The sequence below is a fragment of the Toxorhynchites rutilus genome, chromosome 2 (genome assembly GCF_029784135.1).
Source record: "Toxorhynchites rutilus septentrionalis strain SRP chromosome 2, ASM2978413v1, whole genome shotgun sequence".
NCBI lineage: Eukaryota > Metazoa > Arthropoda > Insecta > Diptera > Culicidae > Toxorhynchites > Toxorhynchites rutilus.
This window is the reverse complement of record NC_073745.1, coordinates 167573192-167634139: the sequence shown is the minus strand read 5'-3', so window position 1 is coordinate 167634139 and position 60948 is coordinate 167573192. Positions and strand designations below refer to the sequence as shown.

The window sequence follows — 60948 nt, the reverse complement described above, 5'->3', positions numbered from 1 at the left end:
AATAAACTTTTGTTCTGCAATATGTTTTGAAGCAGAGATCGAAATTCTCGCTCGGCTGCGCGATAAATATTCAGTCAATCAATTTATTTTTCGGAGAAACGTGTATTGTTGATATTCCGTCTCTCCCTTTCGAAAATTCCTTTTCGGAGAAAATGAGATGTGGAAAATCTCTATCTCGGAAGTTCAACGAGAATGCATTTTCGTCTCTCATTTGGTACTGAAAATATGGAGCGAAAAATCAAAGCTAACTTTACCAACATTAGGCTGTTAGGACAGCGTCCAAACGATCTGCATTTAGACAGCGTCTGAATTGTACAAATATTAATCCATCTCATGTTCACTTCACGATGAAACCCAATATTGCCGCATGTTTTCATGTAATGTTTTCAGTTGTACTGATGAAAACCCAAAAATCAAGGAGTCACTGAAAACGAAACCATTTTTCGGCAATAATAACTCTCCGAAAAATAAGAATCGGCTATGCGTGTTTATGATACACTATGCAAGCATTTGCATAGCCCATGCAGCAAATTAAAATCTCGCCCGATTAAGGGATAATAACCCACCCAGTCTGGCAACACTGCATTTTCGCCGCTGATTTGTATTGACGTTTTGTTGGAATAAACATTCAATTCGCAAACAGATTCAACAGAATAGTACGTGTTTTGAAAGGAGAAATAAAACAGTGGAAAAAGGAAAAGGTTTTTTAAAGGTTTGAAAGTGAACTAGAAAGAAAGTGAAGTGATCGGAAAACAACAAAGAAGGACAACACAACGTAGGAAACGAAAGGTACGGATTCAACATATAAAAGTGGTGCCGTGACCAGGATTTTCGGCCCAACGTGGCTACGGGAGACACCATCACGATTCGCTGGACGGTACGAGGACCTATTGGAGACGCCATTGCTGTTCGGACATCGTGAGTCTGATTGTTCGGGAAGCTTCGAAAGCTTTATTTGATTGATTAAAGGCTCGTTCAATCGGAAATCAGGTAACCTGTCCGATTTTCTTTCTGCGTAGCCTTAGGTACGCTTTAGATTTGCGTTTCTTCTCCTTTTCATACTCTACGCGGTTCCTGGACATTCGGGGACAATCGATTACCGCCATCCTTAATTGGGGTACATCGCAACGGCCATCCGGCGCCATTTCGAGGTGCTAATTGTGTGTAGCACAATAAGGAGTTGATCCTATTCAGCCCAGAGGAACTGTTGAGGCATTCAGGCAATACAATCGGCCATTCTGCGCCATTGTGAACGTCGCGTGACTGTTTTTGGACATCGCCACGCAATCCAGTGGATCTTTCAAGCAATTTTGACAGAATCGACCAATCCCTGATGTTATCGCTCCGGTTATATCATTTCTTTCTGCGTTATGGCGGAAACGGCTCTCTCTGGTTTGAAACTGCCGACTATTTCTCTTCCTGAATTCGACGGGGACTATATGCAATTGGTGGGTTTCCATGAACGTGTTCTTAGCTCTGATTCATTCGAACACCGATGTGCCAGCGATTCAGAAGTTCCACTATCTGAAAGCACTTTCTCTCCTTGTTGTGCGATTTCCGCTTCCAATGATTTGATCGCCTCTGGATTAGCTTTGACAATGGCAACAGGACTATCTACCGGAGAGGGAGCGCTTTCTGAGGTTCTCGGTTGACTTAGGGCTTGCAGTTGCTTCTTCAGTTCGAGGAGAATGTTAACCTCCGGCTGGAAGACGCACTTGTCTACTCTGGTAGTTTTAATTCTGCGCACCTTCGCCGCCTGTTCGTCCACTGCCTTCTGGGCTTCCTTGAGAGAGGTGAACAGTTTGCTGCTGGCAGTAGGGGTCTTGGCTGCGACGGGTTTGGCCTCCGTGTTTTGCTGCACTCCAGCGTATTTCTTCTTGAGCTCATCGATCTTGGTCTGCTCAATTTTGTTGAACAGAACAGCTGGTCACACAATGGCGGGGATTCCAGTTTTCCTGGGCATCAATTCCGAAAACGCCAATACCGCAACTCTTGCTAAACTTGCCATCCTCATAGTTGAGATACTCCGTTGCCATGATGTGAGACACCAGCGTGTGGCCTTTGTTGATCCCAATAAGACTAGCCGGAAACATGACCGATTGAAAGGGAACATTATCCTTCGCCATGAACTGATACTGATCAATTTTCGTGCTTTCATCCGGTTGCCACCATTGCTGCCATTCCTTGCAATAGCGACTGGTCATGGAAATGTAACCAATCGGTGCATCGAACCACACATAGAACACCTTGTCCTCGTAGCCTTCAAGTGGCACAGGAATACCCCATTTGAGAACCCGAGTGATGCAGCGTGATTTAAGACCTTCCTTCAACCAGGCCCGGGCGATAACGCGTGCGGATCGATCCACCCACTCACGCAACGAAAGGTACGGATTCAACAATGCGTTTCTCGCGAGAATCTAAGTGAGCGTATAATATTCTTTCGCCTCCTATATCCTCAGCTTGTTTTCCCTGTGGGTGAAAACGGATGTTTTCAACATATTTATTCATCTTGATTATTAAAGACATCAGTATTAAATTTCATTTTAGGCAATTGAATATCAGCTGTTGTTTACTTTTAACCTGAGGCTGTTGTGTGCGGTTTGTTTTTTATTTAGTTCGAACTTTTATTGTACTGCTGCTTAAGTTTTTCAATTGCAATACAGCGTTTAAGGATTGTTAGCGGTTTTTTTGCTTATCACTATCCAAATGTTTTATGAGCCCGTGCTTCTTTGCAGCTACCGGATGCCGTGTTCGGAAATGCCTTATGAAATTCCCCTAGGTCGCAAATCACTCGACGGTAGCTACAGCCACTCGGTGTATCGATTCTGCATATACCGTTGTTACCGTCTCGCCAAATTAAATCCGATTTCATCGAACTCTGGCGTTTTTGTTTTCTAAATGATCCAGCCTGACTATTTTTTGACTTTTTTATTTTTTTATTTTTCATTTCTATACCGGGGTGTAAAATCAAAGTTTCGAAAACGAAAGCGTTACGCCGGAGACCGAGATTTAATAGCGAGCGTTAATAGCTCCTAAACAAGGTGCTCCCGTGGCCGAGTTAGCGTCCCACACTATCATGCCGGGGGTTCAGGTTCGATTCCCGTTCTGGCCGGGGGATTTTTCGTCAAAGAAAATTTTTCCGGCTTGCACTGTGGTCACGCGTATTCTAGAGCTTGCCACTCCAGAGTACATTTAAGGCGTGTTATTCGGCATAGAAATCTCAAACAAGTATTACTAATAAAAATGACGCAAGTAATGCTACGTTGAGAAGGCAAAAGTTCCACTGGAACGTTAGAGCCATCCAAGAAGAAGAAGAAGCTCCTAAACAACTGAACGAAATGGTATGATAAACACTTCATTCGAAAGATAAAATGTCTACGCGTTATATACTTGTTACTTTTTCATCCAAAAACTAGTTTCAATAGCCTTAAAATTGCTTTCAAAACAGGCTATTGAAATCACCAATCAGTATATAAGCGAGCGCCGCTCGTAAACCCACTCAGTTATAATTGAACAGCGATTGGAGCATGTTGTCGCTGTTGTGATGAAGCTAACTTCGTTTATCATGAAAGCGCTGATGAACGGTGTCACCAAGCGCCTGTTTGTGCACCTTAGGCCAGAAGGGAATTCACCAGGAGGAGAGTGATGCCACGGTTCCGCTTGAAACATCGGAGCAGCCGCCACACACACATACACGCGCGAAACCCTCGTTGCTATCATCGTTGCTGAAAAATAATCTACCAGTTCTAGCCCTACCCCCTGGGAATTGAAAAATACATTCATGCGAAAGAGTTTATTTAAATGTTTTCTATCCATATAACACTGCAACCAAATACATTTGGTAGCTTTGGTAGCTTGTGGATCAGCAATTCGGTCGACTTCTGATAATGACGAATTTCATGCAAAGTTCCCGATCGATAGCGATGTGGCTTTTTAACACACTTCCTGCGACTGGTGCGCTTATCCGAGCTGCTTTCTTGGTCCCTTACCAACGAAAGTCTAACAAGCTGTCTGCTTGGTCCCTCAACAAAGAAGTCCTCACGGTGCGAGAGTAGAGTAAGAAATGAACGAAAGCAAAGAAAGCGTGATATTAAACCATAAAAGTATAAAATGTAAACCCCACCCTCTTTATTATATAAGCTTACTGTATACTTACTTCGGTGACCGGAATAAATCGCCACAGTAAACAACTGCAACAGAAACAACCGCTTAGAAAAAGTGTAGTAGGCTAGAAATATTTGGCGCGGGAAAAACATCATGTGCCTCACATTTCTAATATAAATTTATTCTCTTGTTCTCGTTTTTCGAAATTTATTCTGAGGACAATGTAATGGGGACGAAGTCCCCATTTGGCGAGGATAAGGAATCGAGGCGGCCCATGCCGCCAAGATGACGCAATCCGAGTCCACCGCCGACCCGCCGTCGGAAGCGGCGGTGTCTCGCACGCAAACCTGGGATCCACTGATTGCCCGGTTAGTTTGAAACATAGGATACGATCCTTTAGCAATGTCCGACCGAGCTCTAGCGAGCGTCGGACGGTATACGTCTGCCCGGGGCGTTACGTTTGCCTGGGGCGATACGTTTGCCCGGTTAATTCTTGTTTTGAAATACAATACCGCGCCACAATATTTATAGCCTACTACACATTTTATAAGCGGTGGTTTCTGTTGCAGTCGTTTTCTGTGGCGATTTATTCCGGGAACCACTTACTTCGATGTTATTCGTTTCTAAATAATAACAATATAACAATAACAATAACAATATAATAAGGGTGGGGTTTACATTTTTTACAATTGCTGATCCGCAAGCTAGCTTTGCAGCATTTGGTTCGTGGAATTGCTCAGGACTTCAAAACCGACCTGCTTCATAAATTTGGTTCGTGGAATTGCTCAGGACATCAAAACCGACCTGCTTCAAAAATTTGGTTCGTGGAATTGCTCAGGACTTCAAAACCGACCTGCTTCAAAAGTTCCGCGGTTATGACGCTGCAGGAAGCCTATTCGAAGATACTAATTTGTGTGCTATCCACGCAAAACGTATCACATCATCCCCAAGGACATTCAGCTGGTGCTATATTAACTTAGCATATAATCAGCGGCCCTTTTCAGGGCTCCAAATTTGATGGATTAGAGTTCAGAAAAGTTTTTTACAGGCCAAACTGAAATGAGTATATTCGTTTGGATGCCATTCAGCATCGAGAAAATTCAGGAATGATCTAATCGTTGCTGAAAAATAATCTGCCAGTTCCCTGGGAATTGAAAAATACATTCATGCGAAAGAGTTTATTTTAATGTGTTCTATCCATGTAACACTGTGACCAAATATTGACGTAGGACTACGTCTTTCATTTCTATACCGGGGTGTAAAATCAAAGTTTCGAAAACGAAAGCGTTACGCCGGAGACCGAGATTTTGAGCGTTAATAGCTCCTAAACAACTGAACGAAATGGTATGATAAACACTTCATTCGAAAGATAACATATCTACGCGTTCTATACTTGTTACTTTTTGATCCAAAAACTTGTTTCAATAGTCTTAAAATTGTTTTCAAAACAGGCTATTGAAATCACCAATCGGTATATAAGCGAGCGCCGCTCGGAAATCCACTCAGTTCCAATTGAACAGCGATTGGAGCATGTTGTCGCTGTTGTGGTGAATCTCTTCGTTTATCATGAAAGCGCGGATGAACGGTGTCACCAAGAGCCTGTTTGTGCACCCTAGGCCAGAAGGGAATCCATCAAGAGGAGAGTGATGCCACAAACGGTTCCCCGGGAAGACATCGCTACACACACATACACGCGCGGAATTCTTTCCTTTTGGATGCCATTCAGCATCGAGAAAGTTCCGGAAAGATCTAATCATTTCTGGAAAATAATCTGGGAATTTAAAAATACATTCATGTGAAAGAGTTTATTTGAATGTTTTCTATCCATGTAACACTGTGACCAAATATTTTTCAATCAAGTACTATTAACAGGTGGTTATCGAGTTAGTATTAACCACTGGTGGGCTTCCAGTATCGAGGAAAATGTGGAAATATCTAATCGTTACTGAAAATAATCTGCCAGTTCCTCTGGGAATTTAAAAATACATTCATGTGAAAGAGTTTATTTGAATGTTTTCTATCCATGTAACACTGTGACCAAATATTTTTCAATCAAGTGTTATTAACAGGTGGTTACCGAATTAGTATTAACCACTGGTGGGCTTCCAGTATCGAGGAAAATGTGAAAATATCTAATCGTTACTGAAAATAATCTGCCAGTTCCTCTGGGAATTTAAAAATACATTCATGTGAAAGAGTTTATTTGAATGTTTTCTATCCATGTAACATTGTGACCAAATACATTTGGTTTTGTGATTTTCCAATCAATCGCAATTAACAGGATAGCTTCTGAAGATTATTCTTCCCCATCAGTAGGATATTTCCGTATCCAATATTGTATGCGCCCGCAATCGATTATTGCTCAGTCGCCGAAATTTCCGAGCTCAGGGAGTTCATTCCCCTTTAATTTGCCTTCCAAATTGCCATCGTAAACCACACCTTCTCTCGATTCAATCACACAGAAAAAGCATACTTAAGCGATATTCTGGTGGTGAGACACATTAATTTTTCGTGAGGACATCGACAAGACAACATCGTTGCCTAACGTGCTGGAGGAGGTGGACGGCGAAGGATCGACACATACACGCGCAGAATTCTTTCCGTTTGGATGCCATTCAGCATCGAGAAAGTTCCGGAAAGATCTAATCATTGCTGGAAAATAATCTGCCAGTTCCTCTGGGAATTTAAAAATACATTCATGTGAAAGAGTTTATTTGAATGTTTTCTATCCATGTAACACTGTGACCAAATATGTTTCAATCAAGTGCTATTAACAGGTGGTTATCGAGTTAGTATTAACCACTGGTGGGCTTCCAGTATCGAGGAAAATGTGGAAATATCTAATCGTTACTGAAAATAATCTGCCAGTTCCTCTGGGAATTTAAAAATACATTCATGTGAAAGAGTTTATTTTAGCAGGTTAGCTTTTGAAGATTATTGTTCAGAACAAGGTTTTTCGTATCCTATATTGGATGCATAAAACCTTGTGCCTCCAACGTAACGCTCTCGTTTTCGAATTCCCCCAAATATTCATTTATTCATTCATTCAGAATGGATTTGGATTCAACTTCAAACAAATGATCTCTAAATCAACGATAGTCCTACGTCACCCTTGCGGTTATACCATAGATATAACCCACTTCCTGTTTTTTTCAATCAAGTGCTATTAACAGGTGGTTATCGAGTTAGCATTAACCACTGGTGGGCTTCGAGTATCGAGGAAATTCGGGAAAGAACTAATTGTTGCGAAAAATACTCTGTCGGTTCCCCTGGGAATTGAAAAATACATTGATGCGAAAGAGTTTATTCTAATGTTTTCTATCCATGTAATACCAGGGACAGACATACAGCTGTACTTGCGTTGTACGTGTACAGCGTTGTACAGGTACCATCGTACCATGACAGACATACTTTGGTTGTACATTGTACCGTATGTCAAACTGACAATCAGATACTTTTCCAATTTCCACCACATATTTCAACGAAAAAGGTTTTTATTTAGTGTCTAAACTATCAAACACAACAAACAAGTTTCCAATCTGAGTTATTAACTTAAGAGAAAGTCAATGAAAAGAACGTTTATCAAGTGATTTGATTCTGCTTGTTCATGCTACCCACCACTAACCGTCTATGGCGCTGCGCACAGTACAACTGTAGCCATGTACAGCGGTAAAATAGGTCGGTACAGGTACAGCGATTGTACCGAGTTGCTTGCATGGTTCTAACGCTGTACATGGTGACAGACATACAACTTTCGAAGTACAACGATAGTACAGCTGTATGTCTGTCATAAGTATAACACTGCAACCAAATACATTTGGTTTTGTGATTTTTCAATGAATCGGAATTAACAGGAAAGCTTCTGAAAATTATTCTTCCCCATCAGTAGAAAATTTCCATATCCAATATTGTATGTGCGCGCAACGGAAAATGTTTCGTATCGCGAAAATTATATAATTTTCAATCGATTGCTCAGTCGCTGAAAGTTACAAACTCAGAGAGTTCATTCCCCTCTAGTTTGCCTTCCAAATTGCCATCGTAAACCACAGCTCTCGATTCAATTACGTACAAAAAGCATACTTAAGCGATATTCTGGTGGTGAAATGCATTCATTTTTCGTGAGGACATCGACAAGACAACATCGTTTCTGAACGAGCAGGACGAGCTGAACGAGCTGGACGAGCTGAACGGCGAGGGATCGAGGGATTCATTACTTGGCCTGACTTGACCTGAAACGCATTCATTCATTCCCTTGGAATTGAAAATTACATTCAAGCGAAAAAGTTTATTATGTTTTCTATCCATATAATACTGCGACCAAATACATTTGGTTTTGTGATTTTTCAATCAAGTGCGATCAACGTTAGACCACGTCTTTTGGCAATTTATTAGAGGTGCAATGAATCCTAAGAAGGAATTCCCGTTCTACGCGCACTGGTAAACGATGTTTGCTCAACAATTTCTCAAACGAGAAATGGGTGTTGTAAGAAAGGATGAGCGAACGCAAAAAAATATGTGGATTGATTTGATGCAGCGGTTATTTTGTCTATTGAAAATGGAATACAAATCATATCACAATACAAGCAATGTATTATGTATTATACAACTTTCGTGTGATTGCTTTTTTTGCTGAATATTGTGCCTTCAACGTAACGCTCTCGTTTTCGAAGTCCCCCAGATATTCATTTATTCAGAATTGATTCAGAAGCAACTAAAAACAAATGGTCACTTAATCAAAGATAGTCCTACGTCACCCTTGCGGTTATACCACAGATATAACCCACTTCCTGTTTTTTATTTTTGAATTTTTACTCAAATTCATTGCCAGAACGAATATCATTTCGTTGTTGCTTTTGATATTCAAAGTATAAATAACAGCGAAGTTATGAACCCCACTCAATGCCGCGTTCATTCATTATAGCAAATTTGTTCATGCATCAGCGATATGAACAAAATTAACTCGTTTGTTATTGTCATCAATATAATGAGAGAAGTGTGTTTCAAGCTGGAAAAAGACATTTACACTGAAATAATATCATATTCATTGCTCGTCACTGGAGACACTGGAAGTGTGGATTGAAGTCAGGTTCAAGGCAGATTTGTATTCATTAGTCACGCCAATCAGAATAACCATTTGCTAGATAGTTCATCAGTCATCCTCGCTCTCGACGCTCGTCAATTCATTTTCTAGTCAATTCAAATCATGTTGACGGCGAATGCCGAAGTAGTCCTAGTCGAAGCGAAGCTACTGAGATGAGAGTCGATTTTAATTATTCATTTTCGAAGATTTCGGGCCCTGATCTTCACACATAACTTTCACTATCACAAATTTGCAACCAATTCTACAACACACACCTCTAATTCCCATCGGACCAAAAGCTAGGAAAAAGTATTTTCTTTGAAATAATAAATTACCAGTTTAGTTTTTTGACGTTTTGCCTAATTGCATATAAATTTCATCTCTGTAATTTTTTCATCGTACTGTATAAACATAACTTGACATAGTTAGAATAAAATAACAAAACATTATTGACTAGTGGCCAGCACAAAACATACTAGGAATGATGTATTTAGGTGTTGAAAACAAATTGATAGATCGTACAATGGTTTCGCGAAAGGCAATCAGCGCTATCCTATTCCGCTGCTTCCTCTTCCTCAGACGATGAACTTGCTGGTATGGTTGTGAACCAAGTCTCCCTATTTTTAGTAGTTCTGGAAATGAACATAACTCGTTAGTATTAGCTAATACCATAATATTGATTGATTTAATAAAATAAAATATGTGTATTCCTATTTAAGGGGGGAACCCGGTCTGGAAGGAAATGTTGTCCTGAAAGGAGCTATAGTATTGCTGTACGAAATTTTAAACGCTATTGACCTGATTATGGCCTCCCCACGTTAACCAGTGTTAGGCACACAAACGTTTGTTTACATTCATAGTTTCTATGCAGCAGAAGCGGATTCATTATCAATCGGCGTTTTTTTTTCCAAAATATGTATTTTTATCAAGGCATATGGCGTTAGCCTGACGGGGCCGGAGTTCAATATTTTGACAGTTTTTCTTATTATCTATGTTAGTAATATGTAACCGATTACTCGCGGTCGGCTCGAGGTTAGTATTACAAGTGTTCTCGTAATTGGGATGTTGCTGTCTCCAATGCTCTGTACGTGTGCCCGACACGGGATACTTCCTATTGGGATGCAGCTGACCATTAATCAGCAACGCCCCCCTAGTATGTACCCCATATCTAGCGTGGTGCGTCTTCTCGACTCGAGGAATCCAGGATAGAATGGTCACTAGCCGGCGCAATCATCAGCTCGTGTAGAGTTGTCATGAGCGGTAAAACCTTTGGCTCTTGTTGAATCATCAGTGGACTGCACAACCTTTGGCCCGTGTATCTGTAAAGAGTGTGTGTATGTATTGCCGCGACTAAGTAAAAGTTTATAGATCGGATAGGAGGGATATGAAACAGGGACACAACGAAGGAAACATCATTAAACGTTGACATCGGCGTTTCTGAGGAACAGGTATAGATGAAGCAGTAGATCAGGATCACGGCTACCTAAGATATCCCGGACGGGGATATCCGATTGTCTGCCTTGTGCTCTCAGTGCTCTAGAGAGCTGAGAGCGAGCAGCATGGAACCGGATACACGACCAGACAACATGCTCGATGTTGTGGTAGCCATCGCCACAATCACAAATATTGTTTGCTGCGAGCCCAATGCGATAGAGATGCGCGTTTAGGTTGTAGTGATTGGACATGAGCCGAGATATCACGCGAATGAAATCACGACCTACATTCAATCCCTTAAACCAAGCACTCGTCGAAACCTTAGGGATAATCGTGTGTAACCAACGACCGAACTCATCTTCACTCCACATGCGCTGCTAACTAACGAGTGTGTGCTGACGAGGAATGTGAAAAAATTCATTATAGGCAATTTGCCTTTCAAAAGTGTGCCTTCTGAAGCGCCCACCTTAGCTAGCGAGTCCGCTTTCTCATTCCCCGGAATCGAGCAATGAGAGGGAACCCATGCAAAGGTAATCTTGAATAATTTTTCGACCAAAACTCTCAATAGATGTCTTATTTTTGTTAGGAAATAAGATGAGCGTTTATCAACTTTCATTGAGCGGATTGCCTCTATTGAGCTGAGACTGTCTGAAAAAATAAAATAATGGTCGATGGGCAGTGTTTCAATGATCCCTAGAGCATAGTATATCGCACCCATTTCTGCGACATACACGGAACAAGGATCTTTGAGTTTGAAAGAGGCACTGGAATTTTCATTGAAGATGCCGAAGCCAGTGGACCCGTTTATGTAAGAACCGTCAGTAAAGAACATTTTATCAGATCCAACTTTCCCATATTTTTCCGAAAATATCGACGGAATAACATTGGAGCGTAGGTGATCTGGTATTCCATGAATTTTTTGTCGCATGGACAGATAAAAAATGACAGAGGAATTGCAAAAGTATGGGAAGCAAACTTGGTTGGAGATGCCTGATGAAGGGTGCACGTCGTGGGTAAGGTACTCATGGTATAAAGACATAAAACTTGACTGAGGAATCAGTTGGAGTAGATTTTCGAAGTTATCAATCACCAATGGATTCATGATCTTGCAACGGATGAGAAATCTGTAGGATAATTCTGTGAACCGAAGAGTAAGCGGGGGTACTCCTGCCAAGACTTCGAGACTCATCGTATGTGTCGAATGCAAACACCCCATGGCTATACGCAAGCAACGATATTGTATCCTCTCCAGCTTGAGAATATGAATCCTAGCAGCTAATCGGGAGCAAAAACTGCCATATTCTAACACTGATAATATCGTTGTTTTGTACAGCTTAATGAGGTCTCCTGGATGGACACCCTACCATGTTCCGGTTATTGTTTGGATAAAATTGATTCTTTGCTGGGATTTCTGTTTCAGATACGCAATGTGTCTTCCTTAGGTACATTTAGAATCAAAATATACACCCAGGTATTTGAAAAACATAGAGTGTTGGATCGTTTTGCCGGATATGTAAAGCTGGAATTGGGCGGGTTTGTGCTTCCTAGCAAAAACGACCATTTCAGTTTTCTCCGTAGAGAATTCGATACCCAGCTTGAGGGCCCACGTGAACAGATTGTTCAGGGTATCTTGCAACGACTTTTGCAGAACGACGGGATTAGTACCCGTGATGGAAATAACTCAATCGTCTGCAAGTTGTCTCAGCGTGCAGTCTCTAGTTAGACAATCATCCATATCATTGACGTAAAAACTGTACAAGAGGGGGCTTAGGCAGGAGCCTTGCGGTAGGCCTATAAAACTGTAACGAGAAGATTTTGAGTTGCCATGAGAGAAATTCATGTGCTTTTCTGACAGTATACAGGAAATTATTCAGAATTGTTGAAAGCCCACGATTATGAAGCTTCTCTGAGAGAATTTCCATGGAAACTGAATCAAATGCCCCTTTGATAACGAGGAAAACGGAAGCCATTTGTTCTTTGCGAGCATTTGGATTTCAGAAGATAACAGCGCGAGACAATCATTCGTCCCTTTACCTCGGTGGAAGCCAAACTGCGTATTTGACAGCAAATTGTTCGTTTCGACCCACTTGTCCAAACGAAGTAGAATCATTTGCTCTAACAATTTGCGAATACAGGATAACATTGCAATCGGCCTATACGAGTTGTGATCGCAAGCCGGCTTGTTGGGCTTGTTGAACTTGTTGAACAAGTTCAGCAAACGCTGTTTTGCCAAGTCGGGAAGATTCTTCAACAAGTTGAATTTAATCTTGTCCGACCCCGGAGCTGAATTGTTACATGAGAGGAGGGCAATTGAGAATTCTACCATCGAAAAATTCTCATAATCGCATTGGAGCGGAATATCGCGTACGATACTTTGTGCAGGAACAGAATCGGGACAAACCTTCCTTGCAAATTTGAAAATCCAACGGTCAGAGTATTCCTCACTTTCATTGGTATGGTTCCAGCCACGCATTCTCCTAGCCGTATTCCAAAGAGTACTCATAGCGGTCTCCCTTGACAAACCATTGACGAATTTCCGCCAATATCCACGCTTTTTTGCTTTAATTAGACCTTTTAGTATGGCTTCTAGAGCTTGGTACTTTCGAAACCATTCCACTAATCCAGTTTTCCTGAATTTTTTGAAAGCGGATGATTTTTCAAGGTACACCTTTGAACACTCCCTGTCCCACCAAAGTGATGGAGGACGACGTCGGAAAGTGGTAGCCGGTACACGTTTCTTTTGAGCTTGAAGTGGGCTATCGTAAATCAAACTTGATATAAAATTATAATCTTCAAGGGGAGGAAGTTCATGCATCAAAATGATGGCTTCAGATATTAATTCTGCAAATTTTCTCCAGTCAATATTCGTCTTGAGGTCATACGCAATATCGACTGACTCACTAGATTTTGATTCATTGGCGATCGATAAAATTATTGGTAGGTGATCACTACCGTGGGGATCTTGGATTACCTTCCATGTGCAATCCAGGGATAATGAAGAAGAGCAGAGAGATATGTCTAGCATGCTTGCCCGTGCAGGAGGGTTGGCTATCCTAGTTGCTTCCCCAGTATTTAAAACTGTCATGTTGAAGTTGTCGCACAGATCATAAATCAACGTGGCACGGTTGTCATCGTAGAGTGACCCCCATGCTGTTCTATGGGAGTTGAAGTCACCTAAGATTAACCGCGGCTCCGGCAATGCCTCGATAATATCAAAGAACTAATGGCGGCCTACCGTAGTCCTGGGAGGAATATATATCGAAGCAATGCAGAGTTCTTTGCCATTGATTTGTATCTGGCAAGCGACAACTTCAATGCCTGTAATCGATGGGATAGTGACTCTATAGAAGGAGTGAGGTTTTTTGATCCCCAATAGTACGCCACCAAACGAGTCGTTACGATCTAGGCGAATAATGTTGAAATCGTGAAAATTCAGCTCGTCGGCTGAACAAAGCCATGTTTCACAGAGAGAAAATACATCACAGTTAGAACTGTGAACTAAAAATTTAAATTGGTCTAGTTTAGGGATGATGCTTCTGCAATTCCACTGTATGACAGTGGTCAAATCCTTGACCTCTTGCGCTGAATTAGGCATCGAGGGAAATGAACGCTGCTAAAAAGCCACATTTTTCTTTCAAAAATGTTCTCACAACCGGAAGCAAACATAATAATATGCTTTTAAGAGGATCATTTATATTTAAAGCATTTAAAATGTTATCCACAAGGTCTGAAAGCGCAAGCAGGCCAGGTAGTGGCTGTTGCTTCGACCGCGAAAATGGAACAGACGTGTTCGTTGTTGTTCCGGGATGTGCTGAGGACCCCTGGATGGTAGCATGACCACGTAAACCGGGAGGTACTTGCTTCGGCCTATTCTCAGCACGTTCAGTTCGAGGCTTCATTCCAACTTGGGAAGTTTCGGTATTCTTTCTGGGGAGTGATGGAAAAGAAGTAATTTTTCTTTTCCTGATGGCACCCTGCGATGTACCGGAACATCCGGCATTGGGAGCGTCAGCAACAGGCTCGTCGTTCTGCAGAATGGAGTAGGGATTGTCCTGTGTCGTTGGCACGGAACTCTTAAGCATTTCTGCAAAAGTCCGCTTGGAACGTTCCTTTAAGGAACGCTTGAGTTTTTCCCCTCGTTGTATGTACACCGGGCATTGAGTAAAATCATGAGGAGTCCCGCCGCAATGAAGACACTTGTGCTCTTTCGCGCAAGGATTCTCATCATGGCTCTCTCCACAATCTGCGCAACGTTTTTTATTGCAACAATAGGCGGTCGTGTGACCGAGTTGCATACATTTGTTGCATTTCATTACCCGGGGTACAAACAACCGAACAGGTAAACGAAGTGCCCCTATTGCAACGTAATTTGGAAGGGCGGAACCCTCAAAAGTCACACGAAAAGAGTTTGTCCGATTGAGAATTCTTTTGTCATTTTTATGTGACACAGATTTCAGTCGATCGCATGCAAGAATCTTCACAGTTTTTAGTATGGAGTTCTTGAAGCGACCGACACCATCGATTATCTCTTTTCGGGTCAAACCCTTTTCGTTTATTACGCCGTCTATTTCGACGTTGCAACAGGGTACGTATACACGATACTCAATCGTAAAGAGGTCGCAGCGCGTTATTTTGTTCGCTTGGGTCCTGCTTGAGACGACAACTCGTAGTTTGTCTGGCCCCATCCGTGTAATTTCGGTAACGTCAGAAAAATGTTGAGTTAGTTCCTTCGAGATGCGAATGACATTGAGAGGTTTGGATTTTCGTCTAAAGTACACAATGAATGGACCTTTGGAGCCTTCAGGGTATTCTTTAGGACGAAAATCCTGTTTCTCGTCGATTTCCTCATCTTCGGAACTATCAACTTCGTAAACAGAATTTTCTACCTCAATTTCTGCTTCATCCTCCTGCTCTTCAGGAGGAGGTTCGGTATCAGACATATTCAATTGCGTCCACGGGGGGTCCTTTCCGCCCTCAGCCATATTAGAAAAATCGGCCAACTGTTCGATATGAACAGAATATAATAATTATCAAATTGAATAAGTAAAAATATATATTATAAGGTTATGCTGCGGATAATATTTATATTAATTTATTTTATTTATATAAAATTCTAAAATGAAAAAAAGTTCCAATAATTAACGTTAATGTAACCAAGAAAAAATAGACACCCCTAATGCCAACGTTTGCCGATTTGGTAAACACACAGATGAACAATGGTGTAAATTTAGCACAGATGGTAGAAGGAATGATAGGAGGACAAAAGAAAAATAAACTTATACTTGCCGCTGCTGTGTGGCGTGTGTGATGAATCTGTATGAATTGTATCCTCTGCGTCTCGGTCGCGCACCACTTTGAGCTTCGCTCTACTCGCAAGCGCAACCGATGAAAAAAAAACACAGTCTGATTCGATGTGGAAAAAAACACCTTTGTTGGATCGTTTCGAAAACCTGTCCGATCTACTTGCGAGTTATCGAACGAATCAATCGGCGTTCTTGTAGATAATTTAAATATAGTTGCGGTCTCTCTACTAGCGCGAAATTTTTCATAGAACTAACATGAACTTTGTGAAACAGTTAGGCAAGCTGTTTCATGAACAAGAGTTTTTGTGTGACGAATATTATTTAATTTATTAGCACCTATTTAGCGATGTTCATTGAGCGAATTCCCCACTAGATTTGATTCGAAAAATTGACAGAGAAGGATTATCTACATTTTCACACCTAGATCAAAGTCACAGAGGCTCGAGTTCACGTTCGAATGCTTCCTTGTATTTTCCATGAATTGGCTAAGCGATGGATTTTCTCCGTTCCCGAACAATTTTCTTATAAACATATTGAACTTTTCCGCAGAGCATTCAGGTACCCGGAAATCATATCTGAAAGTTGATCTTTCTGGCAAAATATGTCCTTCATTTCAACATAATCAACTGCTTTTTTGGAGGAACTAACCACCGATTAAGGATATCTGCACACGAATGTTCATTATAGGTCACGAGAATAGCATTCCAGGGCAAAAGCACAAAGCCTAAATGGGAACACACTTCACCTAATCCGGCTATACAATCGCCATGTGCAGTTTGCACTGTTTCTGTGAACTTTTTTAATAATTAATCTGATTCCATTGATATGGATCATAGCCATAACAGAAATTGCTATTTTTCTCCGTGTATATAGCTTTGATGCAAAAAATTAATATTTTCGTGTAAAGAAACATATATTCGCATGTTATTAATATAGAGTAGCGTGTAATTTTTGTAACTATTTCGCTAAAATAATTTAAACAAAGCTCAATCTTGTCGATCCATATAAATCGTATGCAGCGATCTCTTTTGCCTGCCCAACAGATCACTAATACATATGCACGCGGCAAGCGCCCTATTTATCTATTAGGCTGTCAAAAAAGTCCTGCGGTATTTCCGCGAGGTGTCGTTGTAAGCGCGTAGTTCTAGTTGTATTCATTATATCGAGTCAGTATTTTTGCGCGCTATAATATAGTGCTTGACAGTGTTTTGTTTGGTTAAGTCGTTCGTGAGTTATAGTGTCGCAAATATGGAGCAAAATAAAGAGAAAATCCGACATATTTTACAGTACTACTATGACAAAGGCAAAAATGCATCTCAAGCTGCCATCAAAATTTGTGCAGTTTATGGACCCGATACAGTTTCCATTTCCACCGCACAACGATGTTTTCAACGTTTTCGTTTTGGTGTAGAGGTCGTCGAAGATGCGCCATGCTCCGGAGTGCCTGTCGTCGAAAATAGCGACAAAATCGCTGAATTGGCCGAGAAAGACCGGCATAGTAGCAGCCGTAGCATCGGCCAAGAGCTAGGGATAAGTCATCAAACCGTTATTAACCATTTGAAGAAGCTTGGATTCACAAAGAAGCTCGATGTATGGGTGCCACATACGGTGACGCAAAAAACATCTTTGACCGTATCGACGCATGTGAATCGCTGCTGAATCGCAACAAAATCGACCCGTTTCTGAAGCGGATGGTGACTGGCGATGAAAAGTGGGTCACTTACGACAACGGGAAGCTCAAACGGTCGTGGTCGAAGCCCGCTGAAGCGGCTCAGACGGTGGCCAAGCCCTCATTAACGGCCAGGAAGGTTCTGCTGTTTGTTTGGTGGGATTGTCAAGGAATAATCTATTATGAGCTGCTTCCCTATGGCCAAACGCTCAATTCGGACCTGTACTGCCAACAACGGGACCGCTTGAAGGTAGCACTCATGAAGAAGAGGCCATCTTTAATAAACAGAGGCCGCATTGTCTTCCATCAGGACAACGCCAGGCCACACACTTCTTTGGTGACGCGCCAGAAGCTCCGGGAGCTCGGATGGGAGGTTCTTTTGCATCCGCCGTATAGTCCGGACCTTGCACCAAGTGACTACCACCTGTTTTTGTCCATGGCGAACGAGCTAGGTAGTCAGAAGTTAGCCACAAAAGAGAGTTTTTTTGCCAATAAGGAAGCGAGCTTCTATAACAGGGGTATTATGAAGTTGGCATCTCGTTGGGAACAAGTCATCGAACAAAACGGCGCATATTTGACTTAAAACAGATGATTGTAACTAATTTTATGAATAAATGAAAATTCAAAAAAAAAAATACCGCAGGACTTTTTTGACAGCCTAATATGATTATTACCCTTAGATAGATACAAACCGTCGATACGCAACCTTAACAAGTGGAAGTTTGACTGGGAAAAAAATCGAGATGATATTGATTACTTACTTCATGGTTTCACCATAGAATATGACTAGAGAGGTAACACTTTTTAGACGTGAAGACGTGAATGATGGGAATGATGGGAATGATGGTACTGAGATATTCGAGAAAGAGAGAGAAAAAAGCGCTTAAGCGAACGAGAGTTTGGGTTTCACTATAGTAGGGAAGTCGATAGCTACCTAGCCTAACCTAGCCATTGACTCTGCTTCTAAAGGGTGTGTCACATCAAATTGCATCACGGAAAAAACGCTGTAGAAATTCGCCCAGTAGACCGATCCTTTTGAAAATTTTAGACAATAAAATAAAAACTATTAAACAACTTTTGGCATTTTCTTTTTATTCATACTTCGAGCCCAAGCCCGTATGCTCGCACCTTCCTCTTTACCCCGTCCATAAGGTTCTGTACAACGTCAGGTTGTATTTTTTTTTGAACAGAAATCCATTTTCTCTTGAAGTTCGCCTCCGATTTGACGACTTTTGGGTTCTTCCGGTTCGGGCCCTCGTGCTGCTTCAATAGTGGTAGTAAGCGCTTCTGTAGGCACTCCTTAAGGTAAACCTGCCCGTTTACCGTGCCGGTCATTACGAAGGGGGCGCTCCGCTTTTCGCAAGAGCAGATCGCTTGCCACACCATGTACTTTTTGGCAAACTTGGATAGTTTCTGCTTGCGAATCTCCTCCGGAACGCTGAATTTGTCCTCTGCGGAGAAGAACAACAGGCCCGGCAGCTGACGAAAGTCCGCTTTTACGTAGGTTTCGTCGTCCATTACCAGGCAAGCGGTTTCGTCAGCATTTCGGTGTACAGCTTCCGGGCTCGCGTCTTCCCCACCATGTTTTGCCTTTCGTCGCGGTTAGGAGCCTTCTGAACCTTGTATGTACGCAGGCCCTCCCGCTGCTTGGTCCGCTGGGCGAATGAACTTGACAAATTCAGCTTATTGGCGACATCCCGGACCGAACTTCTCGGATCACGACTAAACTGCTTAACTACGCGCTTGTGATCTTTTTCACTGACGGAGCATCCTTTTTTGCCGTTCTTCACCTTCCGGTCGATGGTTAGGTTCTCGAAGTATCGTTTTAGTACTCTGCTGACCGTGGATTGGACGATTCCCAGCATCTTACCGATGTCCCGATGTAACAACTCCGATTTCTCAAATGAGTGCACAGGATTAATTCACGACGCTCTTTTTCGTTCGACGACATTTTTCCAAATTTACGAAAAAATGACAGTGAAGCATGGCCAACGTGATCTATACACTCTTATCTGATTATAAGCGAAAGTTGAAGATATAATTTCTACAGCGTTTTTTCCGTGATGCAATTTGATGTGACACACCCTTTATTAGCAATGAGTGCTTTATTCGATTTTGTCTTTGGGAGAGTCAAAGTGCTTTAACCCTCAAATCAATGCATCCTGGCAACATTTGACTCCTTTCACGTATTATCTTCAACTCTTTGTGTAACCTCATTATTACAAACATGTAACTCGAATATTGAATTAATTTCTATGTTTCATAGAATTAAATACAAGGGACGTTCAATAAAAATCAGTATATAACAGTGCACAATTGTCCTGGAGGTGCATTTCAGTGGAAATTAGCATTTGGAGCTCGACAGGTATTCTCTAGACAAAAACTGTCTTCGACCTAGTTGTTACACATAAAAGAACGCTCATTTTTATGTTATCAAAAATAGGGTGATCAAAATTGCCGATGAAATAAAAAATATAACTTTCTTATCTTTATATATAGAGGTAAACATAGCTCGACAATGTTGTAGCCCCAATTATTTAAAACATCTTTGTAGAACAAAGTTTTTTCTATCTCTAGAAATAATCGATATAGCGCCTTTATTCTAAGTTGCTTTAGGATCATCATGAAAAAAACAATTTTTTTGTACTAACTTTTACATTTCAAATTCTACATGCAAGCTATCTTCGAAATACTATTAGAGCTTTCTAATACATATATTTTGCAATGCAGAACATGTCATTATCTCAACTCCACTCAAAGTTTTTGATATTTCTTCCCAAAAAATATGCTCTCTTCAATCGTTTGTCATTCTTTCTGAGGCAAAAATAAAAAAATTATTGTCGGCGGAATTTGAAAGAACAAATTTCACTCTATATAATATATTTAAAAGTATGTTATTTTTTGTGCTCGAGTAAATTAAAATTAAAATCTTGAATTTTTGGGTGAAACCCCATCAATAACTTTAAGCGGGATTAATATATTGACAAATTCTGCATCGCAAAATGTTGGTATTGATAAGCTCTAAAAGTCGTACGAAGACAATTTTGATGTAGAATTTTAAAGACAAAAGTTAGAGTGAAAAAAACGGGTTTTTCATGGTTACCCTAATGCAGCTTAGATAGAAACCGCTAGAAACAACTTTGTTGGAGAAATTTATTCTCTAGACAAAAACTGTCTTCGACAAAGTTGTCACATATGATAGAGCGCTCATTTTTGTGTTATCAAAAATAGGGTGAGGAAATTTTTCGATGAGATAAATAGTATAACTTTCTTATCTTTATTGATAGAGGTAAACATAGTTTGCCAATGATGTAGTCCCAGTCATTTTAATCAACTTTGTAGAACAAAGGTTTTTTCTATCTTTTAGTATAATCGTTTTAGCGCTTTATTCTAAGTTGCATTAGGGTGACGATGAAAAACAGGTTTTTTTTGCTTTAACTTTCATATTTCAAATTCTATATCAAAACTGTTTAGACTTTTAGAGCTTATCAATACCAACATTTTGCGATGCAGAACTTGTCCATCTTAATCCTACTCAAAGTTGCTGATGATTTTTCACCCAAAAACCCATGATTTTAATTTTAATTTACTCAAACCCAAAAAAATAACATAGTTTAGCTTGCCTAACTGTTTCACAAAGTTCATGTTAGTTCTATATATAAATCATCTACAAGAACGTCGATTGTAATGAATCCGCTTCTGCTGCATAGAGGCTAAGAATGTAAACAAATGATGTTTGTTTACATTCTTAGCCTCTATGCAGCTTACCCTCCTCTGTCAATTTTGATCTGTCCATGCGACAAAAGATCTATGGAATCCCAGATCATCTACGCTCCGATTATATTCCGGAGATATTTTCGGCAGAATATGGGAAAGTTAGATCTGATAAAATGTTCTTTACTGACGGTTCATGCATAAACGGGTCCACTGGCTTCGGCATCTTCAATGAAAATTCCAGTGCCTCTTTCAAACTCAAAGATCCTTGTTCCGTGTATGTCGCTGAACTGGGTGCGATATATTACGCTTTAGGGATCATTGAAACATTGCCCATCGACCATTATTTTATTTTTTCAGACAGTCTCAGCTCAATAGAGGCAATCCGCTCAATGAAAGTTGATAAACGCTCATCTTATTTCCTAACAAGAATAAGACATCTATTGAGTGTTTTGGTCGAAAAATTATTCAAGATTACCTTAGCATGGGTTCCCTCTCATTGTTCGATTCCGGGGAATGAGAAAGCGGACTCGCTAGCTAAGGTGGGCGCTTCAGAAGGCACACTTTTTGAAAGGCAAATTGCTTATAACGAATTTTTTCACATTCCTCGTCAGGACACACTCGTTAGTTGGCAGCGCATGTGGAGTGAAGATGAGTTCGGTCGTTGGTTACACACGATTATCCCTAAGGTTTCGACGAAAGCTTGGTTTAAGGGATTGAATGTCGGTCGTGATTTCATTCGCGTGATATCTCGGCTTATGTCCAATCACTACAACCTAAACGCGCATCTCTATCGCATTGGGCTCGCAGCAAACAATATTTGTGATTGTGGCGATGGCTACCACGACATCGAGCATATTGTCTGGTCGTGTATCCGGTTCCATGCTGCTCGCTCTCAGCTCTCTAGAGCACTGAGAGCAAAAGGCAGACAATCGGATATCCCCGTCCGGGATATCTTAGGTAGCCGTGATCCTGATCTTCTGCTTCATCTATACCTGTTCCTCAGAAACGCCGATGTCAACGTTTAATGATTTTTCCTTCGTTGTGTCCCTGTTTCGTATCCCTCCTATCCGATCTATAAACTTTTACTTAGTCGCGGCAATACATACACACACTCTTTACAGATACACGGGCCAAAGGTTGTGCAGTCCACTGATGATTCAACAAAAGCCAAAGGTTGTACCGCTCATGACAACTCTACACGAGCTGATGATTGCGCCGGCTAGTGACCATTCTATCCTGGATTCCTCGAGCAGACGCACCACGCTAGATATACAGACTAGGGGGGCGTTGCTGATTAATGGTCAGCTGCATCCCAATAGGAAGTATCCCGTGTCGGGCACAGGTACAGATCATTGAAGACAGCAACATCACAATTACGAAAACACTTGTAATACTAACCTCGAGTCAACCGCGAGTAATCGGTTACATATTACTAACATAGTTATAAGGCAAACATTGTCGAAATATTGAACTCCCGGCCCCGTCAGGTTGACGCCATATGAGCCTTAATAAAAATATATATTTTGGATAAAAAAAAAAAAAAATGATGTTTGCCCAACATATGCTCTGCATCTGCATTTTATGTGTAGCAAGACCCCTATAAGCACGCATTACTTTGACACATATGTACACCGCCCACACCGAGATAGATATAGATCTCCTTTATGCTATGTTTGTGTTTTCTAAGAGTAAAATTAGAAAACTTTTCCAATTTCAATTTAAAATTAGATGTAAGATTATCACACTTCCGCGCAATAGCATCATTAGCTATGTGGAAGCGTGGTCGTGTAAAACAGTCTTGCATTCCAGCCGGTCTTGGTTCGATCCCCGTTGTCGTCGTTTGGATTTTTTTGGGTGCAATCCCAAAAAAGATGATAAAATAAAAAAGAAAGAGATGTCTGCATCCATACATACAAACTAGCGTTGGCAGAAAACATGTCATCTTTAGCAGAAATGATGCCATTTAGTGTGCTGGAGAGTCAAATGCGCAAATAATGAGCTGTTTTAAATGCTTAAAAAAGGTTTGTATGTATGCGTGCAGACATCTCTTTCTGTTTTCTTTTCTCATTTCATATGGATTTGTGCCAAAAAAAAGTTCATACGACGTCAATGGGGATCGAACCAAGGCCGGCTGGAATCCTAAGCTATTTTACACGACACGCTATCCACATGGCTAATGATGCTTCAGCAGTTGTTCAGCAAATACGTGATAATATTGCACCTGATTATAAAATGAAGTTGGGAAGTGTTTTCTAAGAGTAAAAAAGGAGCGGATGAAGGAAAACAATATCTCGGTCTGGGCCGTGTATGAGGCAAAGTATGCGGAAAGCTTATTTGTCTTTTGTTTCGCTCGCTCGTATTAATCTTATATTGCTGTACCATGTATATTATACAAATGCTTATCAGTATTTGTGAGTCATGACATTTTCTGTTATGTTATGTCTCATTTAATGTCATAAATCGGGATGACAAAACATGAGCTAAAAATCAATTTTGGGTGTAGTAGTACAGGATTTGGTGCAGTTTTGTCTCATGGTCTATGCGATGGTGCAAAAAGAACAATTGCGACAAAGTTGTCTCATATGATAGAGCGCTCATTTTTGTGTTATCAAAAATAGGGTGAGGAAATTTTTCGATGAGATAAATAGTATAACTTTCTTATCTTTATAGATAGAGGTAAACATAGTTTGCCAATGATGTAGTCCCAGTCATTTTAATCAACTTTGTAGAACAAAGGATTGCGAGTTGATCGTTAAGCGTCACGGAACAACGCTATCCATAAATTGATGAGGGAGTCCTTGCTATAGTTTGGGCGGTACAGATTTTTCATGTATCTGTATGCACATCACTGGGCGTTGATCACTGACCACAAACCGCTGTCACAAATAATACACCCGAAAAATCGCTTTCAACACTCAGCATCAGTATGGCCGACTAGGCTGTTTTTCTGGGAAATTTCGACTTCGTCGTTGTGTTCAAACGAACGAAGGAAAATGCAAATGCAGACTACTGTTCCCGTGTTGTTCTGAATGGTAGGATCAACCAGTGGCAAGACAATCTGGCTGGCTGTTGAACATTTGGATGAATTTGATTGTTTTATGTTACATTAAATCCAGCAGCTGCCAATTCATGCACAATGCATCACGCAAGAAACGAACGGACGAATAACATGCCTTGAATGTATTCTGGAGTGGCAAGCTCTAGAATACGCGTGACCACAGTGCAAGTCGGAAGAAGTTTCTATGACGAAAAATCACCCGGCCAGAACGGGAACCAAGCCATGATAATGTGTGATGCTAAACTCTCGACCACAGGAGCGCTCGCCAAGAGACTTGCATTATGAGGTTGACTATAGCGGCAAAAAATGTTAACGACATGTTGACCAGCTCCAGAACCATGTACCTGATTTGTTGGCAAGTGGTCCTTACATTAAGGATAAGCCTGACACCTACAGGTCACGAATCATCACCAATCAACGTGCCTGTTGAACCCGGCAGACAGGAACAATCACCATCAGACCAGAAACCGTCTAATAATGAATGCGATCGGTTCATCACCCCGAGAGCTAACCATGACACCGGCTGTGCAGCCTCAACTCCAGCAACTAGTTTATTAGATGCTCTGGCCAAGTTGAATATGGCGATTTGTAATTAGGGCACCATTTGTACCTCCGGCAGAGATGGTCGCGTGTCCATCATCGACTTGATTATCTGCAGTCCGTTGTTAATGACTAACATAAGGGTATGCGAGATGTGCACCCATAGTGACTATCAAGCCATCCATTACGCCATTGACCAACGTATTTCCCTGGCAGCACACACAAATCGGTAATGTCCGCGTAAGCGGAAGACGAAAACCTTTGACAAGGACCTTTTCGTCGAAGATCTATGCGTGAACAGCGACGTCTTATATATGAACGCAGATGAACTGACGTTACCAAAATCATACGACATAACGATGTCAAGACCTAAACCAGGCGCCTGGTGGTCTAGGATCATGTGATGGACACTCTTAGAAAACTTCTGGAGAGTCATCCTCAACATATTGGCAGAATGCACAGAGTCCATGGACTGTCGGATATACAGTTAGGATTTCGGAAAAGAAGATCTACGTGCTATTCGTACAGTTGTCGAAAGGACCGAAAAGGCATCCAAACAAAAGCGTAGAAGAAACCGATACTGTGCAGTAATAACGAATAAAGTTTAAAGCACGTTCAATAGTTGGGAAGCCGCCTTCGAAGTAGTCGCATCGATGCGGTTCCGGGAGGACTCAGGCTATACAGGAGTAGATGTTTTGGGTTCTAGTGGACGATGAGTTCCACAAAACGTCAGGTTGATCCGGCCCAGATAAGACTAGTAGAGCTTTCTTAGCCTCTGAAAAACGGCATCTAAGAAAACGAGGAGGCTGATCGGCCTGACCGGAGAGTTCGGAGATTGAACTCACAATCGCTAGACTCTGGTAGGTGCTTATGCACTTGGATTGAAGAAGAAAATAAGAAAATACAGAAGAAAATATTATCAACAAATATTGTACTTACGGTGTCTTTCGATTTGTATTGGTCGGCAGCGTTGATGAGACACGATAGTAATTCTGTTGATCCTCTTCGTTTTCTGGCATTTTTCGTTGTAAAGTCATTGTCTCTTGAGGAATGTCGTCGATATCTTCTTCTAAATAATAGCGTGAGCCATGCGCAGACTTACAATTCTCACATTCACTCAGATAGTCATCGTCAAGACTATTATCGTTGGGAAGAAAATGCTCTTTTGGATTAGCACAATTGTTCGAGGTTGTAAATATGGGCAGCGGTTTCTCCATTTTCGCCGTATTCTTCGAAACACTGATGACCGCAGCAGCAGCAGCAGAATGTCGTGTGTAGCCTTCATTTGGTATAATTTTCATTGACTGCTTGCTAGTTGATTGCTGTGTTTGTCTTTGGCTCACTTCAGTTAGCAGAGATGATGGTATATTAATGACGGATGGTACTTTATTAACTACTTCCGTTAATAAATTTGAACTACGTGTACTCGGTTTATTTGTTTTCTTTGGCAATGTATTGAAGTTTACATTCGCAATACTATTATCAGGAATACTATATGGTTGTACTGGGCTTTTACTGATTTGCGTATATCCGTGACTAGCTGAAATAACATTTCTCGGCAATGACTTTGAATAGTTTTTCTGTGTTTTCTCAACGTTTCTCAACAAACCAACAGAGCTAGAGGTTGAAATAGAAAATTTCGAATTATCATTGGATGGTTTGGAAATGGCGTGTGTTTTTGAATTACTGTAGTACGAGTTCTGGTGAGTTTCCGTGGACCGATTGTTGTAGTGCTTATACATTTTAGGTGGGAGTTCGGGATTTTGTTCGATAGTTGTGTTGGTCGCTGCATAGCTCATTATTTTTGTTTGTATATTTTCATCATTAGAGGAGTGTGACTGGACAATGGCTGGAATTCGCACATCAGTATCTAATCTTAATAAATTGCAATTCCGCTCAGTTTTTCCAGGCCCGTTACTTAAAGCTGAATTTAAATTCTTAATTGAGTTTTGGGAGAACACTTTTTTCTTTGATAATGAATTTTGTTTTTTCAGAACATTATGGTTGTCCGTGTCCGGCACATTACTTATACATTTATCTTTAGATTGGACACGCTGTGTTTTGGTATAAATGGTATTGAAATGTGTGCTTCGGTCACCAGTTTCGAACTTGTCATGACTTTTTTTCAAATTACCCCTACAGTGCCCATTTGCTGCTTGTGTCGGCTTCATTTGAGTGGGTGCACTGCGGTGTAGCAAGTTGGGATGCTTTGTTATCTCACTTGAGCTATGCTTTTTCATTACTGTCTCTCTGCTGTTACCACTGCTTAATCGTGAAGCTGATTCGCTATTTGGTTGGTTCAGTACGGAATGCCCATTTAAATATGAAATGGGCAAATGTTGAACAGAACATTGGCAAGACATTCGTTTCGTTGCATTGAATGTAGAATCTACACGCTCCAGATTGCAACCGGTATCGTTCATACATGAAGTATTTGCATGAGTTGTTATCACATTACTGCGGTTGTTCTTCAGTGGATTTATAATCGGATCAACGGCGCCAAAATGGCGTGGAATAGTTCTGTGAAGATGCTTACCCGGGGTACGAAGCTTTGTAGCAATTGCTATTCCTTCACTGGCAGTATTAGAAACGTTTACGGTATTGTTGACTATTGGCAGCTGTTGATTTTTGCGATTGTCTAAATAGTCGCAACCATTTGTTACATTTTCCGATGGATCTTGCGGTACCGGTAAACGCGGAGCGGCTGAATCATTCTGACTCGTGTAAGTCTGTACATCCTTGACATCAGATTTATTTGTTAACGAATGGTTCGGATTACTCGAATAATTCAGGTTACAATACTGATTTGTACACACCTCCTCCGTACTTATTGGTATAGCATAATAGTTAGCAGGCAATGACGCACATGGCTCATGGTCACCAATATCATTAGTCACGTTCAATGCTTCAATATGCGCACGCTCATTCGTCAAATTTGGGGTTGAATCATTACCTCGTAGGTGATTTTCACCTGTCGCTATCGTAGTTAAATTACCTCCGTTATTGATATTGATATTGATCAAATTAGTTGTATTTGCAGTAATTGTTTGAGTAGTTTCCATTTCCGGCATAGTCATTGGATACTGTCTCTGCGTTGAAGTAGCCACACTGTAACAAGAATTAATTCGTTAATATGTTTTGCTACACTAATATGTTCAATTGATGCAAATTGAAAATTAGAATATTCGGAAATGAATGCACGAATATTTCGTCATGATAAGGAAGATAATTCGTGATAATAAATAATTTAGTAGTGAAGAATACTCTGCCCACGATGTCTGGGTAAAAGACTCTAAGCTGAAAAGCTGAAAAGAATATGATATTGTTTTCCTCACATAAAACCTAAAAATACTACATGGGCTGAAAAATACCGGGATTTTTAATGAAAACAATTGTTTTTTGGGCAAAGCTGTATTTATTTCTCAACATAGTTTCCTTCGAGGGCAATACATTTGGTATAGCTAGTTTCCAATATTTCGGCTTCCTTTCTGTAGTACGAAACGTCTAAGTCTTCGAAATATGCCTCAGTGCCAGCAAACGCGGCACCTATCGCGCGGATAATTTTTCACCTCAGCTAACTCGCGTAACTTCACTTTACGATCGTTCAAAACGAGCCGATGCACTTGTTTTACGATCTCTGGATACGTAGCCTCTTGCGGCCTTCAGTGCGAGTACATCTGCGGTGTTTGTACGGCACATTTTGAATTCACTAAACCACCGATGTTGTTCTCGAAGGATCAGCAGTGGAATAAGATCTCGTCAACCACTACATTGATTGTTTAGGAGTTTATTCCTATCAAAAAACAATGTTTGATCAAAATATGATATTCCTCTTTTTTCCATTTTCTATACGAATGTTCAGGAAATGACACTTAAACAACTGCAGTTTGTGAACAAATAAATGAATTGTCATGAAACTTCACACATATGCTAGTGACAGATGAGCCTCTCGAAATTAATCTTGTTTATTTTTAGTGGTGCCATCTGTTGAAAAATCCCGGACTTTTCAGTCCACGTAGTACTGTCATAAAACCCAAAAATTATACCACAACAACCATTTTTTTTGCTGCATCAGTAATTGGCACTGTAAATAACACAACAATGGAAACCTCATATCAACAGTCCCGCTGTGAATATTCGAACAATATTCTTACACCGAAAAAGGCGACATGTGTTGTGTATCGATAGAATCGAAATACTCTCACGCCTGAACGGCTACTGTGTAATAGATAAGACAAATGTTTATCGATGGATAGGAATACTCTTACGCCTAAAAAATGGTAACAGTGTAATATACAACAAAAGTTATCTTAACATAAAAATGTACACGAATGAATTCGGCTCTGTTACAGCTGAATTACTAAATGAGCCTAATAAAATAAAAGCTGATGGGATACAAAAAACTATTCATTTCATTATTAAAGTATGAATGAAAATCGTCGTGGAACTCTAAGCAGAGCGTGCGATTGGGAACTCAGGATATGGAACTGCAAGTCTCTCAACTTTCTTGTTTATCCCTTTTTTTTAATATTGAAAGCCCGTAATCTGTACATTGTAGCGCTCGTTGCAAGATGGTTATATTATCTATCAGGAATGCAGAAACGGATGATTGGCTGGTGGGTAATCAACGAAATAACAAGCAGATTGAATATTTCTTCTTCAACATCAGTGTCATCAACCTTCACTGTCCCCATCTAGGTAGCACCGATGACGATAGAGAAAAATTATACGCGCAGCTGGAGCGTGAACATGGTCATACTTAGAACCTTCCAGCACAACCTCCAATACCTGAAGATCACCTCAGCAAATGGAAATTTAAATCGACCACGATCACTTCTCAGATATCATCAACGTCAGAACATATCGTGGTACTAACTTCGATTTAGACCACTATCTGGTGATGGTCAAACTGCGTTCTAAGCTGTCAGGAACCAAACTCGTGCAACATACTCGTAGCGTCCTTAAGCTGCGTTCCTGGGGATGCTGCTCCTCTCGATGAATGCTGGAGCATCCTGAAAGCAGCAATTAACGGCACAGCAGAGACCGTCATCGGATATGAACAACGTGGAAAACGGAACGGAATGGTTTGACGACCACTGCCAAGCGCATCTGAGCGAAAAGGACGCAGCACGCGCAGTCATGTTACAATGATCGGGAAAAAAACACTGCCTGGAAGAGAAAGAGTGTGAGAAGATGGAGCTACATGTTCGTTCTCGAGAATCGCGAGAGTTCTTCAACAAACTGCGGACCTGAATGTGCAAAAACAAAGAAGGCGGCATTTTGAAGAACGGACGCAAGGTGATCGAAAAATGGAGACAGCACTACGATGAACACTTGTACAGCGCTTAGACAGGAGATCAAAACGGCGTTTGAGAAGACTAAACCACGATTGCATACCACCCCCGACGGTGGGTGAAATTGAGAAGACTATTAAACAGTTAAAGAACAGCTAGCAATGGCTTCGCAGCGAAGCTCTTTAAAACATTGAGCCCTAGGGGCCGACGTTGAAAGCGCCAACTGACTGGGACTGACAGTTACAAAATAAGAAAATTAAAATATAGGGTTGGGGAAACAGAAATGACGTATTTCTGATCGAAATTTGACGCTTTATTTAACATACTTAGAATTACCCAATTTAAGTCAAATATGCGCCGTTTTGCTCGCAAACTTGCCATTCAGAAGGCAACTTCATTATCCTCCTCCTTATAAAACCTTCCCCTCCTTATTTGCAAAAAACTCAGACATCCAGTTTTCGCAAGCCTCTTTTGAGGCCAATTTAGTATCATCAAGAGCGTTTTGCATGAACCGGAAGAGATGATCATCACTTGGAGCCAGGTTCGGATTATACGGTGGGTGCAATAGGAAATCCCATCCGTGCTCCGGTAGCTTCTGGCGGGTCATCAAAGATGTGTGAGGCTGAGCGTTGTCCTGGTGGAAAACAACACCATTCATATTGATCATTTCATTGATCGCTTCTGGTCAATCGCCTGCTTCAAACGGTCAAGCTGCTCACAGTAGAGAACCGAGTTGAGGGTCTGGCCATAGTTGAGCAGCTCATAGTGGATGATTCCCTTCCAATCCCACCAAACACACAGCAAAACCTTCCTGGCCGTCAATCCGGGCTCGGCGATGGTTTGGGCCGGCTCACCGCGCTTCGACCACGACTTTTTTCGCTTTAGGTTGTCGTACGTGATCCACTTTTCATCACCAGTCACCATCTTCTTCAAAAATGGGTCGAGTTCGTTCCGTTTCAGCAGTGCATCGCAGGCGTAGATTCGGTCCAAAAGATTTTTTTGCGTCAACTCGTGTGGCACCCATACATCAAGCTTTTTTTGGAATCCAATCTTCTGCAAATGGTTCCAAACGGTTTTATGGTCTACACCCAGTTCCTGGCCAATCGAGCGAGTGCTCATAGGCGTCGTGCACAAATTACATAACGCATGTAGGGGGAGAGGGGGGTCGAGGTTTTGTTACTTAATGTGACATAGGGGGGAGGGGGGTAAGCGTGCTCGTTACGTAACAAAATTCAATTTTTATTCCTATATAAATTCAGCGACCCTATATGCTTGAGCAGATAGCTTCGATTCTGGGGCCGAATGTGGTGTGTTTCCTGAGTCAAGACGATAAAGCACGTGTTGTAATGGGCTAAACCGCGGTCAATAGGCAGGCACCGAATACCGCGTTAATTTTCCAGATCATTATTTTTTTGGCTGCTACACATAAGGTTATTCCATTGGTTATCACAGGTGTAGAAAGAAGCTAGGGCACTTTGGTTATTCTGAATCAGTTGGATACAGTACGTATGTTGCAGTTTGTTCAGGAAGGCACTATTCTTCAAATTCATGGGTTCTATTTTAAAAAAAGGTGGCGAGCTCCCTGAATTCGAAATTATTCGATATCGAAGATATATTTACCGATTACTGGGTTATTATTAATGTGGATGGAGGACCAGAAGAGAACCCTCGTTTTAAAAAGGTCACAGATATATATTTTAATCATTTTAATCAATTGAATCTTGATGCAATATAAAGAATATTTACATTAGGTAGGAGGCGATCTGGCGTAGTGGTAACATCCATGCCTCTCACGCTAAAGGTCACGAGTTCAATTCTCACTCCCGATATTCTTCCAAAAATGGAAGTAAAAAGTGACGAACCAGCCAAATGAGTTGAAAATCACTATAATACAGATAAAAAAAAAAAAAAAAAAATATTTACATTACAAATGGTCCAAAACGCATGGCTTTCAACCGAGTTGAACGTCGGAAGGCTATTATTTCTAGAAGTTAGAAGGATTAATACTTTCGCATGATAATTATGAATCTCACTTGGATGAAAAACTCAAAACAATCCGAAACTGGAAGCGGAACATTTCGAGTATGCAGCGAAATCATTAGATGATCTGTGGAATAACCTAGCAATCGATGGATATCCCGTTAAAGCCTAATATATTAAGCCCGAAAACTCCCAAATTGAGGAAGTGGAATTTGTAGGATATTTAGCCGAATGAATTTCCTCGTCACGTGAGAACATCCCAGTACTCTTTGCAGGTAGTCAAACGACAGGAACCGCTGCGTTGAAACAAGGAGTAGTCACTGTTGGAATTTATACAAAGCTGTTTAGTCCCGATGGAAACCAAATATGGCTCAATCTGACCATTCCCTATCATATCTGTTATTCTGTCTCGCACACACACACGCATACAAGATTAGGCATCTCAATGCGAATACAGCGCAGATGAGTTGATCTGAAACAGGACCCATCAGTAGAACGACAGACAGCATCCAAAATCATACGTGCGTGGATTTCAAATTTAGTCAAATATATAGGGGAAGATGAACCTTAACCCCTGAACCAGAGGGCTGGTTCAGGACCACCACAACTATTTTCAATTAACGGTATGCCGTTTACTTCAAGCATCAGGTAAATTCAATCTATATAACTTGTCTTGAAGAGCAGACCATAAGCAATCGAAATAGTTTAGTATTATAAAGTTTCATCGTCTGAAAGAACATTTAACTCATTCTCAGTACTGGTTAAAAATCTATCTTTCCCTTTTTTAAGCATTGAAGCCAATGAATGTCACCAAAAGCGTGCAAGAAAATGGTCATCATACGTTAAAATCATCAGTTTTATGACACCTTTCATTTGACACTGCTAGAAGTTCGGTAGGTGGCGCCATTTCCGAGATCCAAGAAGAGCTCGCCGGTTCAAGACCATCGGTCGTATTAGGACTATTTCCCCCTATTCTTTAAATTTGAGAACGATTTTTTTTAAATACCTAAGAAAGCGACCCTTTGGTTGAGCAGTGACAAATTCAGTCTCGAACTTCTGAAAAAAAAAACAGTTATTTTTGTATAAATCAACATCAATTTATACCAGCTCCTGTTCCTCTCAGCCAAACACTAGATGGCTTGAAAGTACCAATTCCAACAGATGTAAGCATTGATTTTCTTTCTCTGTTTGTTAGAAATGCTATGAACTTGTCAAAATTAATTCGAATAAACTTTGATTCCGGCCTGGACAGATTTTCTACGTTGATATTTTCATTATTTAATAAAATCTGAAATGTTATGAAAATTTTTCAAACGACTTTGATTTTGCGTTACGGGACATGAGGGGGAGGGGGTCTGTCTTGCGTTACTTATTGTTACATAGGGGGGAGGGGGTCCATAAACTGCATTTTTAGCGTTACGTAATTTGTGCACGACGCCATATGCCGGTCTACTTGGATGAGCCTACCGGTACGGGGTGTATCTTCGACAGCCACTACACCAGAACGAAATCGATCAAACCAACGCTGTGCTGTGCGAATCGTTACAGTATCGGGTCCATAAACTACACGATTTTTGTCGGCCGTCTTCGTTGTAGTTTTACTTCGCAGGTAGTAAAAACGTAAAATATGGCGTATTTCTTGCTTGGTGGACTCCATTTTTGACGCGCTATAACTTGAGACTGAAAAGGACAATCACAACACTGTCAAAACGACACTTGTAGCACAGTTTGTCGTCTTTATGTATAGTATGACCTGATGCGATAGTATGACCTGATGCGATAAGTACAACACAAGATATGTTTAAGTGTTGCCTTGTGTTGACAATATACGACATTTCTTTTTCCAATATATACTTTTCAAGGTCCTTCGCCGACCTCTAGGTGATCGAGGAGTTTAACAACAACAAGTCGTAGAATTCGAAGACAGAACAATATGCGGCGGTATACAGGAAAACAGGGTGGAGTTTAGAGAAGGAGGATGAACCTCGAATTGGCCCAACTCTACGGCGAACCCATCATTCAGAAAGTCGGCAAAGTTGAACGTGTGAGAAGGGCGGGACAGTTTTTTTGAATGCCGGATGTCCGGTGAGGACAAGATGAAGAGAAGCCCAGCGAGTAAGGTGGTTGGACCAGGTGGAGCAAGACATGGGAAGAATTGGTGTCGCCCGGGATTGGAGGATTGCAGCCATAGGTTTATTGGCGAAACGTTGTGAAGAGATCTAATCAATGGGATGTATAATCATTGTAAATAAATAAATAAAAACCATCTCCTTTAGACGGTTCTTTCCATTGATGCCACTGCTCTTATCTATCGTCCTGAATCAGATTCACAACGGGCTTCTTCGTTTCGGGTAGCTCATAGAAACCCGTTCCACGACCATTTGCAACTACCTTGTCGTCGGGCATAATAGTAGTGACTTCGAGAACTCTACACAATATCCCTTCTGACACATTTTGCTTACCGAAGGTAGATTGAGCGCCAGGACAAGCTCGTACATCATGTCACCCATCGTGATGACCCTTATTGCTTCTCAGTTTTCAGTTCAATCGATCCTTTCGCCACAACGACCACCTCCGCATTGTTAGCCACATTGATCCTCGCTGATATTTCCTGTAGGTTCTCTAGCATAGCTTTGTTGCGATGAATAGTTGCGTCGAAATCGAGGATCCTCTTTTTAGCTCGCCTCCAACATTTCGATACGAAGTGTCCAACCTTCTTACAATGGCAACACTTCACGCCGGACTTGTCGTCTGACAACTGTCGCATCTGAATTTCCTCTCGAATGTATATAACCGGAGCCAATCAGACCAAACCAACCGAAGCTGAATGCGAATCTAGGACGATAACAGTAAATCCGAGGACCATGCTGCGGATGAAACTCTTCCGGAAGAAACAAGGAATTGGTCTTCCGTGCTCCCTCCAAAACAAGAGGACCCACAACTGTTGGTATGGCACAATGCGAGAGAGCAGAGAGCATCCCAGCCAAGTATCGTGAATATTGTATGAACTGTAAAACTTTCCCTAAAATTATTTCACAACCCGAGTTGAATCGTTTTCATTGAAACGCTGAAATGTTGCAAGCGAAGTACGAAGCCCTCAAGGACAACCAAACGTGGGATTTGGTAAGGCTGGGAGGAAATCTCTACACTGTAAGTGGCTGTACAGAGTGCAAACGAACACGGAAAGGTCTGTGGAGCTATACAAAGCACGCTTGGTAATCAAGGGTTTCTCACAGATTAAAGGCGTCGACTACATTGAAACCTTTTCACCTGTAGTACGGTAAGCTATCTGGATAGTGAAGGCGTTCCTACAGGAAGATCTAAGCAAAGAGGACATTTGAATTGATCAGCCAGAAGCAGCCTTCATAAAACATACGCTGTGCTGCACTCAAGTTTAATTTTCATAACAAAAACATGCTCTCTCTTGGAACGAAGTGTACCAAACTCATTAAGAATGAGAGCGGGTTTTGAACACGGCGCAGAATTCGGACACGAAATATCGCTTCTCACTTGTGTGACGCGTCAGACCGCAGGTATATACAAGAAAATTCTGGAAACTGCCCGGAAGGATTCATGGATCCAGTTCACCCTGGAAGGTTTGTCGGTTGAACACACTCTATAGCCTTAAGCAAGCCAGGAGAGTGTGGGACTAGAATTTCAATGCTGAGCTGACGCACATCCGTTTAGAGCGCCTATGATACGTGTATGTACTTCAAGATTGATAGCAATATGGTGCTCATTGTGTACGTGGACGATATACTGGTGTTTTCAAACCAGCAGCAATGGGTGGACAGGACGATGAAGAAATAACTGATGGCGAAGTTCAGTTCGAAGGAGTTCGGTTTGACCAACAAAATCATTGGAACATGTATCACTAGCAAATATGACCGGTATTTCTGGCCATTACATCCACTACACTACACAATACATCCATTATTGCACGAACACTTGGCCATTAAAATATTTTGTTCGCGATAGATACTGTATAATTTAACAAACAATAATGAACTTAAACAAAAAATATACATTGAAAGTCGCTTCGAACGCCAGCAATTCATGGAGAATTCTTTGGGAAACAATAGAGCAGTTTTCACAACTTAAGACAGTGGAGACACGCTTTAACTATCGAAACCGATTAGATTTAGTAATTTAATTCATTTCTGCTGTATTTATTTATTTATTTATTGTCAACAGGTAAAATGACTAATGATACAAAGATTTCAACTTACACTAAACATACTAAACATAAGGTTATGGCATGGTTTAATGAATAGGGGCTTCAGATTCTGGACTGGTCAGCTTGTTTACCAAATCAAAACCCTGTCAGGAACTTATGAGGAGGGATCGGACGAATAGAAGATGCAGCTTACAAGCAGTATGAGTCATTTGAAGAACTTAAACGAACAGTAACCTCTGCGTAGAACGACATACACACTACAACATGGCGCAACTTGGTCGTAACCACCCCGAATGGGTTATTTGAACTGATTGAGAACTAAAGATGACCTACGAATTAGAAACTTACCGTAATTAATGCTAAATGGGCGTTAATTTTGTAAAGGAGTGAGAGTTTTTTCATCTGGTTCTATAGTTATGAAACACTGGAATTTTAGTTTTTTTAATGTTTCGCGCCAGAACACAACAATAAAGTTCAAATGGCCAGTCTTATAACTGAAGATATTTATTGTATTCTACACTATATACTTCAATTCAACCGACGTCTTACATATCTCTGGAAATTCAGAAAAAGTGAGTGGCTCTATTGTTGTGAAACGCAGTGTGGTATAAACAGGAATGGCCCTAGATGACTGCCTTGTGGAATGCCAGATTTCACGGGGAAGGGAGGAAAAACATAGGGCGTGATCACGAACGTCACTTCACGGTGATACGAAATGATTTATTTGCAAATTTATATGCCCTTCATTTCGTTTTCACCGTGAAGTGACGTGATCAGGCCCGTAGTTGCCCGCATTTTGACAGACATACTTCGACCAGTCAAATAAAAAGATAGCCAAGCAAGTAGATCGTTATGAATGCCTAGCCTGTCGTATTTAGCCAAAACAATATCGTGATTAATTTTGTCAAATTCGGCATAGTTGACAGACATACTTCGACCAGTCAAATAAGAAGATAGCCAAGCAAGGAGATCGTTATGAATGCCTAGCCTGTCGTATTTAGCCAAAACAATATCGTGATTCATTTGGTCAAAAGCGGCTGAGAGATCTGTATAGATAGCATCTACTTGATGGGATGATGAACAAAGTGAACTGTACCAAATTGGTTGTCGTCGAACGCTTGGGCATAAAACCATACTGATCCTCCGAAATGCAGTGGGCGAAGTGTAGAACCAATTTCCCGTGAATACTTAGCTCGAGAAGCTTCAAGGTAGCGCTTAAAGCGGCTATTCCACGGTAGTTAGATACATTCCTTTTGCAACTCTTCTTGTGAATCGGAAAAAAATAGGATTCCTTCCAGCAGGGTGGGAAGTCACCCGATATCAGAGAGAGATTAAAAATGTTGGCTAGATATGCAGCGTTTCAGGACCAAGGACGGAATACCATTTGGACTGAAACCACCCGAATTTTTCAGTTGACTCCCTGTTGAGAAAACCAAGTCCCTCGTAATAGAAAACGGTCAACTTGAGAAGACCGAGGAAGTAACGTTGTCAGATGCAGCTTCTACGTCCTGACTGCTTATTCGTGCGGTACTAAAAACGCTACTGTGTGCGAAATAAATCTGCTATATTCGGGACGGTGACAGCCAGTCTTCAGAAAACAAACGCAGCGCTGCGCTTGAGTTTAATTTTCATCAGCGCGCGTTCAAAGAAAACTCATATTCTCTCTTGAAGAACTCGTATTCTCTCTTTTGTGCGAAGAGTACAAAATTCATAAGCAAAGCATCGTTCTAAGCAAAGCATAACAACAACGGCGCGCCCCCATTTAAACCGTATACGCTTGTGCGAAGAAAAATATCTCAACAGAGAGAGTGATTGACCAGTTCTTCTTAATGTTCGAGAGGAAATTGATCCTCTTGTCGAAAGTCGTAGGTCGTAGTCGCCGAAATCGTAGATCGTGCTCACAGTCGTGTCGTTGTGATCGCAGTGTACACAAGAACCAATGCTGACCAGCAAAGTTGGGTGATGTACGCAACACTTGACGAGCGGAGAAGAAGCAAGTATTACTGAGCAACTGTAACACGTTTCCTCACTCACAAAGCAGAGGTCCAGCGTTCGATTGTTACGGTTGATAACTCCATTTGTCTGTCCGAGTCTTGAAGTGCGATAGGCATCCAATAGATTGCGAGATACGAGTCCAATCGATCAATCGAGTCAGATGAGGGAAAATAACTCATAGCTTTTATTTTCTCTCATCTGACTCGATTGATCGATTGGACTCGTATCTCGCAATCTATTGGATGCCTATCCGGCTCCCATCTTACGTCGCGTAGGTTGAAATCACCCAGGATCATCAAATTATCCTTTGCGTTCATTATAGAAACAATCCAAGCGACTGCAAGGGCTTCTCGATGAGGGTATTGTCGTTCACACGAACCGGAGTCGCCTGCATTAACCACGAATAGCTAACAGTAGAGGCGAATGAACTGCAAAGCCTCTTTAAAACAAAGAAGAAGAAGAAGATAGCTAACAAAACTCCGCCGCCAGAACATTCCGCCTTTTGGCTGGTGCGTCACTCGGACACGGCTTTACTTCCATTCCGATAGAAGAATGTCGGGAGTTAGTATTGAACTCGTGATCTTTAACGTGATGGGTAGTGATGTTAATCACTACACTAAAGCGCCTTCCCTAGTTCATTTATGAATAACCCAGCAAACTTCGTCCCGCCCAAAATTTATTTTCCGTTATGACATCCATGTTTTCTTACTAAGCGCACGTTTGGAAGGAAGGAAGGTCTTGTATTATAGAGACTTTAAACTTTTGCAGTTCATTCGTCTCTAGCCTTGAGAAAGGCCCTTTGAAAACTCTACTCTATCTACTCCAGCGCCACCACCTCCACCCTCCCGCCTTGAGAAAGGCACTCGATCCCTCGCCGTCCAGCCCGTCCAGCAACGATGCTGTCCAGTCGGTGTCCACACAAAGAATGGCTGGCACGTTTGGCGATCCATTTTTATTTATCACATTAAAATCCATTTCCACTTTCGAACGAAGATAAATTTCATTACCGCAAACATCAAATTGACTAACAACGCTTGTCGATATGTAATTGTAGAACATATGCGAATTGAATTTTTCGAATTTTCCTATTTTCCTTCAGAGTTTTCCGAAAATTTTCAATTGTCATGTTTGGTTGGAATATGTTTGGTTCAAATATATGCATTATTTTTATGGGACCCCCTCTCCTTTCCAGAGAAGGAAGGGGTGTCATACCATCATAGAAACATTTCTCGTACCCAAAAACCATCACATCCCAAATTTGGCTCCATTTTCTTGATTAGTTCTCGAGTTATGCAGAAGTTTGTGTTTCATTTGTATGCCATCCTCCATGCCCTTAGAAAGGGGGTAGGTGTGTCGAACCACCATAGAAACGTTTATCGATCCCTAAAACCTTTATATGCTAAGTTTGATTCCATTTGTTTGTATAAGTTCTCGAGTTGTTTTGCACCCTCCCTCTCTTTAGAGCGGGGAAAGGAGTGAAGGAGTGTCAAACCACCATAAAAACATTTATTGCCCCCTTAAACCTCCATATGCCAAATTTGGTTCCTTTTGCTTGATTAGTTCTCGAGTTATGCAGAAATTTGTGTTTTATTTCTATGGCAGCCCCCCCTTAGAAAGGTGGGTGGAGTGTTGAACCACCTTAGAAATGCTTCTTGCCCTCTAAAACCTCCACATGCCAAATTTGGTTCTGTTTGCTTGATTAGTTCTTGAATTATGCAGAAATGTATGCTTCAGTTGTATGGCAGTACCACCATAGAAACATTTATTGCACCCTGAAATCTGCACATGCCAAATTTCGTTTCATTTTCTTGATTAATTCTCGAGTAATGTAGAAATTTGTGTTCCATTTGTATGGCAGCCCTCCCTTAGAGAGGGGGAGTGGTCTCAAACTATCATAAGAACTTTCCCCGACCCCAAAAATCCCCAAATACCAATTTTCATGTCGATCGGTTCAGTAGTTTCCGAGTCCATAAGTATCAGACAGACAGACAGACAGACAGAAATCCATTTTCATATATATAAATCATCGCAAGAGGTGAGACGATGCTGCAAAGAAATACGCGTTTTCAATGAAGCACTTTCAACCGAATTAATGGATTGATAAAAAGTTGTTGTCTCCTCATACTCTTCTGTCCTGGAAATGAAATTTAATCAGAAACATGTGCTATCCTTACCTCACAGTGCAGGTGTTTAATGATTCTGCTTGAGCCAGGGCAATTGCTTCTTCGTAAGGCGGAGGGGCCTCTCCTCTAACGAAATAGTTACCTGGTGGTTTCCAAAGTTGATAGTTTGCCGGCCCATGCTCGTATGAGTAGTCCATATTGAGAGAATTCGGTCCTATGTATCCAATATTACCGCCGATGTAGCCAATACTTCCCATGTGTCTTTGGTCATCAATAGCTTGTCGCACTTCTCGTACATGTGTTTTTCTTTGACGTAATCGGTTGATTAGGAAGAAAAGCAAAGCCAATGAAAGAGTAGCGGTTACTCCGCTAGCGACCAGTCACATGCCAAAATCGTAACTTTTATCCTGACTATTATTTAGTGTGTCATCTAGACAAATGAATTCGCAACAAGAACTCCCAATCTGGAACGATTTACAGTTGTGGGGAGGTGTGCAAAGAACTGCTTTGCATGCCTTTGGATGTCCATTATCACATAAACATAAGCGACAGGCATCTGAACCAGGCGGCACATAATGAGCATCTGTAAATGTATAAGAAAAACGAAGATACGATTGGTCAAATAAATTGTTGAAATTCGGCTACCCTTCAAAATCTAGTAGATTCAACCTTTGATCACACTGCGGAAATCTTGCGCTGCATAGTGCATCACAAGCTATACATATCTGGGAAGTCGAACAAGATATGTATAGCTTCTTAGGTGTACAGTAGGGTGCCAATGAATGTATGGAAAAAAACGACCCTAAAATTTCAAAAAGTTACCCTATACAAAATGTTCACCACATCGAAAAAAACACCCTATGCCGAATTTCAGCTCAATAAGACTTAAGGAGGAGAGGCACAAAGCGGTCAAAGTTTGATTTTTTTGAAAATCGAGAAATCACCCAAGGGGTTATCGGGGTTATAAATTTTTTTATGCCAAATGTCTTAAGATTACATGACACGTCGAGATTTACAGTTATCTTGAATTTTTTGTTGCTAAAAAAATTAGTGGGTTATATCTATGATATAACCGCAAGGTTCACGTGGAACTACCTTAGCTGAGCAATCATTCGTTTGTATTGATTAAATTCTTGATTGAATGAAACAGTTTCCAAATTCAATTGAGTTCAATATATTTGCTCTGTGAGTGAAAAAAATGAACAAATGCCGTGTAAAGTCAATTCATTTATTGTGATTGATTGTTCTTCGTTACAAGTAAATTTAATGATGGACCTTTTACGTTTGGTATGATGACTAGAACAAAATATATGTACGGAAGAATTATCAAACGTTTGATGAACCAGCCTAAGGCTGAAAATCTTTCCAATAAAGACAAAAAAAAAATTATCAAACGATTATTTTATTTTACATTTCCCTCTGAAGTTTACATCCCAAAAGTGTACATACTTCTCGAATCTCGAATTTGCTTGAAACTGGGAAGTTCATTCGCTTCTAGTGGCTGCACGATTTTCCCAGGTTCCTAAGTTTAGAAGATCATGTTAGGACAGACATATTCCACTCTGCACAAAGGCAAGCGAGGACAAAAGTACTCGCAGTTTGCATTTATTTGCATAGCCGATTTCCCCAGAAACCACGGTTTTGAAGTCTGTGTTAGGGAAACACATTTCAATCGGAACAAAAATACCCCCGATTTGTATGAATTCGCAATGCCGATTTCCCCACGCTTCATGGATTTGAAGTCTGTGTTAGAGAAACACATTCCAGTCGGAACAAAAATACCCCCGACTTGCATGAATTTGAAATACCGATTTCTCCAGGCACCTTGGTTTAGAAATCTCTATTAGGGAACACATTTCGGTGGGAACAAAGGTTCCCCCTACTTTCGTGTGTTCTTTTTCTTCTTTTTGGCTTTAAGAGGGTTTAAACTTTTCAGTTCACTCGCCTCTAGGCTCTTTCGTGTGCTTGCAATGCCGATTTCGCTGCTTGGTTTTAAAGTCTGTGTTAGGGAACATTTTTCGATGAGAACAAAAGTCCCCCTACTTTCATGTATTTGCAATGCCGATTTCCCCAAGGCTGCTTGGTTTTGATGGCTGTGTTAGGGAAACCGTAAATCGGGCCAATCAAAACGATGCAGTTAGGGCGTTTAGATAACGCCTAATATTTTACAGTTATTCAATTGTTTATCTAATGAAAAACAACATTTTGTTAGTTGCGATAGATGCGTAGAAATATTCCCTATCAAGTGATGCAAACATCTCTCCTATCCAGTACGAAATGTTCGAGCTATAAGCATTCGAAATCTTTCATTTTTTCCTGCATGTTCTGTGTTTAGGTTTTCATTTTACCCTCCATATATTCCGGTTAGACGTAGTCCCACGTCAAAAAATGTTTTTTTGGCACTTGGTCGTTTTTCCGCCTTGGGTGATCTTTTGATTTCCAAAAAACTCAAACTTTGACCGCTTTGCGCCACTCTCTCTTAAGTCCGATTGAGCTGAAATTCGGCATAGGGTGTTTTTTCGAGGCGGTGAACATTTTTTATGAGGTAACATTTTGAAATTCGAGATGACCATTTTCATTGGCACCATAGTGTACAGTCTCTGATTTCTTTTCACTGTAGATAATCGAGTCATTTTTTTGACGTGTAAATATATGGGGGGTAAAAGAACATGTAAGAAAAATAAAAGATTTCGAATACTTATAACTCGAACTTTTCTTAATAGATCGGAAAGATGTTTGCATCAATTGATAATAAATATTTCTACGCATCTATTACAATTGATAAAATGTTATTTTTCCTGAGATAAGCAATTGAATAATTGTACAATGTCAAGCGCTATCTAAACGCCCAAACTGCTTTGTTTTGATTGGCACAATTTAAGGTTTCCCCAACACAGCCATCGAAACCAAGGAACCTGGGGAAAATGGTATCCAAATATATATAAGTTGGAGGAACATTTGTTCCCACGGACATGTGTTCCCTAACACAGCCATCAAAACCAAGGTATCTGTGGAAATTGTCAATGCAAATACATGCAAGTTGAAGGGGCTTTTGTTCCCACCGACATATGTTCTCTAACACATCTAAAGGCGATCCGGCTGGAGAAACGCCTATAGAATCCCATGCTGTTGCAAGAATTGATCGATAAGCTGCCGGCTATTGTTAAGCACATTCCCACAGAAATCATCGAAGGATTCCCAATCCAACGAGATAGCTTACGACGTTAAATGAACGAGTAGGCGAACGTGACGAGAATGCATTCAATCAAATTTCAGATAAATCGGTGAACATAACAACAAACAAACAACAGGAAGCAAGATGAGCCAAGTATGTAGAGTTGGAATTCATCAAGTAGCGCGATGTATGTCCTTCAAAAAACTTTCTCTCGGCGATAGGTGGAAACTGGTAAAAAAATACAAACTCCATCGCCGCTGTCTAACGCCACACGATCGGTGGCCGTGTAAAGGAGAAGCCTGTGGGATTGAATGTTGCCAGAAAAAAACACCACCGTCTTCTGCTTTCGGACTATTCGTTAGCAGCAACATCATCCAAACCAAAAGTCAACGAACGCGACTGTTACGGTTCATCGTTAAGTCAGCTCATCTACATTGTGAAAGATCCGGAAAAATGGTCAGACATTGGCGTTTCTCGATGACAGTTCATCAATCAATCTGGTTGAATAGTCGTTGGTTAATGAAATTGGAATGAACACGATCCAGAACACGCTCGATGAAATATGGTGGCGATGGGTCAACCAGCTCGGAGTGCAAGGTTTTGATCGTTAATACCAGCCGGAAAGAGTGGTTAACATACCTTCATTCGAAAGACAAACAGTACAAGAGTTATATGATTGTTGATTAATGATCTGAAAACTTGTTTTAATAGTTACAAATTGCTTTGAAAACAGGCCATTGAAATCACAAAAATCTGTATATAAACGAATGCAGGCTTGGAAATCCAATCAGTTATTATAGCGCAGCGGTTGATGTACGATCGCAATTGATAAAATGTTATTTTTCCTGAGATAAGCAATTGAATAATTGTACAATGTCAAGCGCTATCTAAACGCCCAAACTGGTTTGTTTTGATTGGCCCAATTTAAGGTTTCCCCAACACAGCCATCGAAACCAAGGAACCTGGGGAAAATGGTATCCAAATATATATAAGTTGGAGGAACATTTGTTCCCACGGACATGTGTTCCCTAACACAGCCATCAAAACCAAGGTATCTGTGGAAATTGTCAATGCAAATACATGCAAGTTGAAGGGGCTTTTGTTCCCACCGACATATGTTCTCTAACACATCTAAAGGCGATCCGGCTGGAGAAACGCCTATAGAATCCCATGCTGTTGCAAGAATTGATCGATAAGCTGCCGGCTATTGTTAAGCATATTCCCACAGAAATCATCGAAGGATTCCCAATCCAACGAGATAGCTTACGACGTTAAATGAACGAGTAGGCGAACGTGACGAGAATGCATTCAATCAAATTTCAGATAAATCGGTGAACATAACAACAAACAAACAACAGGAAGCAAGATGAGCCAAGTATGTAGAGTTGGAATTCATCAAGTAGCGCGATGTATGTCCTTCAAAAAACTTTCTCTCGGCGATAGGTGGAAACTGGTAAAAAAAATACAAACTCCATCGCCGCTGTCTAACGCCACACGATCGGTGGCCGTGTAAAGGAGAAGCCTGTGGGATTGAATGTTGCCAGAAAAAACACCACCGTCTTCTGCTTTCGGACTATTCGTTAGCAGCAACATCATCCAAACCAAAAGTCAACGAACGCGACTGTTACGGTTCATCGTTAAGTCAGCTCATCTACATTGTGAAAGATCCGGAAAAATGGTCAGACATTGGCGTTTCTCGATGACAGTTCATCAATCAATCTGGTTGAATAGTCGTTGGTTAATGAAATTGGAATGAACACGATCCAGAACACGCTCGATGAAATATGGTGGCCATGGGTCAACCAGCTCGGGGTACAAGGTTTTGATCGTTAATACCAGCCGGAAAGAGTGGTTAACTTTAATAGCTTTAAGGAAAACATATATATGGGACATGTAATCAAGGTCTAACCGAGCCAACACATCTCTCACCGGCACATTGGGCTGTCTTCCTCGGGCCCGAAGGGAGTTTTCTAAATTCGATCTGGCGACCAGATACACCTCGCACGACCAAACAATGTGCTCGATGTCGTGATAACCTTGGCCACAAACGCAGAGATTGCTGCTGGCAAGATTGAAACGAAAGAGTAGTGCATCTAACGAACAGTGATTGGACATGAGTCGGGAGAAGGTGCGGATAAAGTCCCGACTCAAGTCTAGACTTTTGAACCACGGTTTGAAGCTAACCTTAGGGATAATCGAGTGAAACCACTGGCCCAATTCATCTTCATTCCACTTGCGTTGCCAGTTAGCGATGGTATTTTTGCGAACTAAAGAATAAAATTCATTGAAGGCGATTTGACGCTGATAAATATCGCCTTCAATTGCACCTACCTTTGCCAATGAGTCAGCCCTCTCATTACCCGGAATTGAGCAATGTGAAGGGACCCAGACAAAGGTAATGACATAACAGCGTCTGGATAAAGCACTCAAAATTTCTCGTATTCTCTCAAGGAAGTACGGCGAGTGCTTTTCCGGCCTCACTGAACGGATAGCTTCGACAGAGCTAAGACTATCCGTTACAATGTAATAGTGTTCAACAGGTCGTGAGGCGACGCTGTCCAGCGCCCAGTATATCGCTGCCAATTCAGCAATATATACCGAGCAAGGATTCTGAAGACTGTGTGAGGTGCTAAAAAATACGTTGAACACTCCAAATCCTGTGGACTCATTCATAGAGGACCCATCAGTAAAGTATATATTATCACAATTGATACGCCCATACTTTGCATTGAAGATTGTAGGAACGAACCCCAATCTAAAATAATCTGGATTTTCATGGATTTTCTCCTTCATGAACAGATCGAAATGTACAGAGGAATTGATGTAGTCAGGAAAACAAACACGGTTGGGAATATACGAAGAACGATCAACCTGCATGGAGACGAATTCATGATATGAGCTCATGAATCCAGAATGAGAATTTAGCTCGATCAGCTGCTCAAAATTTCCGATCACCAATGGGTTCATAACCTTACACCGGATGAGGAACCGAAGAGATAATAAATTGAAGCGATCTTTTAGTGGGAGTACGCCTGCCAAAACCTCGAGGCTCATGGTGTGCGTTGAGGGCATACATCCCAACGCAATACGGAGACAAAGATACTGAATTCGCTCGAGTTTGATGAGGTGTGTTTTGGCAGCTGATTGAAAACAGAAACTGCCATACTCCATCACTGAGAGAATAGTTGTTCGATACAACATAATAAGATCTTCGGGATGGGCTCCCCACCAGGTGCCGGTAATTGTACGGAGAAAGTTTATTCTTTGTTGACATTTTTTACTCAGATACCTAATATGGGCCCCCCAAGTACATTTGGAGTCGAACCAGACCCCAAGATACTTGAATGACATAGCATGAGTGATCGGTTTACCCAAAAGTTGAAGCTTTGGTTTTGCTGGTCTATGCTTCCTAGAAAAAACCACCATCTCTGTTTTCTCCGTGGAGAATTCGATCCCTAGCCCAATGGCCCAGATTGAAAAATTGTTCAAAGTATCTTATAAGGGTCCTTGCAGGTCGGATTCGTTTGATCCTACGACAGACACCACTCCATCATCTGCAAGTTGTCTTAGGCTGCAATTTTGTGTAAAGCAATTGTCGATGTCGCTTACATAGAAGTTGTACAAAAGGGGGCTTAAACATGAGCCCTGGGGGAGGCCCATGTAAGAGACCCGACTTACTGCCGAATCTCCGTGAGAAAAGTTCAAATGTTTCTCACAAAGCAAGTTGTATAACATATTATTCAATAGAGGCGGCAGACCCCGAGAGTGTAATTTGTCTGACAAAACCTCTATTGAAACAGAATCAAAGGCCCCCTTTATGTCCAAAAATACTGAAGCCATTTGTTTTTTTCCGGCGTAAGCCATTTGAATTTCTGAAGAAAGCAACGCAAGACAATCATTCGTCCCCTTGCCCCTGCGGAACCCATATTGTGTATCTGAGAGTAGGCCATTCGTTTCAACCCATCGATCAAGGCGAAACAAGATAATTTTCCCCAACAATTTCCGTATACAAGACAGCATTGCTATTGGGCGGTACGAATTGAAGTCGGACGCGGGTTTTCCGGGTTTTTGAATAGCTATAACTCGTACTTGTCTCCAATCATCTGGAACAATATTATGCTCCAGAAACCGATTGAATAAGTTCAACAAGCGATGTTTCGCCACATCAGGGAGATTTTTCAGCAAGTTGAACCTAATTCTATCCGATCCCGGAGCAGAATTGTTACATGAAAGGAGAGCAAGAGAGAATTCTACCATCGAAAACTCGGAATCAAGATCGCACCTATCTTGTGGTATATCTCGAACAATTTTTTGCACAGGAGCGGAATCAGGACAAACCTTCCGTGCAAAATTAAAAATCCATCGATGTGAATATTCTTCGCTTTCATTCGTTGAAGAGCGCAAATGAGTAGTTAAAAAGGTTCATTTTTTACATAAGCAATAAGTGGTGAAGTTGTGAATACGAAGAATAAAACGTAGGCGTTAAGACAGCCTAAGCCAGATTCTTCGTAATAGTAGTTGATACATACGAAGCGACTGGAATCCTGTCCGGCGGTGTTCGATCGTCAAAGCTGGGTATATTATCTAACCTCTGATAAGGATTGTTCTATGAATATCCAGTTGAATTTGTAGGAGCCGTGGTAACAGAGACTGTATCGTGAGAGCCAGATATAAACGTAAACAGTTCTTTGTAATCGAAACGATCCGAAAATTAATGACAAACCATGCAACAGTTTTTTTTTGTACGTATATAAATCTTCTTATATTGTTTCTCAGTAGAATACGTAGGTAGTACTTCTAAAAAAAACTTGAGTCATGGAAACGAGGTAAGTCTGTATTGTTTGTGTGGAAGCAATCGTATGTTCATGTGCGTAGTGCTATGGCGTAGGTATTTGTGCGAGCCTTTTTTCTATCTCACTATTTGTGTATGCGTGGGTGTGTGCAAAATAGAATTTGCGCGTTTGTTTGGCTGTGTACGCGTAATTGTGCGTTTTGTGTGCCTATGCGTGCGTATGTGTTTGCACACGTATGTACATTATTTATGTTAACAACATACCTTGTTCTACCTTTTTACCGTTAACGTCACGGCACTCTCCGGGTAATGATACGACGTTTCCGTAAGCCCCTGCAAACGAATTATGCATTAGTGTTCTATACCATACATTTATTTTGCGACGATTGCTTCAATCGTTTCAGCTCATAAAATGCAACAAATTTTTACGCCCTCTCCAACACAACTGCCTTAGCGAAATTCATACCTTCTGCGTTTTTGACGATCGCAATGATGGAAACAAATTGCACCGACCAAAAACTTAAAGTACGTAAAAAATCACTGTTATTTCTTAACAACTGCATTTTGTTTAAATGAATTTATTCGCAAATATTTGAAGCTACATAAATTACAACTTCACTTCCTAGTTGTTCGCCTTGGAAAATATATACGCATGCGTACCACGCATCTATTCCCTTTTTTTTAATAAACGGGAATAATATAGCGATACTGGATTTTAGAGTTTTCCGTTGTTCTAAAATCGTGCAAATAAAGTTAGGTACAGATGGAAAATTCAGAATATCATTATTTCAATTCTAAAAAACTACGGTGAATAGTAATCTTGACTCTTACATAGTTTGAAATGAGAATTAGATTGATAGAAAATATTGTAACACATATTCATACATCATCATTGCATATATCCGTGTACATTATTGATAACGGTTACTGATAAGGTGAATATATGAATATGAATTAATCTGTACTAACATGTTATACTATTTACACGTTGACTGCCACGTCAGTCATAGGTGACTGATACCGAGCTTCCCGTTTAAGCCGCGTCAGTCACCGGGGACTGACAGTATAAAATATGATGGTGTCCTGTTATCACCTTATTATATTTTTCATGATTTTCAAGCTACAATCAGATTCTACTCATCCGTAATCGTTGTCTATTCTCCAAAGTCCAGTCCATCCTTAATTCCAAATCTTCATTTGCATCACTTTGTTCGACACATTGAACAGTATTGAATGAAGAAATAATGAAATACTTGTTTGAAGAGCAGCTGATAGGAGAGACTTATGGAAAACAAGAATTTTATAAGCATTAGTCTCGAAACGTCGGTACGACACAAAATATTTAAACATCATTTCATATGATTCATTTAGGGGTAGTGGGGGTAATGTGGTCACATGGGGTAAAGTGGTCATCTGCTTGTTTGGTAGTATAACTATTGACACCGTATTGATGGTCATCTTATGTTTGAAGAGTTCATGACTTTTGAGTCACCCTGTACTACGATGGAGCTGTCGCATGTCAAGATATAAATAAAAACAAAAATCGCTCTCTCGGTAGCCATTCGGCCGTAGTTTCGTGCGTTTCGAATTTAAGGAATTTCTAGTGAAATTTAGTTTATTTGACCTGATATTTGCGACAAATCAACAGTTTGGACGACTGTTCACATATTCTAGGGGAGGTGAACAGATATTCTGTTCTATTTCAGCGATTATTTTCCATTTCGTTGTTTGGGGGGCAATGTGGTCAGTGGAGGATTACTACTGACAATGTTCTGTTTTCAAAAGCTGATATACCTTATTACCTTCTGCTCATAAAGGGGTCCCTTTTATAGCTTTGATCCTAGAAAAATATTCCACCCCAACCAAAACCAAGCCTCATTTTGAAAAACTTTATGTGTTTCCTACTACGTTTTTGTACGTATGAGAAAATTTCAATTACGATTCTAGGTGAATAGGCCTAGCTCATTTCATACATGTACCTACTATTTCAATAATGATTTAAACAAATTTGGCCAAGAAAACACGCATAAATCTATCTCTTCTAGCGTGACATGTGCGAGTGACCACTTTGCCCCCCACAGGTGACCACTTTACCTCCTCATTAAAAAAATGTTCGAACCTTTTTTCTAATAATGAAAAATGTAGTATTTTCAATTTTCATAATAAAAACCGCTTACTATCTTGAACTACAATAAGTTGAGCTACAATATTCTTCGAAGAACGGGAATTTTAGTTGTATGTGGACACAGGAAATGGGCATGTTACTTATGGTGACCACATTCCCCCCAGTTCCCCTACATGTGATGGAAGTGATGCTTCTTTTCAATGAACATTCGAATGAGGAATAGAGGCAATTGCGTGTCGTTCATCTGTTATTCGACAGATAATTAGCGTATAGCATGGTCACCAGGCCGGATAATGAATTATGTGAGCTATGTATGCGAAGATTTATATAACTCAAACATCTTCCAAGCAGTCTTTTCAATCGTATAGCACGTTTTGACATGTCCGCCTACTGAACGAACAATCGTAAGTTCAAATAACAGTCTGCTCAATTTTTATGTGTTATTTCAGAAATAAGATGAGATGAAACGACCAAAATTTGTTATGCTAAATGGTGTCTAACGAATCGTATGTCGCTTAACGTGTCTAAGTGCTCGGTTATATCATTCGGGCGCAAACACTCACTCTTCTTTAACCCTTTCGTTACGAGCGTCGTCTATAGACGACATCCGCGCGACGAGCTGTGTGTACGAGCGTCGTCTTTAGACGACATGGAATTCATACTGCTCTTCGATCACACCAGCGCGATGTGCATACTTCTCGGCGCAGGGCTCCGTACAGGGGTAGCACTTCGGCGGAGCACACTGCCGTAATGAAAAGGTTAAAGCCACTACGTAGCTGGATTTTCTTTTTCGTTTCGCCAAAACATTCAAGGACGTTTACTGCCTAAAAGTCCTATATTGTTCAATTGTGCGTCCTTTCCTGGAATACTCTTTTATTGCTTGGTCTCCGTATTACCAAAATGGAACACTGCGCATTAAATCTATTTAAAGAAAATTCATCAGGATCGCACTTCATCACCTCAGATGGAGAGATCCCTTGAATTTGCCAAGCTAAACAAGCCGATGTGATGAGACTTCTTGGAGCTATTGGACGCGAGATGCAAAGTAACGAAATCATGCTTTGTAGGAAATCTCTTGCAGGGTAATATCAATTGTCCTGTACTGCTCAGTATGTTGAACATTAATGCCTTCATCGACATCTTCGATCTCATTCATTTCTCATCATATCTCATGCAAGAACGAATTATGGCCTACATCAGGGGTGGGCATTACGAGCGACTAATTATTCTCATCAACACAAAGTTATAGAGTCTCTGACCGTAATGTAAAACCGTATGCTCGAGTATAGGAAGGTCAATTAAAGGAAACCATAGGTCATACCAATAAATATTCAGTCATAAATTATTCTGTAAAATAAAAAATGATTATCGGTTACTAAATAATTGGTAAGCAATACATTATTTTCGGTATAGTTTCATCAATCAATATCGTTGATTTTTCTAAAAAAAATTGTCATTTATGAACATACAAAACATTTATTTTCCACAAAAATACACCCAATTGATTATTAATATATTCTTCAATTACCCACGGGCATGAGAATTATCTATCGGAAATATTGGCTCTCATTATGTAAATTGAATCTAAGGGCAATTCGATCCCTATAGATATTACATCGAACAAACCCTATTTTTTAAAAATTGCGAGATTTTCTGTATAGTCTCATCAATTAATATCGTTGATTTTTCTGAGAAAATTGTCATTTATGAACACACAAAACATTTATTTTCCATAAAAATACACCCAATTGATTACTCAATTACCCAGGGGCATGAGAATTATCTATTGGAAATATTTCCAATTTTGTAAATCGATAAAATCTTATCGAATCGAGTTCTTTCTAGAACGTCATGTGTTGCGAATTACACCAGGTTTTTTTAACGTTGCCAAAGCAAAATATCAGGAATACAACAAGCAAACCAAACAGCTCGAAAAATTATGCCGATAGCTCTCACCCGACTGTAGGGGTAGTGGGGGCAAATTGGTCATGGGGGCAAAGTGGTCACCTGCTTGTTTGGTAGTATAACTATTGACTATATATGTCATATTGATAGTCACCTTATATTTGAAGAATTTAATGACTTTTGAGTCACCCTGTACTTCAGTAGAGTTATCGCATGTCAAAATCTAAATAAAAACAGAAATTTCTCTCTCGATAGTCATTGGAATCGTGCGCATTGGATAGTGCGCATGGAATCTAAGGAATTTCTCGTGAAATTTAGTTTATTTTATGTGATATATTGGACAAATCATCAGTTTGGACGACTGTTCACATATTCTAGGAGAGGTGAACAGATATTTTGTTTAATCTTAGCGAATTATTAGCATAGAAATTACCTCCAAGAAAAAATAATGTTCGATTTTTCACCTTTTTTTTAATGATGAAAAGTGTACTATTTTGAAATTTTATAGTAAAAGCCGTTTGCTATCTTGAACAACAATGAGTTGAACTATAATATTCTTCGAGAAACAGAAATTGACGCGGTATGTGGACGCTGGAAATGGTCATATCTCTTACGGTGACCACTATTCTCCCACTTCCCCTATCTATAACAGCAAAATAGAGTTAAAGGTGGCAGTACACTTTTGTCCGGAGGTTAAATATTTGATACTTTTTGACAGATTAAGTTTGGTTTGATATTTGTACAAACACTATTTTTTTTCGCCACTCTTCAAATTTCAACAGTGACAAATGATGACAAATATCGAACACAAAAACAAATCGACTGAAATATTTGAGGTAACCGAACCATGTACCAACAGGATCGAAGAACAGACCGAAACAAATTTTTAGGCATCCAATAATTGAATATTTGCTTGTCTTGTCTTGTCTTGTCTTGACCAGCATACGTTGAGAAAATTTTATCTGTCAAAAAAGTCAAATATTTGCATCGGCCAAAGAGTGTATGAGCAAAATTCTGTTCAACTAGAATTACACTATAGGCAGAGAAGAGAAGTGGAACTTGAGAAAAACAAGTGGCAACGATTTGTGGCAAGAAAATGTAAACAGTGAAAAAATTGACAGATAGTTTACGCTCTAAAAAATGAACATAATGTTAAGATGTCTCTAAAAGGGTGGGAGACATCATATAAAAGGTGGGAGGTTCGTATATAATGTTATGAATGTTAGCATCATCATGATAAACACGGCGAATGGGATAGAAATTACGAACTGAAATTGAATAAAATATACATATAGACGCTAAAACGCTGTGGATAGATATTATAATGCATTTTTATCGGTTTATGTATAATGCATTATCAAAATAAATCCATATGTATTTTAATCATAACTTGCTGTGCTATTCATAACAACATTTATGATCGTATTCCACCAATGATTACAAATGTGTAATTTACGAATGAAGCTTCGCCATAGAAACTGAACATTGAATAAAAAAATTAAAATGTGGTAAGAGCATCAGTTGAAATATTTTAAAGCATTCTCATCGGAATAAATTGAATGATACAATAATTATACGACTAAATAATGTAGGTATGCTTAAAAATCAACATAAAAATATGTTTTCTGATTATTTTTTTCCATTTTGAACACACCCCATAAAAAACTATTTTTATTTTTTTAAATACCCTCTGTTGGTATTGTATCTAGAATTTACAAGGTAATAAAACGTTAACGTCAATTAGTTTCAAGTAATCAGTTTTTTAGTTGCAGGGGAAATTAACACCAAACTATATTTTTTTAGTATTATATATAGATTCCATACCAAACCGACATAGTGGTTCTCAGATTTTCGTGTAAATTGGTAGTTTTGTTCCTTTTCGTTGAATATTAGATCCCATTCCATTTTAGGGTGGTTCGAAAAATTTAGTTTTCTCCTTTTTTCCAAAAATATTTTTTTTTTAGATTCATATCTTTTGAACTACTAAACCGATTCAGATGATCGACATATCAAATTGGCCAGTTAGCCAGTTTTTTCTAAATACTATACTTGCAAAAAAAAAAAATTTTGTTTTGACGTAGGACTACGTCTAACCGGAAGATATAGGGGGTGAAATGGAAATCTAGGCACTGAACAAGTAGGAAAAAATGCAAGATTTGGAACGCTTATAACTCGAGCATTTCTCAATAGATCGCAAAGGTTTTTGCATCAATTAGGAAATTTATCTACGCATCTATCATAACGAATAACATTTCATTTTTCTTGAGATAAATAATTGAATAATTGTGAAATATCAAGCATTGTCAAAATGCACTATGTGCCCATTTTTGATTGGTCCATTTTGTGCTCCTCAAATCGTACCGACCAAAACGGGCAACCAGAGCAGCAGCGAAATAGAATGAAGCACGATTGGAAAGGAAAAAGAAAAAAATGAACGAAACATTGGTCGCAGTCTCACACATGCGTAATTCTCGAGCCAGCCAGTCAGCTTAAAAATCCCCGCTCCGCTGCCGTAACGATCATTCTCATTCAAACTGTACACCACATCGGTTCGCAGCACAACACATCAACAAACCAACCCAAGCAGCCATGTCTGGACATGGTAAAGGAGGAAAAGTGAAGGGAAAGGCAAAATCCCGCTCGAACCGTGTTGATCTGGAGTTCCCCGCCAGGGTAGCTAGGCTGAGCGCGTTAGTACCAGTGCACCAGTCCACCTAGCCGGCGTTATATAGTTTCGGCCGCCGAAGTGATCGAGTTGGCTGGTAAAGCTGCTCGCGACGATAAGAAAAACCGCATTCAGAACAGAACACATCAAGACAACAGGCAGTTGCAGCGAGTGGCGAGTGGCAAACGCAATCGCAAAACGGCATCAGGTAGCAGAAGAAAAAAGTTTGTTCTTTATACAAACTGCTTTGGTGGCAAATCCAGAACAAGGCGGCATCGAGGGCGTTCGAAATGGTTTTTTTTCAAAACCACGAGTACTAAGTTTTCTAAATTGGAACCATTCCATAAAACAAAGCGCTTTTCAGGGCCATTAAACCTTCCAAAAAAGAGTTTAGGAAATACAGTTCAATGCTTTCTAAAACAATATCCAAAATAATAATAAAACACAAATTGATTTTTTCATAATTTGTTTGCCAGGATATGATGAGTATGTGAATTTGGCAGTTGTTCTGAGCTTATTGATTTTCACCAATTCTTAAATTGCTTCTAGATTGAAAGTACAGTAATTTACACTTATCTCGACATTCAGCTAATTGGACGGACCTGTAATGCGACATATTTAGTTGGACATTTTTGTAAACATAGAGTTCGGGGTCCAAATTATGACCCCACATTGAAAGTCGACACTGTACCACTGTCATCGCAAATGTTCAATTACAGGTTAAAATTACCTCCAATCCGATACTGAGTGGTGGTAATGCGATGTGCCATTGAATGTAATTTACTGTAAAATATGTCACAAGCTGGTTGGGAAGAAATTTTCCAACTGTGAAAGCTGTGGCGAGTGGCAAATGCAATCGCTAAACAGAAAGGTTTAGCCGAACAAGATTAGGATATCGAGTGATAACAAAACAATAAACTCTTTAGATTGAATATAATTTTGTGATCCTGAAAAGGACCCTTTTTAGCCTGCATGTGAATCCAACGAGCGAACAAATCGTAATGAATGTATTTTTTTTTTCACTTAAATCCTTTTTACTTCTTAATTTGGTCTACATTATAATAAAGTACTACATATCAAGTGATCAACCTAGGGTTCCACATCTTCAAGTTGCAATGTCAAGCCTTGCAATGATTTGTATCATACACACTATTCGACTGTTTCATATTCCTACTGTAAAATCATGCCTAAACTCTTCTAGTTTTTTGTTACCTTTTTTTTTTTTTACCTAAACCTAACTTATAAGATACCCTCCCCAAACCATTCACATTACCCCAACATACACTACTTATCTAACTGGAAATAAATATATCTACCCAAACCCAAAGCCGTTACCTTCAAAGGTAACGACTATGAAGTCAGGTAGCATAATCATACAGATTTTGTATTATTCCGTGTGTTGAGAGAGCGCAACTCTGTTCAAATTTCATACAATTATTATTCATAATTTCATCCAAGGTTTTAATCCCGGCCAGCTGATGTATCTCCGAATCTCGCGTTCTGGGTGGAGAGTTTAGAATCATACGAAGAATTTTGTTTTGTATGCGTTGAAGTTTTAATTTGTGAGTTGGCACTCAGCACTCCCAAATGGGCTATCGCATATGCGATATTATTTGTTTGTATACTGCAAGTTTATTCGTTAGAGATAATCGAGAGTATCTATTGATCAGGGGATACAATGACCTGATTAAAATGTTGCATCTTGTGTCTGTTTTGTCAATGTGTGCTCTGAAGGTAAGCTTTCGATCGAAAGTTAGACCCAGATACACTACTTCTGAAGACCATTCAATACTATTGCCATTAAGACTGACTGTCATATTTTGAGGAGGAACAAGCTTTGGAGTGTTCTTGTGGGGAAACAATATAACTTGTGTCTTTGCGGCATTTATGCATATTTTCCAATTATTGAAATATCCAGACAAAGCGTCTAACCCTCTTTGAAGTTTAGATCTTAGTTCTGTGATACTTCTGCCCTTGTAAATGATGGCAGTGTCATCGCAAATAGTGATAGTTTCCCATCAGATGGGAGTGCGGGAATATCTGAAGTGTAGATATTGAAAAGAATTGGTCCCAAGATGGATCCTTGAGGAACACCTGCATTCACAATGAATTTCTCTGATGAAATATCGTTTATAGAAACATTGAACGCTCTATCAGAAAGATAATTTTTGATAATTTTTATCAAGTATGTAGGAAAACCAAAGTTCTGAAGCTTGTAAATGAGACCATTATGCCAAACATTATCAAATGCTTTTTCAACATCAAGAAGTGCCATGGCAGATGATTTTGAAACTGACTTGTTTCGTCTGATTATGTTGTATACTCTACGAAGCTGGTGAATGGTAGAGTGGCCTTTTCGGAATCCAAACTGCTCATCCAAAAATATATTGTGCTCATCTGCAAAAGCAAGAATGCGCGTTAATATAATTTTTTCGAATACTTTCGAAAATGCTTGGAGAAGGCTAATTGGTCGATAGCTCTTTGAAGAAGAAGGATCTTTTCCAGGATTTAGTATCGGGATCACTTTTGCCAACTTCCAACTCGAGGGGAAGTAGCTAAGTGATAGACATCTGTTGAAGACAGAAGTCATAATTTCATATAAGTTGTTACTAAGATGTTTCAACTCAATGTTAAATATACTATCGAAGCCGGGGGCCTTCATATTCTTCAACGAGCGTATAACCGAGATAACCTCTGCAGTCGAGATGATTTCATTCTCTTGAGGTACAGAATGAATATTGTCAATAGCCCTTACAGTATCATTCGCCGAAGCTTCAAATGGACTTGTAATGTTCTGGCCAAGATTGTGTGAACTAGCGAAATGGTTGCCAATTGCATTAGCCTTTTCGGCAGGTGTTATCAATCGTTCTGATTGTCAGGTTGAAGAAGAGGAGGAATAGGATTAGACTTGGTCTTGAGAATTTTAGCGAGCCTCCAAAATGGCTTAGAGTTATTCGGAAGTTTACTTATATCTTTAGCGAATTTTGACGTAGGACTACGTCTTTCATTTCTATACCGGGGTGTAAAATCAATGTTTCGAAAACGAAAGCGTTACGCCGGAGACCGAGATTTTGAGCATTAATAGCTCCTAAACAACTGAACGAAATGGCATGATGAACACTTCATTCGAAAGATAAAATGTCTACGCGTTATATACTTGTTACTTTTTGATCCAAAAACTTGTTTCAATAGTCTTAAAATTGATCTCAAAACAGGCTATTGAATACACCAATCGGTATATAAGCGAGCGCCACTCGGAAATCCACTCAGTTCTAATTGAACAGCGATTGGAGCATGTTGTCGCTGTTGTGGTGAAGCTCTTCGTTTATCATGAAAGCGCGAATGAACGGTGTCACCAAGAGCCTGTTTGTGCACCTTAGGCCAGAAGGGAATCCATCAGGAGGAGAGAGACGCCGCAAATGGTTCCCAGGGAAGAGATCGGAGCAGCCGCCACACACACACATACACGCGCGGAACTCTTCGTTTGGATGCCATTCAGCAAAATAATCTGCCAGTTGCCCTGGGTACTGAAAAATACATTCATGCGAAAGAGTTCATTTTAATGTTTTTTATCCATGTAACACTGCGACCAAATATTTTTCAATTAAGTGCCATTAACAGGTGGTTATCGAGCGACATTAACCACTGGTGGGCTTCAAGTATCGAGGAAAATCGGGAAAAATCTAATCGTTGCTGAAAAATGATCTGCCAGTTCCCCTGGGAATTGAAAAATACATTGATGCGAAAGAGTTTATTCTAATGTTTTCTATCCATATGACACTGCAACCAAATACATTTGGTTTTGTGATTTTTCAATCAATGGCAATTAACAGGAAAGCTTCTGAAATTATTCTTCCCCATCAGTAGAAAATTTTCGTATCCAATATTGTATGCGCGCTCAACGGAAAATGTTTCGCATCGCGAAAATTATATAATTTTCAATTGATTGTTGCTCAGTCGCCGAAAGTTTCAAACTCAGAGAGTTCATTCCCCTCTAGTTTGCCTTCCAAATTGCCATCGTAAACCACACCTTCTCTCGATTCAATCACGCACAAAAAGAATACTCAATCGATATTCTGGTGGTGAAACGCATTCATTTTTCGTGACTACATCGACAAGGCAACATCGTTATTGAACGAGCTGCACGAGCTGGACGGCGAGGGATCAAGAGATTCATTACCTGGCCTAACCTGACTTAAAACACATACAGTTTGTTTGGAACTGTGAGGGAGCGCAGAAAAGCCGAACCATCAGAAGAAGAGAAGACGACCGAGAAGTTATCAGCACCGAAAAACGATTCCATTTGAGATATCGAAGCGGCCGCCACAACACACATATATATATATGTGCGGAACTTCTTCCGTTTAAATGCCATCCAGCATCGAGAAGATTCCGGAAAATTATTATCGTTGCTGAAAAATAATCTGCCAGTTCCCCTGGAAATTGAAAAATACATCCATGAGAAAGAGTTTTTTTTAATGTTTTCTAATATATAACACTGGGATCAAATACATTTGGTCCTGCGATTTTTCAATCAAGTGCAATTAACTGGTGCTTATCGAGTTAGCATTAACCACTGGTGGGCTTCGAGTATTGGAGACTGTCTGGGAAGATGTTATTGTTGCTGAAAAATAATCTGCCAGTTCCCCTGGGAATTGAAAAAAACATTCATGCGAAAGAGTTTATTTTAATGTTTTCTATCCATATAACACTGCAACCAAATACATTTGGTTTTGGGATTTTTCAATCAAGTGTGATTGGCAGGAAAGGTTCTGAAGAGGATTCTTCCCCATCAGTAGGATATGTTCGTTTCCAATATTGGATGCGCGCGCAACGGAAAATGTTTCGCATCGTGAAAAACATAATTCTCAATCGATTATTGCTCAGTCGCTGAAAGTTTCAAACTCAGAGAGCTCATTCCCCTCTAGTTTGCCTTTCAAATTACCATCGTAAACTACACCTTTATTCTAATGTTTTCTATCCATATGACACTGCAACCAAATACATTTGGTTTTGTGATTTTTCAATCAATGGCAATTAACAGGAAAGCTTCTGAAATTATTCTTCCCCATCAGTAGAAAATTTTCGTATCCAATATTGTATGCGCGCTCAACGGAAAATGTTTCGCATCGCGAAAATTATATAATTTTCAATTGATTATTGCTCAGTCGCCGAAAGTTTCAAACTCAGAGAGTTCATTCCCCTCTAGTTTGCCTTCCAAATTGCCATCGTAAACCACACCTTCTCTCGATTCAATCACGGACAAGAAGCATACATAAGCGATATTCTGGTGGTGAAACGCATTCATTTCCACTCCGACCGTCGACAGAGACGGACGTGTTTGGAGCTCCATTCATTACCTGATTTTTAAAAAAAGCTATTAATTTCTCTTTTCAGATTGTCTACCTGCGATTCATCAACTACCTGTCTGCCCTTGAGGACTACAACAATGGGGAAAACCCGGTCAACCGACCCAGGCATACCACATGGCACCAACAAACGACATCGATCGGACACCGGCAAGGAGCCAATATTAGAAAGGAACCGCTATGCTTTATTGGATGGCCATACCGAGGAGGAACCAACTACCAGGAAAGTAAATGTTGAGAAAAAGGTGAAAGTACCACCTTATTTTACAACATCGAGAGATATAGGAACTTTGAGGTCTGAACTGCTGGCGCTGAAATTGCAGCCAGTTTTTAAAATATGCAGCATCGGGATTAAAATCACTAGTCCCAACCTGGAGCAATATAAAATAATTGGATCATACCTGAAATAAAAAAATCATGAGTTTTACACTCACGATACGCCG

The 60948-nt window shown here is 40.3% G+C and overlaps 2 protein-coding genes across 3 annotated transcripts; both read right to left on the bottom strand.

The window, feature by feature from the left end:
* Window positions 1-1435: 1435 nt before the first annotated feature.
* LOC129766350 (methionine--tRNA ligase-like) lies at window positions 1436-2508 on the bottom strand. The gene is made up of 3 exons (XM_055766870.1): window positions 2497-2508; window positions 1985-2417; window positions 1436-1923 (listed from the first exon to the last, which is right to left on the bottom strand). The coding sequence occupies exons 1-3, from the start codon at window positions 2506-2508 to the stop codon at window positions 1436-1438; spliced, it is 933 nt and encodes a 310-aa protein (XP_055622845.1).
* A 7014-nt stretch (window positions 2509-9522) lies between these two features.
* On the bottom strand, window positions 9523-49186 carry LOC129765524 (uncharacterized). Of its 2 annotated transcripts, XM_055765925.1 has the most exons (5): window positions 48908-49186; window positions 48706-48774; window positions 40526-41057; window positions 25845-28013; window positions 9523-9816 (listed from the first exon to the last, which is right to left on the bottom strand). In XM_055765925.1, exons 3-5 carry the CDS (start codon window positions 40729-40731, stop codon window positions 9738-9740), a joined length of 2454 nt encoding a protein of 817 aa, XP_055621900.1. In that variant the 5' UTR covers window positions 40732-41057; window positions 48706-48774; window positions 48908-49186; the 3' UTR covers window positions 9523-9737. The 2 variants fall into 2 exon arrangements, with proteins under 2 accessions (XP_055621900.1, XP_055621901.1); XM_055765926.1 differs by lacking the exon at window positions 40526-41057 and having other exon boundaries at window positions 48908-48967.
* Window positions 49187-60948: the final 11762 nt, after the last annotated feature.

Coding starts and splice junctions, on each gene's coding strand:
- LOC129766350 (XM_055766870.1), bottom strand. Junction 1,924..1,984: donor CAAGTTTAGCAAGAGTTGCG/GTATTGGCGTTT, acceptor TTGTGTGACCAG/CTGTTCTGTTCAACAAAATT.
- LOC129765524 (XM_055765925.1), bottom strand. CDS start 40,731: ATGGGAAGTATTGGCTACATCGGCGGTAATATTGGATACATAGGACCG. Junction 28,014..40,525: donor TTAAACACCTGCACTGTGAG/GTAAGGATAGCA, acceptor TTCTTGTTACAG/TGTGGCTACTTCAACGCAGA. Junction 9,817..25,844: donor AATACAAATCGAAAGACACC/GTAAGTACAATA, acceptor GTTCATTTCCAG/AACTACTAAAAATAGGGAGA.